At 48.3% G+C, this 68,684-nt stretch overlaps 1 protein-coding gene across 3 annotated transcripts; it reads left to right on the top strand.

Annotated features, from left to right (window-relative positions):
- The first annotated feature begins 32,103 nt into the window (after positions 1–32,103).
- LOC119446614 (uncharacterized) lies at positions 32,104–59,399 on the top strand. Of its 3 annotated transcripts, none has more exons than XM_037711087.2 (3): positions 32,104–32,784; positions 47,996–48,369; positions 55,964–59,399. In XM_037711087.2, the coding sequence occupies exons 2-3, from the start codon at positions 48,059–48,061 to the stop codon at positions 57,588–57,590; spliced, it is 1,938 nt and encodes a 645-aa protein (XP_037567015.1). In that variant the 5' UTR covers positions 32,104–32,784; positions 47,996–48,058; the 3' UTR covers positions 57,591–59,399. The 3 variants fall into 3 exon arrangements, with proteins under 3 accessions (XP_037567015.1, XP_037567017.1, XP_037567016.1); XM_037711089.2 differs by lacking the exon at positions 32,104–32,784 and adding an exon at positions 53,560–53,614 and having other exon boundaries at positions 48,145–48,369; XM_037711088.2 differs by lacking the exons at positions 32,104–32,784; positions 47,996–48,369 and adding exons at positions 51,573–53,382; positions 53,560–53,614.
- Positions 59,400–68,684: the final 9,285 nt, after the last annotated feature.

The following is a 68,684-nucleotide window of genomic DNA, read 5'->3' as shown; positions in this document are numbered from 1 at the left end:
ACTGCGTTGCTTTGAGACATCGAATACTGCAACCTTTATTAAGAAACATGAAATGCTCATTTATCCGCTGCTCATTCTCCTGTTCGCGACACTGAACAAGTCACTGTGGTAGCCCAGTGTGTATATGGCCTTATGCTGCTGAGCTCGAGGTCGCGGGTTCGACCCCAGCCATGTGGGGGCGCTCGTGTACAAAAACGCTCGTGTACCGTGCACGCATGCATTGTGTGCAGGTTAGCGAACACCAGGTGGTCAGAGTTAATCCGGAACACCCCCCCCCCCTCCCCTATATGGAGCGCCTCATAATAAAATCGTGGTTTTGGCTGGTTTTGGCAGGTAAAAGTTACAACCCCAGATGTTAACCTAATGTTAACACTCAAGGAATTGGCGGATAACAGACAGATTAGCTGAGCATGATCGGCAAACGTTATTCCTTTCCCAAAATTATTCAGGCGATTGTGGTTCCCATGTGGCCAACGGGTCCAGCGGCTTTATTCGCACAACGTAGAATTGGTGGGAAAGGGTATAGTGAAACCTTCTCGCGTACAGAATTTGCCCATAGATCACTAGGCCACTGAGGTGCACCTCTTGTAACGCTTTTGCCGCGGAAAACTAGTGATCGGTTTCCTTGCAGGTTCTGAACGGGTGCTCAGCGTGGCAGTACCTTCGGGGCTTCTACAGGCGCCTCTACAGTGAGTGATCCTGCACCGTCTCAGTTCGCATCCAAATGCGTTTTAATCAGCTTACAGGCATGTTACGCAATTGCAATCCTTTACGCAGTGACTTTATGGCTGTACATATACACAACACGAACAGACGAAGGCAGGGGCGAAAAGTGAAGCGCTACACAGCACTGGCTGACCTGTTGTGTGGGATACAGAGCGTGAAAAAAAAATACTACAGATGCTTATAATCATTGCAAGATAATGGGCTCGCAGAAATATATAGATTTGAAGTGGTTAACAGTCATAGGTGGCTTCCATGCACATTTATCGGCGCCCACTAACGCACATATTCGCGTCCACTTCCAATCATAAGCGCTCACACACATACACGCTCACATCCTTTCCCAGTCGTGGACACTGTGACACTGCCAGTAATCCGCAATTGTTGCTTCTCCCGTCACATTTCACCGTCTCCACGTTGGAAGTCTAGGAGATTGTACGGCGGCGGCAGTGAAAGCTGGTGGCGTTGTTCAGGCGGCGTCGGGTGTTAAATCGTCATATATAAGAACTGCTAACAAACAGACCATTAGTAGTTGTGAAGAGTGTGAGAAGTCGCTTGTACAGCTTCGCTTTGATGTATTAGTTATTTTCATTACCTGAGGCATTTCTTCGTTCGAGGGTTCCGCGCTATCCCAATTCATCAACTGCCGTAGCACAAAACGGGTGAATGCTAGTACATGCGTAACGCGTGGCTTTTCGCATATTAACAAGGAGGTTAAAGAATTACATGCCACACACGCAAAGGGATACTTCTTGTTTCTGGGGTGTCATGTGCCAAAACCAGTTCTGTTTATGAGGCATGCCGTAGTGGAGGGCTCGGGTTATTAATTTTGACCACCTGGCGTTCTTTAACGTGCACTATACAACGCAAGCACGCAGGCGTTTTTGCATTTCGCCTCCATCGAAATGCGGCTGCCGCGGAAAAGGATGCTTATTAGATGCGGAGCATCTTATAGCGGCAGCCTGTCCCGCGGCGTCGTCGGCGTCGGCGTCCGTCCGCACCTCTCCTCATTCTCTCCACGCCAGCTGTGTGATAACGCCTCTCTCCTCCTCTCCCCCTCTCCGCGCCATCTGTTCGATAACGCGCATCTCCCTCCGTGTCTTCATCCGCCACTTGTGCGATAGCGCGCGCATGCGCGCCTCTCTCTCTCCTCCTCCTCCCCGCGCCAGCTGCTTATATAAACCCGGTGCATGCGCCGCTGCCTCAATTGCTGCTTCGGTTTAGTCACGCTGCGCCGTCCGATGCGCTGAATGGACGCCAATGAATCTGTCAACGAACTGTCTGGCACATCTTCAAACAGCAGCAGCCAGTTCATTAACAGAACCGCGAGCACCTCTGAAGACAAGGCTGCGCAGAGAAGAGCTCGCGACGCAGAACGTAAACGTCGGCGACGCGCAGCGGATCCAGATTCAGTTCGCCAACGCGAAGCCGCTTCGAAACGTCAGCGTCGAGCAGCGGATTCCACACTTCGAGAACGCGAAGCCGCTTCGAAACGTCAACGTCGAGCAGCGGATCCTGAGCTTCGAGAACGGGAAGCCGCGTTGGTTCGTGAACGTCGAGCAGCAGAACCTTAGGTTCGGGACCGTGAAGTTCAACGTAAACGTACGAAGCGAGCGGCGGAACCCGACCTTCGAGAACGTGTAGCCGCGTTGGTTCGTGAACGTCGAGCAGCGGATCCTGAGCTTCGGCAACGTGAAGCAGCGTCGGTTCGAGAACGTCGAGCAGCAGCACGGCGTTCACGCGATGTGATGGTGACCAACGCAAGTTAACACGTAATAAAAAAGTTGTCGCAGTTTCACCTGAAAGGCGAAGCATCAATTGCGATAGCAAACTTGTAGAGAGCTATACGGAGTAATGATATTAGCTTTATCAGCTGTATAAACTTGGACATGCAGCAGCATCGGCAACACGCAGAACTGTTGTCGACGCCATCGGCGTTTTGCCCGCGTTCGCTCAAAATGCGTGCGGCGTTGGTGACTGTTGCCGGAGCCTCTGATATAAATAGGCACTGCGTGCCGCAGCTAAACGTCGCCTCCCTTCCCTCCCCCTCCCCCACGGCCTCTCGCTCGTCGGAAGAAGGCGCGTTTGCTCTACATACATGGTGATTGTGAAGGAGAACAGAGACGCCTACTTCTGCAGCCCTTAAGCGAGCACGGCGCAGAACGCGCGTTTGTTCTCCGCCGTGCGTTCACTCCCCGTGAAAGACGCGCCCCTCGCCCCCTTTCACTCGCACATACAGCGTTCGGCGACGATTTCTTCTCCAAATGACGTCATACGGAACCTCACGGCGACGGCGACGCCGACGGCAGAAATCTGCTTTTGAGTGTCCATATAATTGCTATCGCAACGGCGACGGCGACGGCGACGCCGACGGCGACGCCGACGGCATAAATCTGCTTTTGAGTGTCCATATAATTGCTATCGCAATAAACAGTTGTCGCAGTTTCACCTGAAAGGCGAAGCATCAATTGCGATAGCAAACTTGTAGAGAGCTATACGGAGTAATGATATTAGCTTTATCAGCTGTATGAACTTGGACATGCAGCAGCATCGGCAGCACGCAGAACTGTTGTCGACGCCATCGGCGTTTTGCCCGCGTTCGCTCAAAATGCGTGCGGAGTTGGTGACTGTTGCCGGAGCCTCTGATATAAATAGGCACTTGGTGCCGCAGCTAAACGTCGCCTCCCTTCCCTCCCCCTCCCCCATGGCCTCTCGCGCGTCGGAAGAAGGCGCGTTTGCTCTACATATATGGTGAAAGGAGAAAAGAGACGCCTACTTCTGCGAGCACGGCGCAGAACGCGCATTTGTTCTCCGCCCGGCGTTCACTCCCCGTGAAAGACGCGCCGCGCCCCTCGCGCCCTTCACTCGCACATACAGCGTTTGGCGGCGCGCGGCGACGATTTCTTCTCCAAATGACGTCATACGGAACCTCACGGCGACGGCGACGGCGACGCCGACGGCAGAAATCTGCTTTTGAGTGTCCATATAATTGCTATCGCAATAAAAGTTGTCGCAGTTTCACCTGAAAGGCGAAGCATCAATTGCGATAGCAAATTTGAAGAGAGCTATACGGAGTAATGATAGCAGCTTTATCAGCTGTATAAACTTGGACATGCAGCAGCACCGGCAACACGCAGAACTGTTGTCGACGCCGTCGGCGTTTTGCCCGCGTTCGCTCAAAATGCGTGCGGCGTTGGTGACTGTTGCCGGAGCCTCTAATATAAATAGGCACTTGGTGCCGCAGCTAAATGTCGCCTCCCTTCCCTCGCCCTCCCCCCCCTCCCCCACGGCATTTCGCGCGTAGGAAGAAGGTACGTTTACTCTACATATATGGTGATTGTAGAGGAGGAAAGAGACGCCTACTTCTGCAGCCCTTAAGGGAGCACAGCGCAGAACGCGCGTTTGTTCTCCGCCGTGCGTTCACTCACCGTGAAATTGCGCGTCCCTGGCGCCCTTCACTCGCACATACAGCGTTCGGCGCGCGGCGACGATTTCATCTTCATTGACGTCATACGGAACCTCACGGCGACGGCGACGCCGACGGCAGAAATCTGCTTTTGAGTGTCCATATAATTGCTATCGCAATAAAACGTAATAACACCAAGTTAACAACGTTAATAACACCGTAATTATTAACGACGTTATAACGACCGCGATGCTCCGCATCAGCCCATGGTTCCCCTCGGGAAGATGGTGTAATTTTTATTGCGATAGCAATTATATGGACACTCCAAAGCAGATTTCTGCCGTCGGCGTCGCCGTCGCCGTGAGGTTCCGTATGACGTCAATGGAGATCAAATCGTCGCCGCGCGCCGCCGAACGCTGTATGTGAGAGTGAAATGGCGCGAGGGACGCGCGCTTTCACGGGGAGTGAACGCACGGAGGAGCACAAACGCGCGTTCTGTGCCGTGCTCCCTTAAGGACTGCAGAAGTAGGCGTCTCTTTCCTCCTTTACCATCACCATATATGCAGAGCAAACGCGCCTTCTTCTGACGCACGAAAGGCCGTGGGGGGGAGGGGGAGGGAAGGGAGGCGACGTTTAGCTGCGGCACCAAGTGCCTATTTATATCAGAGGATCCGGCAACAGTCACCAACGCTGCACGCATTTTGTGCGAACGCGGGCAAAACGCCGAGGGCGTCGACAACAGTTCTGCGTGTTGCCGGTGCTGCTGCATGTCCAAGTTTATACAGCTGATAAAGCTACTATCATTACTCCATATAGCTCTCTACAAATTTGCTATCGCAATTGATGCTTCGCCTTTCAGGTGAAACTGCGACAACTTTTTTTCTAAACATACTGTATCCACAGAATTAGGTAGACACGATACCAAAAGTGCACGTACGAGAAACCACGGTTGCCATTGGAGCCGAGTATATGCTGACTGTTAACATACGATATGTTGAAAAGCCCCCGGACTTGCTCCGGCTATTCTGCAAATTTCGTCTTCATACGTAATTAGCATTATAAACAACAATAATGTAAAAATTTACAGAAATTGATTTTTAACATTCCTTCATATCCTTTAACATAACTCCACAAGCAAGGCAAATATGCTTGAACTATGTTTCGACTCAAATCGTATATCAGTATGGTCAGCATAGGGGGTCACTTGCTTTTCAAAATCATGAGGCCGCAACATTCATATGGGGACGGATTACCAGCGAAGATGTTTGGGTGGCATACATGGGCTGCATACATTACGAAATCATACATTTTTTTTTTCATACGGCCCCACACTACACCGACACGAGCGCCGCCGCAGTCACCCCACCTCCCATGCATCTGCCGCAACCACGGTGGAAGAATATTATTCTTACACCGTGGCCGCAACCGATGCTGCAGCTGCGCCGCCTCATTCGACACGCGTGACGTTATAACCACACAAGCGCAGGCCACGTGCACAATCGGCCTCATTCCTGTCCAATCGTATCGTCTCCATTCCTGTCCATGATACGGACGCAAGCCGCCCAGGGTACCCCCCCCTCCCCCTCCCGCCCTGGGAGCGCATGGGGGGAAGCAGACGGGGGCTAGAGTTCAACAGATGCTTCGCTGTAAAATCGAGATTATCGGTGTCTTCTATCGGATGCAATCTTTTGAGGGACTTGTCTTCGTCAGTGCGCAAGACAAGTACCCACGTGGAAGCATTGGCCCCCTTTTTAGGGTAGCCAATATTGTATGGAACTAACACATTTGTTGCGTGCGATAACATTTAATAGCTATTACAGGCGTTTATTACGTTTTGTCTCCTTTGCAGACGAAGGATGGGTGTTCGACCTCCTGTTCGGAACAGAGTGCTGCTTCAACCTGATTTGGGACGTCATCTTGTTCAAAGCCCTTCGTAGGAGGGTACGCGTATTAGTGCCGATGGCAGAACGTTTCGAAACTAGACTTTCTCCGGTTTGCTTATAATGCAACGTAGGCATTCATTATCGAAAGAAAACAATTAACCAAACATCAGAGTATATATACTCTATGGACCTTCAAAATGTATAACATTCTTATTTGACTTAAATTGAAGCGCACTGAGACACGAACATAGAAAGGAAGTAGACAGAACAGCGCTTGACTCTCAACTGATTTTTTATTGGACAGGAAAAAAAAAAAACATTTATAAAGGTGTTCTTTAATCCGGAGTTATTGCGACATATTTCACAGTCCCTTAATTTCCTTGACATTCAAATTTGTCTCATTACTCACGTTCGTTTGTTTTGGGGGATTTGTTTGATGCGATGCAACACGGTTGTAAACAACGCATCGTGTCTTGGACGTTAAAATCAACATCACTACTACTCTTTGCGTCTTTCTGTGGTTTTATTCAATTGATGTTGAGACGGTCATAAACAGAACATTGAATGTACAATAGAGAAACTCAAACCATTGCTCAGATGGTTCAAATTTATCTAGCGTCCTCCGATATGAGGTCTCTTATAGCCGCTTTATGTCATTGAATGCCATAAACTAAGGAGACCCTCGATAAATGATAATGCAAAATATCATTTTTCTTTAGATGCCTACGCGACGGGGGCAGCGATCATTGTCGAAGAGATCTCACGGCTTTCAGTCTCGTCTCCTGCTTCCGTAAACTAAACAGATTGGTTAATCAAATAATTAATTAGTTAATTGAAAGGCATACTGAAGATATCGGCAGCATTCTTCGACAGGTGCGCTGGCGTAACGTAAGGCGCCAACCTCGAAGACTCGCTAAACTTAAGAATTTGGAATAACTCGTGCATGACTCTCCTGCTTCCTTGCTTTCCTTCGCTGCTTCCAGATGAATCCAACTTGGGCCGATCACGACCCGGTAAGTGACAATGGGGACAGAGGCGGTAAGTGTGGGCTAAGACTAGTTTATAGAAGATAATCCGGCGTAGCATCGGCGCAGGGACATTACGTTACGTCGGAGGGTTTACTCTGGTCGAGGGTGCCTGCTTTCAGTGATGAATTCTTGCGCCAGAGTGATGAACACTAAAGTTTTGTTCCCTTGTCTAAGGCCGTTCGCTAACGAGCCAGTCAGTGGGATTGCTTGGCCTCTTCGCGATGAACACCTGTCTGTCGATGCGGCGTGCTCACTCAACGACGCAGTGCGTCGTTGAGTGAGCACACCGCATCGTTCATATATCAGCACACAACTGCCCTGGGCCAATCCCGAAAGCAGTGCTTACAGACAGGTGTTCATCGCGAAGAGGCCAAGCATGCGTCGTTGAGTGAGCACACCGAGCAGCACAAATGTGTCTTACATACAGGGTCGACCACATCTAAGGTGAACACCTTATTAGTATTCAAGCCAGTAAAACTACAGCGTTTACTCCACTTCACGAGTGAAATGTTCGTTATACGATGTGTAATCATGGTGTCGATAAACACAATAATGATTTTTCGAATTATGTACTGAACGTAAGCTTCTATGATGTCTTGAATACTAATGAGGTGTTCACCTTAGATGTGGTCGACCCTGTACGTGCTAAACAATGTCTTAAACGTGCGGCACGTACGCGAAGTGGCTTAATAAGCAGGGGCCGAATTCACAAAGATTTTCGATCGCAAGTGTTCCTCAATTGCCATATGGCCGGTTGCCTCCGCTAATAATATCTCCATCATCGTAGGGTTGGCTGGAATTTATTCTCACGAGCTTATCGTGAGACCGCTTGAGCTTACTGTGAGTCCTTAGCGTAAGACATTTTTGTGAATACCGGCCCAGATTTTGTGGACAGAGTTATATTCCCACCTTGAGTCTGACCCATCTTAGGCGTGCCCGTTGAAGTAAGCAATATTTACAACGCTTTTCAAACGGTTGCCACATTTTCCGCGCAGCGCCAACACACATTAGCCGTTCCGCGAGCTTTCTTGATCCACGTCAACAGTGTGACGAACCACGCTATTATTCTTTCTCCAAACACCACCATTCATACCCCTATGCAGTATTTAGCAAAATGGATTTTTAGATCTTGCGCACCCAAAATTTCGGAGCGCAAACGACCGCGTTTACGAAAGAACGCAAAAAAAAAAAAAAAAAAAAAAATCAGGAGGAGTACAAAGGAAAGTAAGAAGGGCGTGGCGTTTTGGGTGCGCAAAGGTCCTTTTGGGCACCCGAATTTATCTGAGTGCGCAAAATATAAAACGCCATAAAAGCTTTGCAGCCATTGCGCTAGTAACAACGAGGCCCAATTCACAAGACTTTTCGTTCGTGAGAGCTATTTGCTATTAAGTGGCCGGCTGGATCCTGCTCTTACGACTAGCTTTAGCGTAAGCACTCTTTTGTGAATACAGGCCAAGAACTGTAGCCATGCACTGTGTCTCTGTGGTTACTCTGAACTCGGGGGTCTCCGAAGCTCTCCGAAGTGAAAAAAAAAAAAATAACTATAGTTTCTTTCAACTCCAAAACGCCTAAAGTTTCTCAGAACTCTCGACACACGACCCCGCGTCAGCAATGGCCACGCGCACACCTCCGTTCGAAACTTCTGGACCCGTATTCACAAAGTGCTCCTTACGCTACAGTTGTCCGTTATTAAACATGCAGCCAATCCTTATGCTGGACGTACTATTAGCCAAGGCGGACAACCAATGGCGAAGAGCACTTATGAAAGAAAAGCTTTGTGAATTCGGTCCTTGTATACATGACCTTTCAGTGAGATAAAAACTGCGTATAAGCGCTACCTTCTGTTCTTTTCTCGCGTGTAGGACAAGATAGTTCGCACACTGCTATGGTTCCTGCGTGCGACCAGCGTGGCGACGTTCTTCTGCTACGGAGCAGCTGTGTGCCAAATGTTAGTCTCCGTTAAGTATGTGAGTACAGAATTCTGAGTATTTCCTTAAAGTTCTCTAAACGAGATGCTCAGCAAAGGACTAGCCGACGCGAACTATATATATACAGTCCTTCGGTATACTGATAGTTTGGTGGACAGAAAGAAAAAGAAAGTTTTGCCCTTGCCCCCTTCGGATGAGGGGCCGAAGATCAATCTACAATTGTTCGCCTGCGAATACAATGCGTTAGGTTTGTTGGTTTTAAACGATGCGATAACAGCGCTGTAAGGGGCAAGGAGACACGAAATGAAGGCGACACAACACAGTGCCTCGTTGTGCCGTCCTCGTCTAGTGTCCCTGTCTATACAAGCGCTGGCATTACATCACGTTAGCCTGCCGCCGCGATGCGACAGTTGAGGTACGGAAATCGGCTGCTAAGCATGGGGTTGCGGTACAGATGATGTAACGCGTTATGGACAGACACATCAGAAAGAAGCAAATAGTACACACGCACCGTCTTAGTCAGATAGGGTTTCGGGTTTGCATCCCTGCCACGGCGGTCGTATGTCCTCACGGGAAGTGAGTGTTATAAAGCCCGTGTAGCGAACACCGGGATGTCCGAACCGAAAGCTTCCACAACGGCGTTCCGATACCTCCGATGTATCTACAGAACATTAAAGAAGCAATCAGTCAATCGCCAAAAATGAACTTAGAAGACTTTGGCAGTTCGAAAAAAGCATGCATTACATTTTTCCATATCGCTCCTCCTGTTCTTGGGTCGCGCACCGCGGACAACCATTTTAGATCACTTCGCTGGCTGCAGAAATTTCGGGTATATATCAGCTGAACATAATCCCACTGTCGCCATTTATCATAAAACTAAATAGCTTGTTTAACTGCATGTTCCACTCAGTGTGCTGCTCTGCATGACGTTTGCAGGTTGACTTTCATCAACTTCGCATGGACACCGATGACAACTCTACCAGCATCAGTAGCTTGAAGGCAAGCCTTGCCATATTAACAGTTCATAAACAGCTCACCAACTTGAGATCAACGCATTGCCTTTCGATAGAGTAATGAACCAAACGCCAAACTAATCATTTGTCTCTCATCATGGGCGTGTTTGGTATCAGTATCATAATTTAGGTACTCGATCTGCGCCACCCAACTTATTTATTTCTCTCGCGTTGCGTGATATACAGGTGTCGTTCCTGGCTCAAAGCGGTGCCTTCTACACGATCACTGCGCTGGCAAAGGTAAGTGCACAGAAAACGTTATTTGTATCATGAAGGAGCGGTAGATGTAGCACATGTTCAGATTCCGTAGAAGGAGTTCGAAGGGGTGACCGCGCAATACGCCACTCTTACGTATACGCTCAAGGATAAAGGTCGTACTCTCAACTCCGTTTGCAATAGTAACAACTATTTCGCCGTTAAAGTTGTTTGCGCGGCGATGTAATTTATCGTGCCGCGTGGGAGGAACTAGCGAAATCAAACTATAACTCACTTTAGAAGATGTGGACAGGACGAAGAGTATTCTAACTAAAACATACTGTTGAGCGAATTGGCCAGACATAATGCGATTTCCAGTTTTCCTCTATTGTTTATTCTTTCGTCCCTTCTCTGCTCTGAAAATACCGCTTTGGGCGAAATGCAGAATCGCCCCTGTACTGTGCTTTGGGTGCACGTTAAAGAACCTCAAGCGGTGAAAATTAATATCGAGTTCCGCACTACGGCGTGCCTCATAATCAGATCGTGGTTCTGGCACGCAAAATCCCAGGATTTACATTTTAACAACTTTAACTCGTCTTCCTTTCTGCATTTTGTACCCAGGCAGGAAAAATTTCAAGGTGGTGTCCAGCAGAAAACACTGACATGCACAGTAGGGGACAAGACAGACCACAGACCGCCTGAGTGTCGCGTGTCTTCAAAGTAGGACATCAAGGCTTTGATGGAAATAAAACTAACGACAAGCTGACGCTGGAAATTTTACAAGCCGTGGCCGTAGACGAGAGCCGGAAATCGTGTGTCAATGCGCCATAATCTCTATTAACAAAGAAGGAGAGAGTGAAGAGTAATTTGCTCAAGAAACTACTCTTTCAGTTAAAGAAACGTTGATTATCGTTGTGACAAGTGAAAAGGAGTAGATCTTTTTGTTGTTGCTGTTCTGTTTCTTTCTCATATATTGTGAGTCGAATCGAACATGAAGTGTTCATTTCCTTTAGTCCAGCGGTCTTCTTCCCTGGCGTCCATGCTAGTATTTTCTGTTGGAAGCCTTTTTTGTAATGTGCATCCAAAGAGTTCACAGAACAAGAAATTTGAAGTTGAGCCTGAGCCATATGGCCCTCCACTCATGTATGCGCACACTCATGACCACGCAGTTCGCCGTCCTCTACGGTATCTACTGCTACTACCGGCGCTATAAGGACAACGGCGACAGCCTCGACGAATCCGAGGCCATCATCGCCGACGCCAAGTCGGAGCAGCAGCCGTCATCGGCCTCCGTTCAGTCCTCGGACGGTGGCTCGGGAGGGGAGATACCGACCAGCGCAGCACGGGCGACTATGACCAGCAACACTTCCGGAAGCACGCGCACCGAGGCACCCCGTTCTTCGCATTGAATGCACGCAATAAAGAAGGTAACTACGAAATATATATATATATATATATATATATATATATATTGTAGCCTGGCCAGGTTCATTTACTGTTCAGCATTGACAGGGGGCATAATTTTCACGAGGAGCCTGAGCGCAGACCGCAAGAAAGCGGGCGCAGCGGGATTTCTTCGTTGCCTTCCGCATTTCTACTAAGCGCGACTAGCGTTCGCAGATCACCTTATGCCAGCAGAGCTATTAGCTCCGAGCGCACTTTTTCTTCCTATCTCTGTCACATTTACCTCCCTTCTCCTGCTTCACCGCACAGCTGACCTATGTCAGCCGCGCTGTAGACATTTACGGTGCGCTTAGCAGGCTTTTCTTTTCTCTTTAAAACAAGCCATCTCTCTCTTTCTCTCTCTCTCAGGGCGCGACCAGTGCCAGCGTTCATAAAGTTCTTACGCTCTAATGGTTCCTTTAAGAGCAGGCGCCAGCTGGACAGGGAAGACGGTGACAAGAATGGTGAAAAGCGACACCTTTACAGTGCTCCCAATTTCATCTCAACTCGCACATACTAATCACTGAAAGTTTCTGGCACGAACATTGTGTGCCACTTTGTGTCGCATACACAGACTCAATGACCGCACTTACACAGTCTATGTTTTGTATGTGCAGAGCCTCGTAGTGCACATGCCTACCATGGTTGGTTAGTCAAGAATCGTTTAGTTCAAAATAAACCAAGAAAGATTACATGTAAAAGATTCCAAACAAAACCTGACAATACGTAGATTGGGATCAAAAGAGAGAGATTGGAAATAATGATTTTATGATTATGAAGGAACAAATGAAAACAAACAAAACAAATCGAACTCAATTTGGTGGAAAGAAATTCAAACCTTAACGCCCGATTCTAGAGTTTAAATAGCATTGAGTCCATAGGAAGTGCTGGATGGCAGCGTTTCCGTCACTGTTCATCCGTACCTTTTCTTCTTCATTTCCTGTCATCATTCATACGCCGCTTCCTTTTTACCTGTATCGGATAGCCAAGCAGCGACATCCTCTGCTTAATCTCCATGACTATCCTCAATTTGATCTCGCTTTCTCTTTCTGTATGGAAGTACAGGAATAAGCCGTATTCCGGGTCATTCGTGCCGGGAACGCGCTGCGACGGGACCATCCGCTGGACTCCTCATTCTCCATTACTGACTCCTCCCTTCTTGTGAAGCGTTGCACAAACAGCTGTGTAACATAATTTCTTTGGAATAATTCACGTATTACATTCTTTCTACCCACTGCTGTCTGTATTGCCGTGCGGCACTGATATTACATAAAGTCATGGTGAAGGACTTGAATTAGCGATGGCGACTAGTCAATATCAAGCAGCACTAAAGATCGACAAGTTTTGGGAATTCGGCCAGCAGGCGAATTCCAGAACTAGGTTCACTATAGCACTAATGCCGCAGAGGATGCCGACGGTGGTAACATATAGTTTCTTGCAATACTACTTAGGAGTAATCTGGCACTACTGCCTAACCAAGTTAGGTAGCGCCTTTTGTGATGTTACAAAAACGGCGTGACATGGAAGGTTCGGCTTGTGCTGAATGCGGCTTGGCTAAAACACGGTCATAGATGAGCAAGAAAGCATTTCTAGGAAATTAGCCTTGCACAACGAATCTTGGTTCTCGATCCAACGACACATCTCGCGTGTATATATGCTTGGTCACTTACAATTTAGGGAGTAATCGATGAAAACGGGAAAATTTGTTTGAAACTGAGGCATATTTTTATGTTGGAAAAGCTGAGAGGTTGGCCTGAATCAAAGTTCTGAACAGCTACTCCGCATTAGGCGAGGAAAATGATTGCAAACAGAGAGAGAAAAGGGAGAAAGAAGAGTATGATTGAACGAACATGAACAGCTAAAAACTTCAGTCTCAAATCCAGACCACTATCGTGCAGGAATTGGGCGACAGCACTTAGAACATCACGTCGACGACAAAGGTACAGCCAAGGTTCCAAGAAAACCTTTTCAGACATATGTTGAGTGTGGAACTTTGAACTCTGGCAGTCATTGTCTGTCCGCAGCATACCACAGGCAGGTGTAGAACGCGTAGAATTACAAATCAAATTTTCTTCTGATTTACGGTTTATCGACACCGAATCACCGCTTGCATGGCGATCTTTGGCCATATCTGGCGCTTTCGCCACTAAACATCGCACGTCATCATCATCATGTCTCATTACAAAGCCCGCCCGGACTTCCCACGTGGCCAACCAAGTGGGGCAAGGTCCACATGAATGCCACTCCTTTTCGTAACCGGTGCAGCAAGCTCGCTTGGCTTCTCTTGATGGAAGGTGATAACTTCAGTCGCATGTCTGAATGGAGTAGAAGAAGACGGCGATGACGGTGATTCGGCTGTGCCTAGCAAGTCTCGGTAATTTTCCACAATAGAGTATAAAACAGAGCCTTAGTGGCTGTTGGAGAGAATGGGGTGGGCACCATTAAAGAAGTGCCACACTTCCATGGAATTATTGTGGGCCATGTTTCTCTTGAGAAGGGTAGAAAGTCGGCCTTGCCGGTACGACATACTGAAAGGGAAGCGCAAACAACAAGGACGCATCTGTTGTACCCTCCTTGTATCCTTGTTCTTTCTTTCAGTTTTTTTCTTTATTTTTGGTGCTTCACTCGCAGTATATCATCTTTCCCATGCGTCGGCGAGCTTATTTCCGTCCGTCGCAAGAAGCCATAGAATCAACGGAAGCGTGGCACGCAGGCAAGTTGTCAGGGCGGAATATTGCAGCACTGCCACTTTTTGAACACAAAGAACGTAGAGTCCCATTTAGTGGTAAAGTCAAATACAACGTTTGAATGAGTGCAGACCTTCTCGTCATTTCTCCGAGCCCAGCCTCTCGCCACATTTGATATATAACTGTGCACCCTAACGCGAGTACTTATGTTTTAATAACAAATAGCTGTGCGAATAAGAATATGTAATGAACGTCACATTACACGCTATGTTGCTGGTAAACTACCTATGACAAAGGTAACGCTGGTCGCTACAGAAGCGTCATCAAAGTGGCTGAACTCTGCGAGATGGATGCTAACAGGAAAGACCCGCTTTTCTACACAGATTCTTGACCAATCCCTCTTAGTAGGCACGCCCCGTAGTTGTACTCGTGGTGGTCGTCATCGTCGTGATCATCATCGCGAATGCATGCAACAGCCGTGAGGTGCTGCTTCTCCTTTTCAGGTAACGTTAACAAATTCTGCGGCGATACACCTCAGCGGAGTAGACGGTAACTAACATTGGCAGTTCACAGGCTTATCTTCATTTCATAGAACATGTCAGTCGCGTTCACTCGAAACAGTAAACTATAACAATGACGTATATATTCTTTTTCCGGGCTTTGTGAGGCCTCTCGGAAACCATCGCCGGCGAGTAGCATGTTACTGGGAGGGCATATATGTCTTCGGCGGAAGCTTCTCGTCGCGTGTTCGTCAGCGCGAAGCCTTCGTGGCGGGAACACTTAAGATGGTGCACTTCTTTCTATACACAGTGACGCACAAGTCCGCGAGCGCATTGCGTAATCGTGTCCGCGACCGCGCTTCGCTCACGCCAGGCGTCCGCACTTGTGGTCTCACGCCATATAGTATGTCACGCACCCGACTCGACTTACTACTTCTGGGGGCACTATATATATACTCGTGGGTTAAGCTGGACTCCCCACGGCGGCCGTTAGACGGGAGGGCGGCGCGCATGGTTTTCTCGCGACCTCGCGGCCACGGGACCCAGACTACGAGGGCACCAGACGCTGGCGAGTAACGTATACGTATCGTCCCAGACTACACATAGAACAGCTCGCGAGCAGGCCAAGAAAAACAGAGAGCGGTCAGAAGAAAACATGGCAGCCGCCCCTCGAAAATTTCCGCAGCTTGCGTTTATGATACCCAGACCACTAGAGTCACCGCAGGAACAATCTTCGACCGCATGGTTCGCCGCGAAGCGCCGCGTAAATATGTGTAATAAAGCGAACGCATATAGGCTCTCTGATTCAGGGAAATAACAAAGCGAGACATCAGAAACTGAGCATGCAAATAGGTGGTGCAGTGTGCGAGGAGAAAATGACTGAAAATAGCGCCGACTCGCGGGCCTCGAACACGCGGGTATTTGCGGCAACGAACAATGGAGGGAGGGGGAGGGGGCTCTTCCTGGCTCGATCGAAACCCACGGTCGTGCCTGTACCACACTGCTCTTGAGGGCGTTTGGACACGTGCTTTACAGACTGAAAAAAAAAAAAGAACACACAGTGTATCGGTTTGACGCACCTGAAGTATAGCAAGGCAAGGCGACCTTCGCATTAGACCACAGAGAAGGTTTGTTAGTTAGATAGATAGATAGAAAAATCACCGCTCCTCCCACTCCATGAAGATGGTCGAACAGCGAAGCTGTGTTAGTTACACTGAGTGTTACTCCATGCAAGTCAAACTTCGCAAACAGTCTATATTGTAAATATTTTGCTTCACGATTTTTTTCACCTCATTTTCGCTTTTGCGTGCTTCGCCTGGTGACCATGCTTTAAAAAAGGTACGGCTTGCCGCGTCAGGCAGGCTGCAATGGGAGCGAGCGTCCGAGCCATAGTTGCATTCGCGGCCACATGGCTGGCCCAAACGGCGGTACCGTGCAGGGGATGGGACGCGTCGGCGTCCACGGGTGCCGGCGTTCCTAGCGCGTACCTCATGCTTTTTTTTTTTATAACGCTCCCAGACAAAAGTCCTTGACCAAAGCTACGTATATACAAACAACGCTAACGCGAACTCTTCTCACACCCTACTTCTCCGTTGACCTACTTTTTTCCTACACCGCCATTGCTTGGCGCACCTCACGATTTCCCCCTCCAACGCGAGTTGTGGACGGCGCGACTTACGTCAACCACCTTCCCCGTTCTCCTTTTCATCTGCACCCTCTCACAGCATTCTCACAAGGGGGGGGGGGGGGGGGGAGGAAGGGGTCGCTCCAACCCATTTCCCCCTATTTACCCCAGTTGAGCTCTTCTTTTCCTTTCCTCTCCCGCTAGGCCACGTGACCCCTTATTAGCGAAGTCGAACGACGGCACAGGGTCCGCATAAACAGCTTCGCTGTAACAGACAGACAGACAGACAGACAGACAGACAGACAGACAGACAGACAGACAGACAGACAGACAGACAGACAGACAGACAGATATATATATATATATATATATATATATATATATATAGAGATAGATAGATAGATAGATAGAAGATAGATAGATAGATGTTAACGTCCTGAAGCAACACACTTCCTATGAAATCATCATCATCATCATCATCAGCCTATATTTATGTCCACTGCAGGACGAAGGCCTCTTCCTGCCTATGAAATAGCCTATGAAACCTATGAAACCTATAAACTAACCTATGAAATAGGTTAGTTATAATGGCCACAAAGGGGTTCTTAACGTTCACCGGAGTCGAAGTACACAAGCATCTTCTCATACTGTCCTCATAGAAACGCGGCCACCTCGGCCCGGAATCGAACCCGCGAATTCGTTCTCAGCAGGTGGAGGAGGAGGAAAGAAAGAGAGAAGGCAGGAGTGTTATTCAGAAATGCGTCTGGTTGGCTACCCTACACTAGGAGACTGGAAAGGGGGAATAAAAAGATAGGGGGGGGGGGAGGAAATACAGGAGAATGTGACATATACAGCCGCAAGGCGCCACATCCTGGCCTTTTGCGCGTCCAAGCGGTATCAGTGAGCCAAACGTCAACATAGTATACCGAAACACGTGCGGTACAATAGCGCTTTGTTGGCTAAGGTTAAACTTGAATGAAACATCAAGCGACTCGTTTGTAATAAAGTTTTACACATACTTTTCGCCAGTTGCACGGCGTCGCAGAAGACAGTACTCACGCACATAATTAAAAAAAATTAATGTGTATCTGTTGCGCACACAGTATAGGAAATAAGACAAGGGTTTAGTTGTTACATTGGATTCTGGTCCCCAGCAGGCAACATTTGTTACCTGCCTCTGATATTTTATTCCGGTAATTTCTACCTGCAATTATTATTTCCTTTGTGGGCTTCTCTGTGATATCTTACTTTGTGTCTTTGCACTAAGCAGCGAGAACACTTCCCGATAGTGACACGTAAAGGTTTTCGTTACCCTTCGTATGTATTTCGATGACGTGCTATTGCTGAATTTAGTTCACTGGCTCACTTGCCTTCTTTTCAGCCGGGACGAATTTTTTAATGACGTGTAATTTAAACTGTCACGTCATGTTGCCAACCAGGAGCTCTTGCTTTCGTCACGTTACGAATAAACGCAGCCTTTTGCTACAGCCACCATTATTTTTGTAAATAAAAAAAAAACATTCATTAATGAGGTCATTCATTCAAATCATGATCGTTCTCAACTTGAAAGAACTCAGTCGGTGAACTCACCTTGAATTCAAACTTCGTCGTGACGTGTTCCCAAGCGCATTTATCCCGTCGTCTAACAACCCTATTCAATATAGCGGATGATCTCTCGGCTGGAACATTAAGACGAGGGTTAGAGTCACTGCTGTAAGTTGAGGAGTCTTCGGTAGTTGCACGATTCATGTTGTAATTAATATGATGGAATATCCAGAATCGTTGGCGAAATCCTTATGTACGTACGTGGTGGTCTGCGGACTGCATTGGCGACCTGGAATATTGAACGGCAAGCTGAAGCTTCGCTGGCCTCTGCGTGTATTCTAATTCATGCCATAACGATGCACTGCCATCTTGCGCGAAGCGTACACACCGGGCCGCGTGACAGGAGGTTGCACTGCGCGGTGCAAAGTACGGAAACCCCGGCGCTCGCCGAAGTATGGTGTCGTGACGCGCGAGGCCGGTGTCATTTTTCCTGGCAGCTGTCACCGTCCCTGTATACGCGGGTCCCATTGTTGTCTCGCTCGGAGCTCTTTTATGCGGCGGGAGAAATTAGACAAATAAAAGCAAGGAAGAACGCCTCTACGGTGACGACGCCTGCCTATCACAGACGCGGAGCATCCTCTTTCGCGTCTGCATTAGCGTGTCGCCTTCTAAACCCACTTCTAGGTTCTTGCGCGGAAACGGCAGGCGCCTGATTTTGTTCTTAATTTTTCTCGAGTCACCGAGCCGCAGATATAAGGCGTTGCTGCAGTGATTCCTTTTTTTTTTTATTTTGTAGCAAAAACGAGAAGACCATCTGCTTAGCCTGACGTGTCCTATGAGCGGCGAGAAGTTGCACTGGCGCCCTCTCCCGAGTGACGTCATGCACTGCCAGGACGCCGCTCACTCCGACTTGCTCGCCTGCTGCGCGCGCTCGTTCGCTTCATGCATGCTCGATGTATGGGGCGCGCCAGCCGTACTTCCTGACGGATGTTTTGGCTGCTTTCTGCTGTCACGCCTAAAGTGCAGTCTCTCTCTCTCTCTCTCTCTCTTTTTTTTTGAAACTGCGTGAATCGCGAAAATTTGCTACTTGGATATCGAAGCTATATAGAGTCGCAGGGGTTTCTGATTTTGCAAAACAGAGGTGCGCCGTGTATGTTCATAAATGTTGCGTAAAAACAATGTCTGCAAATTCAGTATGGAAAATTTTAATTGTATGACGCTGCGCTCCAAACTTAACATTCCTTTAAAGTACTTTGTTGTGGCAGACATTTCGTTTTACACGAAACAGCAATATTGGTATTTGGTGTCAACGTTATATATAAATCAGTGTGTTTGAATAGGATACTGCCTGTGAAGCTTTCGTCAAGCTTTTTATCGTTCTGTTGAATTGTTCTACTCAAACTGGGTACTGCAGTAATGCGTAAAAAGAAGACTTTTTATGCATTATGCATTTAACAAAATTTATGCACTTTATGCATTTAAACAAAAATAACTTTTACCTTTTTCCGAAACAGTTACCCAAGAAAGCATTCTACGTGGCTGTTAACACGACTGCGCTTTATGTATGTATAGAAATCACCTGAAAGAAAAGATTCGTGGTTAAGATCAAGAGCCAAGCCATTACACCTCATGCAATGTTTCATAGTGGCCTGAAGTGGTCTTTATGGACAATATGGTAGACACCTCCCGCAATGGAAGCAACCGACAATCATTATGACGAGGCGCGCATTGTTAGCGAAACCCTTCCGTTTACTGCAACTTCGAATTGAAACCATGAAGAAGTCCTTTACAGCGTAAAATTGGAATGGCTATAACATACTCGAGGCACTATATAGAGTGCAGCTTCGGCTGCCTGGAAGCTGCCTCTTCCAAGTAGCTTCGTCATGCAACATCGTCACGCAACTACCGTCTGCATGACAATGTCTCGAACCACAATGGTGTTTAATTATACGAAACTATTCGCTGCGTAAGCTCATAAAAGACCCCCTCGTATACCAGCCTCATAAACAAGACACTATATTCAAGCCTCATATGAGTTCACTTGATTTTTTATATCCTTCTGTGAATGCTGATATCTTCTATGTGTTCCATACCACTAAAGAATGAAGCTTCGGCGTCTTGCTGGCTGCAGCCATATGGTCTAAAAGGCACACTTCGGCCGAAAAGTTGCGCCGAGTAGCAGTGTCAGTATCGCCAAGCAGATCGGTCAGAGCGGTTCCCCAAGCAACAAGTAGCGCTGAATTGTTGAACTGAGTAGAGCGTGTAGCACTGAAAAGAGAATAAATATTGGTCCATCCCCTTTTGTGAGTGGCAAACAGCTTAAAACCTCAATTAGCTTTACTTAAAATTGCCGCCGCTTAAAATTACCTGGTCAAGAACGGCTTAATTTTGAGAAGCAGTTCAAACTGCAAACGTTGCTGGTAGCATCTATACTGATGTGTTCTTTAATCCTCGTGCCGTTCCTCTGCACGTTTCTGTGAATAAATGCGAAAATTCAATATTTTGCCAATGAACAGCTCGTCGTGAGCAAACAAGATTTAGCGGGTTAAAATCGAGATAAATGTTGTAGAAGTCATATATAGCCAGCGTTTCTTACATGATTGTTGCACCACGGCAAGTATGGTCGCTTAACTCGATTGTTCTATCTTATGTTTTCGCGTTTATGCTTTTATTATCCACGTGAGCTACCGCTGCAGGGTGTAGAACTGCGCATGAAAAACTCACACCGCTCTGGACTGACCTCCGTTGGCCGGCACTGTAACGCTGCCTTTGAGAAACATATTGTTGTCTTGAAAATGAGCTCTTTCAGTAAATTTTGACGAACCAAGACATCACCAAAATATACTTGAGAGGACTGTCATAAGTGCACCAACACGGGGAACGAGAGCGAACTAGAGTTGCAAGCGCCCGGACGCAGCCCGAACTGTAGCGCGCAGACGGCAAGCGCAAATCCTTGCCATGACGTCTTGCGAACGGCGCTGCTTTTGTTCGTTCTTGGAGCTGATTACGATCTCGCGAAGATAAAACCAGTGCAAGTGTACAACAAACCACGTCCACGCGAGTTTTGTGGAAACTCTCATAAATTCTGGCACTCGCTGTACGTTGACTCACTGCTATAGACTGAGTAGTTGGAGGCCTTTCCGGCTCGTGTAATCGCGCATACGGGGCCTTCGCGTGTCTTCGTTAGAGTTTCCGTTAAATATATCCGGCCGTGGTTGACTTATCTCGCGCCGCATGAAACATAGAAAAAAAAATGTGGTTGATCCCTCTTATATAGGAATCGGTATAGAACACGAAAGTGAAACGTGTCTTCACAGAAGTAGTGTAATGTTTATTGCACATTGATATATAATGTCTATTGGTGTTTTGTGGCTAAAGCGCCCTTAGGCGTTGATGCACCCACGCTGACGCCTGGTGGCACGTCTCCTCCATCACGACTACCAACGTCGATGACCATGAGCAACCGTCGTGCATATGGAAGCTGCACTACGCTGCACACGCTAGCACAACGCGAAAGACGAAGCACGTAACTGACACACTAATACAACGCGCAAGACAAAGCACGTAACTGAATCGTCACCGAGTCAAATCAGCGCGTACAGCGCGTCGTAATTGCAGCCTCCGCGATCAACTTCAGAAACATTTTCAGACCTAATTGCGGAGGCCGCGCTCCGCTGTGCTGAGTACGGTGAACGCCACTACCAACGCCACCTAGGTGGCGTTGGTAGTGCTTCTTGATGCCAGCGTCCCTTCGAATGCTGGCATCGAGGCGTCATAGAGCTGAGACCACCGAAGCGTTCACTGTCGGTGCGCGTTAGTGTCATAATGCAGTACTTCTCTTTTCTGCTCGTAGGCGGCGGCACCGCCCCGAGCAAGAGCGCGGGTACACGGAGGAGAGTTAGATATATAAGGCGCGTCTGTGTAGCTCTCTGCAAATGCGTTTGTGGCGCAATGGGTTAAACGCTCGGCGATCTATCGTCGCGGACCGAGAGGTCGTGGGTTCGATTCCCAAATTTTGCATGGTTGTGGAACTTTTTCTTCTGGTTTCTTTCTTTGTATTATGTTCCATGACGTATTTCCGTGACGGAAATGACGGAAATACGTCAGTGAAGTCTTGGTGGACCCCGGAATAAAACACTTTCGTGTTAAAAAAAAAATAAACGATATGTTCCCCGCAGTCTTATAACGCGCCCTGCTGGGGTTTCATTGCGTTGCGTGCAGCAGAAAACGGTTCGTGCGTTTGTTCTGCGTACTCGCGAGAATGTCAGAAGCTGTGAACGAAGAGCGCGATCGAGACGAAGGATGCATCAAGGACACAGCTATAAACGAGCTATACATATACCCGCCGTGGTTGCTTATGGTGTTCGGCTGCTAAGCACGAATCCCCGCCACGGCGGCCACATTTCGATGGGGGCGAATTGCGAAAACACCCGTGAACTTAGATTTAGGTGCACGTTAAAGAACCCCAGGTGGTCCAAATTTCCGGAGTCCCCCACTACGGCGTGCCTCATAATCAGATCGTGGTTTTGGCACGTAAAACCCCATAATTTAATTTTTAAAAAATTTTGAGCTATACATGAACGCTAGTGTGTGTCCTCCAACTGCGTTTCGTCCTGGACGCGCAGTTCGTTCACAATGTATGCATAAAAACAACTCGCCCAATGGTCCCCCTTCTTTGGCAGAAGTCACCTATAGGCCATCCAGGCGCTACTGAACATTTTAAAAAGTACGGGCCTGGACTGTAGGCTTTGAGCATGCCAAAGTGCTTGCCATATGTTTTACATCCTCCTTCTCTCATCATCGTCACCCATCATGCGCCTCTTCCCTCTTTCTTTCCCTCTTCCCCTTCCCCCAACGCCGAGTAGCTGGCTAGAGGAATTTACCTCAGGCCGACCTCTCTGGATTTCGCATCATTAAACTTCTCTCCCTCTCTATTTATTTATTTATTTATTTATTTATTTATTTATTTATTTATTTATTTATTTATTACGAACTAGAGACCTAATTGGGCCCTCACAGGGTAGACAAAGAAATAAAACATGCGTAAAGTTGCAGACAACGTTACGCATTTTTTAAGTCATTCCACTCTGTTAGCGCTGCCGAAAATAAAATAAAATAAAAAAAGAGTACGCAAACGTAACGTTTCTGGTGACATAAGGTGAATGCGGCTTGTTGTGCCGTGTGCGTCTAGTTACTAGAGGCGACAGATACTGATTGCGGTCAGCAGCAAGCTTATTGTTAGTCATGAGTAAATATAGAAATTGAATCCGCTGAGATTTTCGCCGTAACTATACACAGAGTGAATCGATAGTCTTATCATTCATAGTAGTTGTGTTGGGAAGTCGTGCCGGGAATACTTAGATGTAAATGAATCTGACGGCTTTTTCACTGTATTCGTCTAATTTTGTTAATGTTGTCGTCAGTATTTTCGAATGAAAACTCGATACCCGACCACGATCGATTTAGGAGACTGTTTTACTGAGACAGCATCAGAAGCCCGAAAAAGTGGGCTTGCCGCGCCCGTCGATCATTTTGTTCACGCCAGCGCCGTCGTGGTTAAGTCGTCTTCGTTAGACCCCCTCCTTACCATAGAGGAAGGAAATAAATGGGACGTTAACCTCACGCGGCCAGCATTCACAAGCCGTCCTCTATGAAGCCACCTCCTTCGCCTTAATTATCTCTTGAATACTCGGCCCAACAGGTGACCCTGCTCTCGGTGGACCCGCTGTCCAGTGTGCTTCGTCGCCACTAGGTTTTAGTCGACGTGCACTTTCTTGGGTGCTTTGCCAATTACTTTGTGCACGTTTCCTGACAGCATGCTTGTCCAACTTCAATCGTTCGTTGCAAGTGTACATCCACCCCCTTTGTATGCAGCATGAGAGAGCGACAGTCGGGCATTGATGGCACGCTCGTTATCTTTTCGGAAGAGCTAAAGCTTATCTCGACGTGATCACTAATTGGGCCAACGTTTCTCGGGTTCAGTTTTGTTACATAACATAATAAGGGGAAGAGAAGACACGTTCCTAACCCTCAGCTTCACGATCGCAATATACGGCGAAGAAAAAACAAAACTTAGCTCACCACTGGGGTTCGAACTCACGCAGCTGCCGCAAATTTGCAATTGGAATGCGGACGCGCTAACCACTCCACTGTCGCTTAACTTCGACGCTTGTCAATTTGTGCGTGGTTTTGTGCGCGTAGACTCTAAGAGTGGTGGCGTCAGTGTATGTAGGTTTCCTCCTATGGTCCTGGCACCTAAAAACGTCAACTTCTTTAAAATGAGACCATCAAATTAAAATAAAGAGGAAAGTTGTTCTTGATAAGACCCGCTGTGAGTTCCTGTCGGCCGGGGGCTGTTGCAGCAAAATGAATTCAAATCCAAAGACAGTCGCTGAACACTGCTGATTTCCTAATTCATCGCCCGACACAAACTGCGCAGCAGTGATTACAAGGGTAGCTTTTGTAGTTTTTTTTACGAGACACTGTAATGTACACGCTGCTTCGGACGACGATCACGATCCTCAAATACGACGCATACAGTCGCGTTCAATATGAGCTGCAACATGGTGCCCGTGGTCGAAGGGCGTCAAGGCGGTGCGGCGGCGCCAACGTAAAAAAAAAAAAAAAAAAAAAAAAAAAAAAAGAAAAGAGAGAGAGAGAGAGAGAGTTCAACACTATTCTAACTGTACTGGTTAGAACCAGATATTTTTAGCCAGATATTCGCATGGCGGCTCTGCCGTACAGTTTTGGAGCCCCACCAACCACGGGCACCGTGTTACGGCTCATACTGAGCGCGACTGTAACTACGAAAGTTCTTCACCGTAGCCTTAAGATGAGTGCTCTCTAACCATGTGGCACCTTCCTAAACCAACAAAGTTTTCATTCATTCATTCATTCATTCATTCATTCATTCATTCTGAAACAAGTGGCCTATGGGGAGTTTCACAACTGATGTGATCGAAGTGCTCACAGTATTAGCATCACAATGAATCAAGCAAATACTGCGAAATTGTGTTATGAGATTCGTTTTTCATAAACTCGACGCGAGCGCGAGTACAGTCAGAAGTCCGGCTAAGTGAGAGCGACTCAACCACGCTTGCATATGCATTCGGCCAAACGGTCTGCCGGGCAGTGATCCGATGGGCACGGGCCATCGCCGGAGACGCCATAGGAGCCCCGTACTAAAGACTGCATCCCCACCCCCTTTTTTCTTTAAGGCGTAGTGGTGGGCTAGTTGCTTAATCATGATCGAACATGGCAGCATACTTCAAAACAAGGACGTATAACATAGAGTGAACAAACGTGAGTGCTGTACTGCAACTGACGGTTTATTGCTGGATAAGCATATATACATAAATACGCGTTCCAACGCATACTTGGAGCACTTCAGCGAAGGGAACGATACAGATTTTTGACCACTCATACGAGCTAACAGCCATGATGCTGCACGAAACCTCATACTTCACAGCCATATGTGGAGAGTACGGGCTGACCATTGAATGACGTTTGACGATGAACTGCACAAAAAAAAGGGGGGGGGGGGGAATTCAGAGCCCTTCTACTATGTGAAGATGGAAGACCAGAGAAGCTGTACTTGTTGATGATTATATTGAGTTATATATAGTTAATTGCTATATTAATTGAATAAAGACACATACACATAACTTCGTTGTTGTTATCGTTTTTTATTTTCTCTTTACTTTGTCACCATGGTAACCAATGCTTTGTGGTCACTGTAATTGGTTGCCGATGCTTTCGCGCCCACTTCCGCTTCTGTTCGCGAAGGCGATCCTCACGGGCACGCTGTTGTTCTTCATCGGTCGCAGAGCGGCTATCCGACGTTATATGAATCCTTCGAACGACAGGCGTTCGGCTATAATATATCGGCTTCCCGTCGCCTTCGTGCATATTCACGCTGTTGCTCACGCCGGCGCTCTTTCCATGCACGTTCTTGTTGTTCAGTACGGACTAAGAGCGTCCTGGCCATAGCAAGGCCAAAAGTACAACTGCTGATAACGTCGCTAGAGGGATGACGACGTCACAAGAAAACGAGGTACAGACATTGGTGGGCGCACGATGACGCTTTATTATTCCGTCATCCACTCCGGAGCCATGGAGCACCGCCGCGGCGCGCAGCAGGCTCCTGCGGACTCAATTTTGTCGACGCGACTTTTTTCTGCATACCCGGTCGACGCACAGGGTATGTAGATTCGTTTGGTCATAACCTAGCCATATACAGCTCCGCTGTAAAAAGGAAATAAAACAAATGAGAAAGACGGCGAGTGAAACACACCACGGGACATTGCCGCGTTCAGATATATGAATACCTTTTTTCTTTGTCAGATAAGGCGACTGAAGGGAAACTGATGCACTTTTCCTTCCACTTTGAAATCTCAGCTGCCTCTATAATTTCCCGTGTGAGCTTGCTTCTTTCCCTGCATGCTACTTTCATATCTTTCAGTTCCGACACAGAGCCGCAACCCCTATACAATGGAAGGCAAGGTGATCATATCTTTCCTAGAGCAGTGCTAGTTATGCTCTGTCTGTGAGCCTTGTGTTCAAACATCTACCTGTCTGGCCAACGTACACCTTACCACACGTCAGCGGAATGGAATAAACAATTAACTCCGTGCAGGTGACGTACGGTTGCTTGTGCTTGATTGCACAAACATCCGTTGGCTTCTTCGGTGCGTTTGCTTTTTTTGTGCGGACACACAAAGTGAACTTTCTTGTGCGGACAGAGGGCGGTTACTCTGCGAAAACGTAAACGAGCTGAAGAAACCAACGGATGTTTGTGCAGTCAAGCACAGGCAACCGCACGTCACCTGGACGGCGCGGTTTGTTTATTCGATTCCGCTGACGTGTGATAAGGTGTACGTTGGCGAGACAGGTAGATGTCTGCACACAAGGCTCACAGAGCATTGTGGTCTTAAAGAAGTGTTGAAGTGCTTTCAATGTTTTACGATGAACTGCTTTTGATGGCCATGAATAATTTCAAAGACTATGACTCAGAGTGGCGAACACGAACACAAGTTGTTGCCTCTCACATGTGCTACCGACCCACAAGTGGGGATTGGACAAGTTTCGTAACAGAAACATAATGCGATATGCCTTTTTTTTTTCTCACTTACGTAATGTTATGTATTATTCAAGCAGCTGCCCTGCTCTCTTTTTTTTTCTTTTTTTCTTTTACTTTTGTAGAGCGAGGTTTTGATTCCTCTGAGCATCGGCGTTCCTCCTAGTATCGGAGACCCAAGTTGAGTCAAAATACTTCACTGACGAGCAGCTCATACCCAGAGACCCAGTATGGCGTCGACGCGGTTTATTGAAGAGCGCCACCTACCCACGTGCATACCCAGTTACTCAAGTTGGTCGGACGGTTGGTTTCGACCCCGGATTCCCTCGGAAAACCAATCCAATGCTCTACTTATTAGACCACGGTCTTCCCAGTGACCCAAGTGGGCGAGCAAACGGTTAGAGACCCAGCCAGACATAGATAAGCAGAAAGTCCCCTAATGGATGGTAATAACTTTATTGAATTGTCATAAAAAAAAACTCGGGTAACGAGTATTCTTTCCGTTTTGGAATGGCCGACACACCAACGTGCGAAATCTGTGGTTCTGAAGAAACTATCAAACATCTGTTGTGCGCTTGCCCTTAATAGGACGTCCAGCGTATCTCTTTACAGACCGCATTATATGGCGACTATAGTAGAACATTCCTGAAATGAAAATTCTTGTACCGAGGCCACATCTGTCCTTGGCGCAAAAAGCCTTTCGTGCGCTACTGCAGCTTTTGAGGAACACCGGCCTCAATGACAGATTCTATAGTCGTGCTGCGCGCCCTACTGTGTGCGCGCAGTGCTCACGCTCTTTCTCTCCCTCTTTTCCTCTTTCAATTTCTCTCGCCGCCAGTGGAGGGTAGCAAACCGGACGCTCGTCTCGTTGACCTCCCTGCTTTTCCTCTCTTAGCTCTCTCTTTCTAGCTTTTCTGCCTCCGACTGTACTGTAATGTTCAACCTAATTGAATAAAGGATAAATAAGGACCATCTTTTTTCCGGATGACCTAGTTTCCTTTCCAAAAACGTGCGAAAAGTATAATTCTGTTTACTTTTTACATACACTTAAGGGGAAGAGTTTGCGCATTAAATAATAAAAGATAACTACATCTGATTGCAGGAAAATTTAGTGACTAAATATTTGTAAGGTTCACAGAGCGTTTTGCCATTCCCGTAAAATATAAGCTCAATCCCCTGTAAAAACAACGGACTATTTCATATTTCTAAAACTTATATTTTTGCAGACTGCTGTAGATTTCCGTATTATAAATATGGTCCGCTCTTAATTTTACAAAAAACAGATTGGCAGCCGATTATGCCAGTCAGATACTTGTGAAAACAACAGTGATACTTTTTACATTGTCCAGCTATTCGTTACAAAAGGAATTTTTTTTTTACTTCACCTGAAAGTGTCTCGGAGCTGTAAAGGAAACCTCACGCATAAGCCAGAGACTGAATTTAGCAAGTATGGATAACCTTTACTGGGCCACATCTGTGAAAATACAACATACCTAGAAATTTAGGACTTCGCACTGAGGTACTGGCGCTGACATTTTGGAAAAGAAAAAGAACTTTGACCTTCATTTCCTCTTCCAATGATCAAACCTATTATCGAGAAACCAACGACAATAGAATTTTGAAACAATACATTATCACTTACCCAATTTACGTGAGTATCATTGCCATTTCAACGTTACGGCCTTTCCGAGGCCGTTGTTGGGATCGTGCGCTGGCCCTGCGGCAGCGGTTACTGACCTACGTCAAGGGGCTCAAATTTGCAGCCACTTGGTGAACACCTCCCTGCAATCAGAGTGAATGATGCCGCCCTAAATCACCAGAGGCTGTGACTTTGGGGGATATTGCCCTATACCGGCATGCCACCAGTGGGAATTTCACAAGGTAGTGGTGTAGATGGGCGCTGTCGGGTGCCTCGATGTCCTCCTCACCGACGACGTGCGCACTGAGGCACCCTAGGCCTCTGCACCCTGCCTATGCCCGTCACGTTGCTCCCGGTGCACCTCCAGCTATAGAGTGGTAGCATCATTTCCCCTCTGCGAATTGTCCTGCGTTTTCTGCCTCTTCGTGGACAATCCCTCATTGCACTCGGGTGCTTGACAAACGCCGCCTAGATAGCATAAGACCTGTGCACTACGATTCATGATGTCATGCTACTTGGCTCGACTGCCATGGAATCTAATGGGGATGCTCCAGAGTAAGCAACGGTGATTTTGACGTCACCGCTTTCGTCACGCCAGGCTTGACAATTGAAATTTCCGGCAATGGGATCCCGGTCGAAACACCGTGGCATGACGTCATCCGCATTTCGATGGGGGTGGAATGCGAAAACACCCGTGTACTTATTTTTAGGTGTGCGTTAAAGAACCTCAGGTGGTCTAAATTATCCCGGGGTCCCCCAGTATACGGCGTGCCTCATAATCAGATCGTGGTTTTGGCTCGTAAAACCACCATAATGTTTAATTTAGCATGACGTCATAAAGCAGAGTGCACAGACCATGTGCTATCTTGCTGGCGTTGGCTTGAACAGGCGAGCAGGAACGCTCATGCCGCTCGAAGGCGGAGCAAGTTACCCACCGTCGGTGATTGGACTAACGCACCACGTGACTGGTGGCTTCTCCTTCCAGCGATCGGCGATCACCCATGGCTAACGAGACAAAGTTACGAAGACCGCACGGTCGCTTTGTTAGAGAGAGTTGCAGCTTGAGCTTGTACTGATCATAACTCATCTTTCGCCCATGTTTTAATTGCAAATGCACTCCCATGTAAACATATGCATTAAAAAATGTTTAAGTGCCAGGCCAAGGCCTGCGGTCTCCCCTCCTTCATGGTGGCGTGAATTACCACGTCTTTGGATCCCGGTCGCAACACCGTGGCAGAACACAGAAAAGTGTCCCGCGATTTACTTATACTTATGTCAATACTTTACTTACACACACACACACACACACACACACACACACACACACACACACACACACACACACACACACACACACATATATATATATATATATATATATATATATATATATATATATATATATATATATATATATATATATATATCATTGTAGGATATGTTGACATGGCCTGTGGCCTGGTTGACTTCATTGCAGTGGAGTAGAAAAGTGAGTTTATTGTCGCATAATGACATGATTACTTGAGAAGTACGCCACGAGAAAGCGTTACCAGGCAGCACAAGCACGTGTTGACAAACATTTATCGTCTTTTCCAATCAGCTTCTTTCACCTGTGTTGTCTGGCAGTGTCGTGTTATTTTCTTTCTTGGTTTTAATGCGTTCGCATTCTTTGGATACTTCGCGAAGTTTCCGGGGTCTACCTATCTATGTTCCCACAGTATGTTTGTATCTAACCGTTTCCGTGCCTATATACCTGTGCTATTGGGTAGCCCGTGGTCGAATGGTTAGCGCATCGGGCTGCTGTGCTGAAGTGACAGGGTCAGAAACCAACCATCGGACCAGCTTGGGTCACTGAGTATGTGCCACTGAGTGTGCGGAAAGCCAGGGAAGAATTCTCAGCCTTCGCCGCCACCGACGCGCCACGCTTCTGGTCTCGGAGGCAACGGGCGGACTTCTCGGCAGTGCCACTAGATGGCGCCGCGTGTCCAGAAAGAAGCGCTGGAGAGAAGCTCGCGGTGGCCACATGACGCGTTCCGGCGCGCCATACATTTCGGAGGCCATGCACATGCTTTGTGGCTCTGAGTGTTCTTAGGGAAGCGGGAAAGAGGGTCCCCGCTGCAGTACACGCCTCGTACATAACTCGTTTCTACGGTGGCAATACGTTGTTTTGCTATATTGATTCAATGCCTAGCGCATTACCGTCGACAGTCATACCGACATTTCTTTTTCTTGCGCTGTTCCCGTAATCACATTCCAAGTTAAATACGGATGTTCCACTTCCTAAAAAGGTCACTACTTATCACTATATTTCCCCCTCGCTTTCGTCACCAGTACACATGAAAACGGCAGGCGTCCTCCTCGGGAACCGTCTGGTCACGGAGGACGCGGGAAGCTAAACCAACCTCGTCTTAGTCGAATTATTGAGCACCACGGTGTCTTGAGCCGCGGTTGCCCATAAACCCACTGTTCACGCTTTAGGGCACGGAGCGGTCTGCGGTGCTCATCGTGTCGCAAGCGCTAACAGGTCACCGCTCTCATCGACTCGGCGTAGCCTCCACGCGTTGGCACCCTTCGCGCTCTCTCATCTGTCCTCGCCTGCAGTGCAATCGAAGTCAGGCGACCGTATATAGCTTTAACGTATCGGCGTTGACACGCTCCAGCTGCAAGGGCGGTGGCCTTCACACTTTCGTCGCAGAGAAAGAGAGCGAGAGACGCTACATTCACGCAGCTATACTCTCTGTCCTCATCGACACTCCCTATATTAAGCTCTGAGTCCTCTTGCTCTCCATATTGCAGAGCAGTAGCAAACTGTGGGAGACCGAGGCAGACCTCGTCGCCTTTTCGTCTATAATCTATCCAGCTCTCTCTCAAACGCAAAAGAAGTGAGGTATCAGCGCAGGTGCGCAGCTATACAAACACGCGCATAACGGAACGAAACACTCGGCACTTGACAATTCCCGCACCCCGAGTCTCTCCTCCCTCCTCTCCTGTCCCTCTCTCTCAGCTCGACGCGTGTCTGCTCCGCCGGATCCGGGCATCCCCTCGATCCGTGGTTCTCGCTCTCCTCTGCGGAGGAGCCCGCAGCCCCGAAAAAAAAAAAAAGGGGGGGGGGGGGGAATACACGTGGGATACCCAACGCTGCGCAGGCGCAGTGGAGGACCACAACGACGACGGAGAGCTCCTTTCTCTCTCTCGCACGCACAAACACACGCACTGCACCGAGGCAAGCAAGAGCACGCACCATCATCGACGCAGGGCCCGCGCCTCCCGTTCCAAGCTGCGCGGTTCGCCTCCGTCGCGCGCGCGCGCGGGAAAACCCCGAGAGGCTGGCTTCTACTCTGACCTCGAACTCCCGCCTTGCAACTAACTTACATATGCTTTGTGCTCTTAGGAAAGCACGACGACATCAGAACAACGCTTCGGCCTGTGTACAGAGCCCCGTGCTAACGAGAGCGAAGGAAGGACATCCGCAGCCGCAGTGGACGATGACGACGACGAACGGAGCGTGAATACAACGGCGTCGTCGATACCGGCAGCGGCCTGAGCCGGCGCCAGGCCTAGCCGTTGTCGACTCGATCGCTTGGGGGTATACCGGCGTTTTCCGTCTTCGCCGGCATCGGCGCGGCGCTGCTGCAGGCCGCGCGCGCGCTGCTTTCTCATTCTCGCGTAGAAAAACGAGCTGCCGGCGCAGTTGTTCGTCAGTCACGCGCCTTTCCTCCGCAGCCAGCCGGTGGCGGTCCCCGCAGCTGCTGAGCGCTCCTCTTTCTTCGCTAACTAAAACCCAGCGGCGGCTGCGCAGTACCAGGGCGAACGAAGGCACGCCACGGCGGTGGCTGCGGCAATCGAAGTTCGGTCCCGCGCCGAGGCGCACAGGGACCTCCTCAACAGTCGCCGGTGCAAGCTTGGCTACATGTAGGATAACGACCCGGCTCCCGAGACCGATTCAGAGTGCTCTGTTGTGCTTGTGGTGGTATCTGGAAGAGGATAGGCTTCTTCTGAACCAGAGGGATGCAGTGGCGTCGGAAACGGTCGCCGAGTGCCATTGTGGGCTTTGCGATTCGATGATTTCTGGTGCCGCATTCGCTGGCTTCGCGGTAAGTATACGTTATGTACGTACTACACCCGCCACCGCTAGCCTGTCTGTGACGTAATTGGCGTGTGCCTATAGAGTCGTGGTTTCATGCCTCGTGGCAGGTAGCATGAGCTCTACATGGACATGCCAAGGACTCTGTGCCGTATCACAGTGGGAACACTTTGTTGTTGATTAACGCAGGTGTAAATCAGAACCCCGCTCAGTGTAGATTTGCTAGATAGTAATTGTGCTGAAGAATCCTCCTGATGGAACGTTATCTTAGTGCCGTGACCACCAAAAATTACCGGCTTTAAATGCAAATATAACGTTACCTTTTCATATTGGCGTGCCATCAGTGCGAACGCCCATCATCCACGCCTTTGAAGAAGAATCACACCAGGGGAGACTTGTTGCGCCCGGGCCTCACACTTATAGGTCGGCACAATAAGGGGGTAACTCATTCATATTCACCAATATTTTCCCGGTGTTATACACTCAATAACACTCCTGTCTGCTCACGCCACTGGAGCTCACTCACGCTCTTACTAGCGCCCACACATACTCGAGGGCACGGCGCGTTCATATGCCCAATTTCACTTTCACACTCACACAATTTCACTACTGGCGCCCACTCAGGCTCCCTCACATTCAAGAGCTCTTTTGTACTCCCGTACAATCACACTCGCCGACAGTCACTCACGTTCATAGCCATGTCCATTAAAAAATTCGCTGACTCGTTCACATGTTGCCCGGCACTCGTGCACTCCCCTCGATAATCGCGTCCACTCAAACTCATTGACGTCCAATCACATCTTTGTCATTCATTCATACTCTCAATCCGTGAAATCAGCGTAGAGTATGAGTCAGCGTACTCACGAGGGAGTATGCCACCGCTGAACATTTTGATCGTTTAGGGATGCGTTCAACGTGAAGTGTAATTTTGGCGCGTATACACGAGAAGACGATTTCATTATTAACAGAGATTGACATGCGTTAACAGCACCCATTCTGACCTTCACTGCCGCTGAAGAGTAGCTTGGAGCGCCCGCTAGCTATGTTATCCGTGGTTAACAGAAATGATTATGCTGCATTAATACGGTGAAAAGAGCAAGTTGTTTGTCGCGCAAGTTATTGCGTCTCGTAGCAATATATTGTCAGTTTTTTTACACATCTATGAGATCTGGCCGACATTGTAGTGTACGTCGCGAAATAAAAGAATAACGCTCTCCCGACCCTTGAACTTCAATCTGAAATGCTGTCGTATGTATAGCCGTTCAAGCAATGTCGATCGAGGGCCTCGACTTTCAAGGAACAGCGCCTACATGATCGAAAACATGTCATTTTCAAAACAACGAGAACCTCTCTTAGTCTGCATCTGCAGACAAGTTGCACAAACGTAGACGCTCGTCTACATCTGAAAACCAGCGCTTTCTGATGCTAGATTGTTCTAACTGCGGCGAACGGAGAATGGCTGGGCCAATCGGCATTCTATTCTGGAAACGCCCGGCGCAAAATGCCGTCGGCACGCCTGGTAACAAAACGATGAGTAATGCAGCGCCGGAGCTCAGTCCGTTGCAGTCGCCGAGCGAATTCCGAAACCGTGACAATGCATGCCGTTACCGAATGCCTCTTAATGTATACTGACATACACACACATTTTAGAAATTGCATAAACCGCACGCGTCTTGCACCTAAAAAAAACACACACACACACACACACACACACACACACACACACACACACACACACACACACACACACACACACACACACACACGCACACACGCACGCACGCACGCACGCACGCACGCACGCACGCACGCACGCACGCACACACACACACACACACACACACACACACACACACACACACACACACACACACACACACACACACACACACACACACACACACACACACACACACACACACACACACACACACACACACACACACACACTTAGCAAATATGGAAGTTGGGAAACTCAATATATTTTAGTTTGATACTATAGAGCTGATCTCGAAACGCCGAACCTTGCGTCGGCATTATCCTGACGTCATCGCGCGTGCACATCCTGGGATACTGTGGCGTGATCTTGTCAGAATTGTGCTTTCGTCATAAAAAGTGCGATTCTGACCATTCGCGCGAGAGCAAGCAAACGGTTCACTTTCCGGACCGTTATAATTAAGGTCATATAGAAACTTGATCGTTTAGAAACAAGTATTATAGACAATTATTTAAGAACGCTCTGGAGCATGCCAGAGTACTTTAGGACACTAAACTGCATTATTAGATTAACCTGTATCAGCAGATTACGCTAAATGCTATAGAGGATGTTTGACACATGGCGTATATGATGTGGTTACGACCCTGCAACTAGCAAAAGTACCACCTTCGAGATAAGTTTTCATACTCGGAGGGAGCCATCGTTGGGGCGTAGATTTGTACACCATTTGTAACAAAACGACCACTCTTACCTTGAAAGGACGCTTGATAAACCAAAAGAGACCAGAACGAAAATCCGGGGGGGGGGGGGGGGGCGACGCCGCCCTAGTTTCCGTACTACCTCGCGCTGACGTCATTAAATCGACATTGCTGACGTCATGAATTTTGTCAGCGCCGCAATTCGTCTAGTAAATCGGTTATAGGTGTAGAAGGTCTAAACTTCCTTCTGAAAGAGACCAAGGCTCAGATGAGCAAGTATCGAAAGCTTTCGCTGTATCAAAACGGCCTTCATACGAGATGATATTTTGACATATTCCTTACGTTAAACCAACATACAGGTGCCATTTTGGAGTTTAAAAAATTATCGGAGGAACTTTGGTCTTCATCCTGCCCAGCTATAATGAACATTTCCCCGCTACACAAATGAAAATCTAATCTTGTAGAAATACTTTAAAAGTCTAAACTGACTTAGTATTACTATTCATAGTTTATTACAACGACATACGATTGTTTAAGTCGGGTAGTGTGCTTTTGAGAAAACTGAGTCCTGAAGCGCATTTTAAGCACTTCTGTCTGCTGCTGTCATCGATATAAATCGAAAATTGCAACTTGACGGATTTATTGATGTTCCAGTGTTTGGTTAGGAAATAACATATCACGTGCTCTCTGATGTGATATATATAATAAACTTTACGCAAAAGAGCACGCCAGCGTAGGTAGCTCCTCCGCTCGGCGTAGGCTCCAGACAGGCACTTACACGAACCTACACATATTACATCGCATGCACCCCACAGCCTACAGGGACGAATGCCCGTGGTGTGGGGCCACACGAACCCTATACCACATTACGTGGGAGTGCACGCTACACAACATAGAACACCATGACACGAACACCACGAGGGAGCAATGGGAGGCACTGCTGTCCAGCTCGGCCCTCGACGACCAGCTCAAGCTGATCCAGATAGCAGAGAAGATGGCAAGAGCCAGTGGAGCCCTGGACTAGGGGCCCCGACCATTAGCGATGCCCCATTGGGGCAAGACAAAACTATCTTTGGATCTATCTATCTATCCGCTCTGCAGTGGGTGGTCCCCTCAGTCCAGGTGCAGCGAGCTTAGCTGCCCTTCTCGTTCGGTTGACCAGGTTGAGAGTCGAAGCTGGACAGCGCTGCCTCCCATTGCCGTGTGGTGGGCTGTGTTATGGGTGTGAGCTGTGGTGTGTTTGCGCAAGCGCATACCATGTGGTAAAGCGTTGCACATTGATCGCAATGTGGACATTTATAGGAATACAGCGCAGGGTGTATGGCGTGGTAAAGACTCAAATGTGGATATGTGTTTGTTTGGAGTTTTCGCCATAATACGGCTTCCTCTTGCGTCAGAGCATTATTCGGTGGGGCTAGTGTTCTTCGTGAAATGCGATAGTGTTGTAGGATGTGCGTGTAGGTTAAGGGTATGGGCTCTGGTTGGAACTGCTCAGCGCAGCCATCTCGTGGCTCCCGGTGTGCATGCGCTCGGGCGTATAGCCATGTGCCTGCTGATTGCCGCGTAAGGACTCATGCCGCGGAGTCCACACGATTTGTATGTATGGTGGGAGCTGGTGTGCTCCATTCAGAATGCGATGTGCGGCCCTGGAAATTTTGGCCCTGGAAAAATTTCTGCATGCCGTCTGAGAGTCCGCCAGAACCATGACGCAATCCCAGTGCGGTCTCGTCGTGATGGCTAACGCTATCGCTAGTTCATCTGCCTCCGCAGCGCTCGCTCTTGAAACCGACGACGCATTTATTTCGGTCCCGTGATTGTCGACTACGCTGGTTACGAATGCGGTGCTTCTTGCGGTGATGTCCGTGCCTTCGTATAAGACATTGGGGTGGTTTCCATACTTTCTCGCGAGTTCCTGCGCTCGGACTTGTCGCCGTCCAATGTGGAAGTTTGGCTGCATGTTCCTGGGAATCGGTGAGACGCATGCATAGTTTCTTGTATTCGTGTTGGGATTTTTGTCAGCGTGCTGGTCTTCCGTACGGAATATCCAAGACGTTCCAAGATGCAGCGTCCCACGATTGAGCGTAGTTGCCTTTCCTTCTGGCTTACCAGCTGGGCCTCTATGATTTCCTGCGCGCTGTTGTACACCCCTGTCCCCTCGAGGCGAAAAGTAGCCGTTCCGGGTGGGAGTCCGAGCGCTTGCTTATACGCCTTATTGGGACTCGGGTAGCGTTTAGGCCGGTGATCCTTCAGCCAAAGGGATGGGTACGTCCGGGAGTAAGAGCGATAGAAAAGGGGGGTTTATTCTACATATTTACAGTGGCTCCAAATATGGAAGCCCACTCCATGGAAAAGCACTTTGAAAGTCTCAGCTCACTACATGTCTGAGCGCATATCAGAACACGCCAGGACACCCCACTGCACGCAAGGTGTCTCCTTATAAAACATACGTCTTCCCTAGTTGACCCGTCTAGGGAATCAGATGACCTTGATGCGGCCAATCAGAGGGGTCGTATTGTTCACTGAACTCCGCCTCTAATGTTGCACCTTCGCAGCAAGGACGAGGCAATCCGGAAACAGGGGGTTCACACTCCTTCCACGAAAGTCGGTGGCTTAGTTTCTTGCCCTCCGAGGGTCATCTTGCCAGGGTCGGGAGAATGGCCGTCGCGCTAATCCCCGCTTCTAACGAAGGGTGGCGGTTGTGGTCGGTCGCTTCTAACTGAGCTTCTTTGTCATCGTGTCACTGCCGGTGTCGGGGATGGCATCGGGGGAAGCACCCAAATAATGCGCACTGCCGAGTTGGGGCGCTTGTTTGCCCGTCTCGTCGGTGTCGGGCACTGTCGCCATCTGGGAGACGCTGATGAAAGGGCCTGCCTCGATGAGAAACAGTCAAAGAATGCGCCCGGCCGATTCGAGACGCAACAGCCTTGCGTATCAGCCGGTCGAGTACCTCCACTTCCGCGTTACTGAAATTTAAATATGGTGCCGAGTACGCAATGCGGCTCACATTCAGCCTGCACTAGTCGGATCAGATCCTGTTCCTTGAGTCTCTTTTTCCTGATGGTAATTCGTTTCATCGTGCGCAGGATCTGCGTGGTCGTGTGTTGTAGCTTCTGTATGGCGTATCCTTCGCCCCCGTCTTTTTGTAAGTGTAAGCCGAGGATACGAAGTCTGTCCACCTTGGTAATTTCTTTAGGACCTATTCGCAGGTGGATGGTTGCTACCGGGGCTGTTGATCGTCCTCGTGAGCGCTTCTCGATTATGAGGAGCTCCGACTTCTCCGGCGCGCATTGCAGTCTGCATGTCTCCGCGTATATTGCTATGACGTTTACTAATGCCTCTTGTTGTTCTCTTATTGATCCTCTGACCGTCCATATCGTGATGTCGTCTGCATACAAGGCATGTCTGATCCCCGGTATTTTCTCGAGTTGGGCTGGGAGTTCCGTCATGGCCACGTTGAAAAGTGTCGGCGACAGCACTGCTCCTTGTGGTGTTTCTCTGTTAGGTGTGTCTACTCGATGTGACCTCACATTTCCCAGCCCTATTGTGGCTGTGCGATCTGTGAGAAAAGCCCTCACGTAGTTGTACGTTCGTCGGCCGCAATTCGTGTCACTGAGATTGGCTAGTATGGCTTCGTGACCCACGTTGTCAAAGGGCCCTTTTAGTTCTAGTGCGAGAATTGCTTTTGGGCAGCACGGCGTTGCTGCAGTCAGTACTTCCTCTTTTAGCCGCAGAGCACGTCTTGCGTTGACAAGTTGGGCCAAAAACCAAACATCGTGTTCGGCATCAGTTGAGGTTCTTCAAGATGCGTCTGTAGCCTGTCGAAGATCACACGTTCCATCAATTCACCGAGGCAAGACGTGAGCGAAATGGGTCTTAGGTTCTCCAGGCAGGGCGTTTTTCCTGGCTTTGGTATCAGCGTAATCTCCGCATGCTTGAATTCCGGGGGTAAGGTCCCTCTGATCCAGTGTGCATTGAAGACTTCCAGTATGGCTTGCACGGTTGCATCGTCCAGGTTACGTAGCAACTTGTTGGTGATTCCGTCCTTGCCCGGAGTGGTGTTTCGAGTGAGTCTTGCGATCGCTCGTGTCAGCTCGGAACGCGTTATGTCCCGGTCGAGCTCGCTGTTTTCCAGCCCGGCGTAGTGAGCCACTGGCTGTGCACCGAGTATCGGCTGGCCAATTTTCTACTTTGTAGGGCACACAATAGCTCATCGTCTGTGCCTCCGAAGTTGTGTAGTACTCTGTTTATCGTGTGCTTGCTTTCTTTCTTGCTCTGGGTTGGATCTAGTAGACGTTGCTGTAACGTTGTAAGGATATCGCAGCTGGACATATGTGACCTCTGAAAGATGCTCACTTTAGGCATGCAGAAGTCTATAGAACATCTAGTGGATATTTTGCAGTTCACGCTAGCGAGATATACTTGCAGGTGCCACAGCAAATGTACTATCAAGGACAAATTCAATATAATGTTCGTAGCAGACTCCGTGTAGCAGAACGCCCACATAGCAAGATCAGATGCATCGCATGCACACATTTGCGCACACGCCCGCGACGACGAAGTGCAGTGTACTCATTCTTCTGGACCTCCCCTCTGGCACACTGATCATATTAAATTAACGAAAGTTTTAAAAGTAAACTGTATCAGAAAATAGGCAGAGTAGACGTATGCATATGAGTACAGACATGATAGTTTCGAAGCATAATTTAAACAAATCAGGAAACAATCTTCTCCTAGACAAACTTGACAAAAGAAAAAAAGGCCTGCGGAAGGAGAGGGGGGGGGGGGGGGGGGGCGAGTGCAATTATTCGTGTGTGGTCCGTAAAAAGTCTGTTTGGGATGTTACAACATACATTAGACGTCATGTGATCGGCAACGCAACGTCATAGCCACGAGCTACCGCATTTAAGAACAAAAATTCTTTGAAAATTTTCGACAAGCCTTCACTGTCCTATCCTTCACTTCACCTGAGCCTATGGTTCCACCTTTTAGTTCCGCTAAATTTAAGTACCACATTCAATGTGAATGACATTTGATGCGCAGTAAAACTCGGGGAATATAGTGTTTTCAAAGACCTACTTCAATAAAAATTTAATTACGACATTTTAATTACACCCCCTCCCCAACCGATACAGCATCTTAAGTGAATCTGCAAGAAAACTTAATATGCAGCCAACCGATCTGATGAAGCGCGTTCATCTCTAGGACGTCAATATGTAAGATAAGGAGTCTAATTCTAAAGTAGAATGAACGTAAATAAGACTGCCTACTAGATATTTCCAAATACACGTTAGTAGGACGTCCTTTTATAGATGTTATGACGAGACTCGGACGAATAGGTCACATCTGGATGTTGATAGGCTTTCCTTGGTTCACTTTGGTGATATGGTATGCTTTGTAGTGTCTCGAACAGCCAGACATAATATCTAGCATTGCATCAGCTGTTTTGGAACAATAACTTATTTTCGTTTCTTTTTCTTCGTTCGTTATTTCTTTTCATTTTTTTTTCGTATGCGATTTGAGGGACAAAGCATCCTTTCTCGAGTGAGACTGTGCATTGCTGGCGTACAATAAGTGTCTAATGAATTAATCTGCGATTACTTATTCAGAAGAACGTCCTTTAAAAATCGACAAAAAATTCGATTACGCCGCTCTTGGTTGTTTTTACTGGCTCAACACTGCCTAAAGCGTCAAAGGGTTCAAATGCTCGACTGCTGACTCACACCCGAGTCTCGGGGGCGGATATTTCTGTATCTTCGAATGCGGTACGTGTGTGACTCAGTGGTGAATACTGTCGCGAATTGAGCGCGACTCTTGAGACTCACACGCGTTACTCGCTGTGTCGATTTCGAGTGTATTGGACGGGAAATGTAGTAGTACGGTAATGCATGCAGGCCTCACGCCTCTTTGCTCACTTGCATCACACCGCGAGTTTAGGGCAGCGCTATAACTTAAACTTCGGGCGGGATTCTTCTTCTTCACAACTTGCACTGTACTATGTCATAAAGAAAAAAAAAAACACTTCTTCTACGCGTACAGCACTGAATAACACCTGTTGAGTGACAGGCAAACATTTTTCAGAAGCACCGCTGCAGTTCCTGCATAATGCAGACATGCATGCTTTTATTTAATTTTCTTTCGCGATACCTTGCTGGAAATCCTTCTAATTAGGAAAAAAAAAATACATAAAAGGTTCGAAACGTCGCGTAAACCTCTGGAACTGACGGTATATATACGAACAAGCCTTAACACAGAAGAACACGCCAGAGTGCAGGAACCTCCGGTTCGAATATATTGATTGCGAAACAAGACGCGGATTGGGAGTATTTGATTAGGAAACAAAAGAGAGGAACTACCTATGGACTAGACATCTTATATACTACTAATAGACAATTTATGAATGACTTGTAAACGCCTGAACTACTAAATTTTGAGCATGCTGAAATCGGCTTTATAGTCAGGCCATCACCTGCGACCAGTTCCCCGAAGTATAACCTAATCTAACAGCAGCAATACTACAAGAACTTTAAAACACATAGGTGCATACGATAACAGCACACGTCAACCATTGCATCCAAGGGGGACGATTACACGATCAAGCGACCTTGGTGTGTGCACTCACCTGCGGAGTTTTCCGCCTAAATCGCGGATGACCGAATGGAGAACACACCGCTTACGCAGTCGAGCCTCCTGGTTACGGACATCGCACGTTATTGGTCGTGGAAAATCCACGTGAGTGCAGCTGCTGTAAGAGAATCGAGCCGGACAGTGTGACCGCGCGCAATCGCGCAGAGGAACCTCGCGCAGCGTGATTTTTTTTTTTTTTTTTTGCCGGTTCCTCCATCCGACATTCTTTCTTTCTGTCGTTCTGTCTTTTCTTTCCTTCGTTTATTTCTTTGCATTCCACTTTCCTTCACCCCTTCCTTTCATTTTTCACTGTCGTTCTTTTTGTTTCTCGTCCGCGTTCTCCGTGCCTACTGTCGTCGAGTTGTATTCACTCTAGTTAAACCTCAGTGTCATTTCCTTTTTTTCACTTGTTTTTCTTTTTCTTTCTCCCCCTCTTACGAGGAAATAGCTACAAAAAAAAGACCTCAAGGAATATAAGGGTCTCGTGTAGCTGCCACTGCGAAGCCGCGTGACTGCGCGGCAGACTGTTTCGTGACTACGCGAACAGCGGCCTCACAGCTTCCGCGTACGCGAGTGCGTATGCGAGGCAGGCTGCATGGTCAAATTCAGTTTCGCTCAACCTGACATCAGAACTCTTCCGCGCCTCTGCACATGGTCGAGGCAACTGCGGAGGCACGTTAACTCACGCCTCAGTGTTGCCTGTAGGCGGTAAATGAATGGAAATTGCGGAGTAATCTCGGCGGCCGTCGGAAGTAATTGCATTTTTCATGAACGCGCGTGTGTGCATTCGAGCACGTGTGCAAAGGAGCCTGCCCTGCGCCTAAAGAAATCAACTGCAGCAGTCTACCGACTAGACATCTCATAGACTACTTATAAACGTTTTATATACGAATTATGAGCACCACAGTGACTACACAGATTGCAAAAATCTGCGAGCTTGGCATCTGGTAGAATTTTGATAGACGCTTTATAGATTACTTATGAACATCTCAGATACCGCACTTTTACCTCCGTACTATATTTTCAAAAGATAATTTGTAGGTTCTCTATCGACACTGATTCTATAAATGCATGTACTGTCTCTTAAAATAGTAAATTACTGTTTCGTACAAGAAATAGTGATAAAGAACGCACATTCTCCAAGCTGCACGCGTACAGTTGGTGTTCCTGCGAGAACGGCCTTCGCATATCAATAAAACAGTTTTGGTATTCGAATCATAACGGAAACCCTCGCTGATAAAAATTCGTATCTGCAATGGCCTACGTTAAAAGATGCACGAGAATCCTAAATAAGCTAACTAATCAACGAGATTTCCATTGGCCAAGTCTTCCTTTAGTAACCGTAGCGCTTATGTTCAGGGTTTGAATCCTGAAACTCGCCCCAATTTCGATATAGTAACGCGATTAGCATTCTCTGGCAAGCTCACCCACTTCGCGGTATGTATGCCATCCGTATCTAACCTATTTCACCACACCCTCGACTCTCAAGCTGTCACCTAGCTCGGCCCACTAGGTATGTGAAAGAGGTTAGATACGGACGCATAGATGCATACATACCGCAAAGTGGCATGTGCCCTTATATATCTTCACAGTGACGCTACCTGGGACCGGCCAACAGAACTACATTAGTAAATTAAATTTACTGCATAACTAGTAGCTGAGCATCCAAGGTTCGCGAACATTCTCCCTTTAATTGTATCCTTCCACTTGTGCGATAGCTTACCGTCATTAGCGCGAAGCTTTTCTATTTTCTTTTAGTTTACCCCCGTGTTAGAATGTTTCATGCAAGTGGACTCTGGTCAACAATAACTACCATATATATTTTTTCGGATCCACTCTATTCGCAATAATTAGAGACTGACTTCGCTAAAGCGATAATCGCATGGAGCATATAGCTCAAATAAGTCTGTTCAGGTTGACTACCTGAAGAGGTGGAGATTAGTTGCCCGACAAATCGCAATGTCTATGTAGCTAATCGAAAAAAGATTCGCTAATTAACTTTCTAATTATTCACTTTAAGGTGTACCTTGTGATTGCTGAACTGAAGCCGAGTAATAAAAAGGTCACGTTTGCTTAGCACAAATCTGAAGCACCACTTTCGAGATATCTCTCTTCTCTACTGCACGACCTGAACTTCTCAATTGCAACATGTGCTCCTAAGGGAGTAATAAGAAATATATTCAGTGAATACCTTTTATTAGCGACCCGGATATTGCGGTTTGTCGATTTGCGATATGTGTTCAGGTAATCCACCTGAACAGGCCGACTGGCGCTAAATGCTGCATGCCGTAAATATTTATATGTATATATACAACAGGTAATCCAACTGAACAGGCCGACTGGCGCTAAATTCTGCATGGCGTAAATATTTATATGTATATATACAACAGGTAATCCACCTGAACAGGCCGACTGGCGCTAAATTCTGCATGACGTAAATATTTATATGTATATATACAACAGGTAATCCAACTGAACAGGCCGACTGGCGCTAAATTCTGCATGACGTAAATATTTATATGTATATATACAACAGGTAATCCAACTGAACAGGCCGACTGGCGCTAAATTCTGCATGACGTAAATATTTATATGTATATATACAACAGGTAAACCACCTGAACAGGCCGACTGGCGCTAAATTCTGCATGACGTAAATATTTATATGTATATATACAACAGGTAATCCAACTGAACAGGCCGACTGGCGCTAAATTCTGCATGACGTAAATATTTATATGTATATATACAACAGGTAATCCACCTGAACAGGCCGACTGCGCTAAATCGCATGACGTAAATATTTATATGTATATATACACAGGTAATCCACCTGAACAGGCCGACTGGCGCCTAAATTCTGCATTACGTAGATGTTTATATGTATATATAAACAGGTAATCCAACTGAACAGGCCGACTGGCGCTAAATTCTGCATGACGTAAATATTTATATGTATATATACAACAGGTAATCCACCTGAACAGGCCGACTGGCGCTAAATGCCGCATGCCGTAAATATACATATACATGTATATATACAATCGAACGAATCATATAATAAGTAGTATATTAAACCAGCCATTTTGTTTGTGATTCTTCCCTTGAACCCCATACATATTTCTTCACACACTTCGATGATTTGCGCTGCTAGTTCGTGAGTCATGAACCTTTATGGCCCTGTATAGACCACCAAAATAAAGTTTTGAATCATGAATCTTTACGGCCCTGTATAGACCACCAAAATAAAGTTTTGCGTCATGAACCTTTACGACCCTCTATAGACTACCAAAATAAAGTTTCGAATCATGAACCTTTACGGCCCTGTATAGACCATCAAAATAAAGTTTCGAGTCATGAACCTTTACGACCCCGTACAGACCACCAAAATAAAGTTTCGTAACGTGTGGGCTGGGGAAAGACGTGGTCAGGGGAAAGCAAACTATGACGAAGCACACGCCGCGCCTTTTCTATAGCCCTATATGTATACCTCCCGTGAGAGCGTGACTTATCGTCTCGAGATGTGCTCCGGCGCTGGCGGTAAGCCAACGCCGCGCGGCTGCGATCCCGGGAGTCACGTCGGAGACAGGCGGCCTGTCCGGGCGACTCGCATGATTGACACCCGGAGAGCGACCAGAGCGGATGAGTGGTCTCCGCGCTCGCACACACACACACACACACGCGCCAATCGTTCGTCGGCGGCTCTCGCTTCATTGCGGCGCCATTACTCAACTCGGATCGCAACCCTGACCGAGCCCAGTGCCCTCCCCTCAACCCCGCGCACACCCATTGCCTCGCTCCAGTGACACGTACGTTCTTCGTGGTCGAGAGAATCTGGAGGACGTTACTGCCCACCGCCAAGAGACGGTTCATTCTGGATTGATGAAGCCGAGCGCAGCTCCTAACCTGACAAGCGTGACTATATACTGCTTTGCGATATATGCATGCTCCAGTTTATGTTGCGATAGCAATTATATGGACACTTCAACCGGATTTCTGCCGTCGGCGTCGCCGTCGCCGCGAGGTTTCGCATAAAGTACAAGGGCGATAAAATCGTCGCTGCGCGCCGTATTTCCCCGCGCGCTATCACGGAGAGCGAACGCACGGCGGAAAGCAAACGCGACCGTCGCGCGAAAGGCCGTGGGGGTATGGGAGGGAGGGAGGCGGGCGACGCTGTGCTGCGGCACGAAATGCGTATCTTGCAACCGGGCGCAAGGGGAACTGGCCACTCGATCGCCCACGCGAAAGCAAAAAAGCGGGAAGGCAGCGCGGGAGGGAGGGGGCAGCTTCTACTGTGCCAACAACTGCGTTTGTACTTTGCCCGGCTGTGGCGGTCGCCCGCACCGTCTCTTATCTCCACATGGCTCTGACCTTTGTATGCGCTGTGCATTCGCCGCTCAGTTTCCGTTGAGGCGATAGACCGCACGAACCTTCGCCCGCTGCGGCGGCTGCGCTTGCTGGCAGCGTTTTAGCAGTCTTTGTCTGCGGTCATTCAGTGTGATCTATTCATGTTTGCTTGTGCGCGCTGACACCACGCTTGTTAATTCAGTTAGTAAGTGAATGTGTCCAAGTTTATGCAGCCGATAAAACTACTATCCCTACTGCGAATAGCTCTGTACTAATTTGCTATCGCAATTCATGCTTCGCCTTTCGGGCGAAACTGCGACATTTTAGTAAGGTCGGTGACAACCTAAGAATGCAGAAGCAAGTACACCACCGTCGAACTCAGAAACACCAGCCAATTACGCTCGCTCATTTGCGTGACGTCATTGGGGGTGGTGGATATACTTTCATAATCAACGTCCCAGAGTCCTCTTTATTTTTTTTCTGGACATTGTTAAATTCCGCCATATTCGCGACGAGAATTAGCCATCCTGCCAGCTCTGATTGGCCCACAGGGCTTCTGTGGCACCTCCGATTGGCTTGCCGCTATTGCAGCATTTGGCAATGCACGGCCGGAATTTGTGTGACCCAGAAGAATAGCAATACATGCACTTTCCTCGGGAACTGATTTCTAGTGCGCAGACACAGATAGTGGGGGCAGTGCGGTTTTGAGCGCGGAGGTTGTACTAAATTCTTAGGTTGTCGTCGAACATAATCACTGAACAGTGCTGGTTGTCACGTTCCGCTTTTGAGCACGAGGTCGCGGTTTCGATACTCGGTGATATCCGTCACACTGCACCCAAACAAATTCAGCGTGGATTTCGCAGTATGTGCGAGAGAAATGCGTTAGTATTATGTCGCACCTCTTTGAGGTCATGGACCCATGACCTTCGCTTTTTCTTCTTTTTTATAAGAGCTATATTTAAACGCATTTTATTTCTGAAGTGCAATGAATCGTCATCTTTGGTTCCCTCTGGCGATTTCCGAAACGTGCAATTTTCACGAAACACCAGCAGATGCGTTTCACAACAATTCAGTATGATGTTATCAAGCTTCCGCTGCACAGTTTCGCGTCTAAAGTTTTACCTTCATACGTGGTTTCTTTACAACTAAGCTCTGTTCTTTTTGCAACGAAGCAGAAACAATTGATTTATCTCTTTCCTGCTGCCGCTTCTCCCTCCGTAGAATGCCATATCGTGCTTCTGACTAAAGTAATGTACGCTTAACTCTACCAACAACGTGTCAGTTAGGTAATAGTCACAGCTTAAAGCTGCTCTGCACACGTTCATTCAAGCGTCCGGAAGGTTGCGTTGCTAGGAGTGCTGCTAGTGGTTTAGTTTATTTCTTCCTTTGTTTGTGAAGAAATAAATAAACCAGTTAACCACCACACCGTTCACTCGAAGATTGGAGGGGTGTGCCTCCGTGCCCGAGGCTGTCGCCCATGGCAATGAACGATCGTCTGATGGCGGCTGTCTATGTGCTGTCGCGCTGGTTCATGACGTCATAGGCGGAGCGTTATAGAGGGGGCCTTGAAAGTAGGTGGACAGCAAGCAATCTTTTATGTGAGATTGTGAGCTTCTCGCTGCATGCAGCGGAATAATGTTTGGCTCGCATGTTCAGAGCAGTATTGTCTACCGTTAACGTCTCCTCGCCGTGTTCGAAAGTCGTTGCAGTACCCTTTCGTGTAACTTCTGCCTCTCGTGGTCTCGGTTTGTGCGGCAGTGCAACGAAGCTATATAGAGCGCTTCGGTGTCCACCGATCACGCGAGTCTCTGACACTCGACGAATGGCATTCGCAGGATGAGGTCACCTGAGCGCTTCCCGCCAGAGGAGCAGCAGCCGCGGCAGCAGCAGAAGCCGTCATGAGCCCGCCCTGGCTGCCCCGTTTCCGGCCCCTGTTCCTGCTGGTGACGGCGCTCAACGTGCTGCTCCTCTACAGCGTGGGCCACTATCTGTGGGCGCCGCGGTCCGCGGCCTTGTCCTCCTCATCGGCGGAGGGCTCGGGCTCCGCTGGCGGTGCCTGGAAGCGGGCCACGCCGGTGGGACACCGTATTCGAACCGCGGGCTGCACGCTGCCTCAGTTCGATGCGTTCGACCCCTCTGTCAGGCCGTACTTCCGGCGCCGCTCGGAGACACGCCGGTGCCACGGGAGACCGAACTTCCTCACCATCAGGTGCGCCTTGCTCACCCTTCTTTGATCTCAGTCTTCTGTGCCATCCCTGCCGCCTCATCCTGAGAACGAAGCGAGTGCTGGTAAATCCTATTGCGGAAGTGGCTGCTTGTCCTATACACTATAGTATACAGATGCACTAAATAGAAATATTGAAGAGGACGAGTGCAGTGCTGTAAGCGGTGTGTGCGTTCTCTTCTGTCACAAGTAAAATTTTTGTTGCGATAGCAATTATATGGACACTCCAAAGCGGATTTCTGCCGTCGGTGTCGCCGTCGCCGTGAGGTTCCGTATGATGTCAACGGCGATGAAATCGTCGCCGCGCCCCGGACGCTGCATGTGCGGGTGAAAAGGCGCGAGGGACGCGCGCTTTCACGGGGAGCGAACACACGTCGGAGAGCAAACGCGCGTTTAGCGCCGTGCTTCCTGAAGGGCTGCAGAATTAACTGTCTCTGTCCTCCTTTACAATCACCATATATAGAGAGCAAACGCTACTTTTCCCGTCGCGCGAAAGCCGTGGGGGGACGGGAGGGAGGGAGGGGAGGCGACGTTTAGCTGCGGCACCAAATGCGTATTTATATAAAAACGTTGCGAGACCAGAAGGTGGGTAAGATTTCCGACGCTGCTCGACGAGTGCCCCATTCTGATCTCGTCGAAAACCTCCGAGGCGCCCCCAGAGGCACCGGCAACAGTCACCAACGCCGCGCGCGTTCGGTGCGAACGCGGGAAAAACCCGACGGCGTCGACAACAGTTCTGCGCGTTGCTGGTGCTGCTGCATGTCCAAGTTTATGCAGCTGATAAAACTACTATCCTTACTCCGTATAGCTCTCTACTAATTTGCTATCGCAATTGATGCTTCGCCTTTCGGGTGAAACTGCGACATTTTTTTTTTCGTTATTCTCCGGTGACAACCTAAAGATTCAATACGAGCTACACTCACAAAGCCGCACTGCAACTGCCCTCTGCGCCTTCGCGCTCCGAAACGTAGTTCCAGGGAGACGCCGATATTGAAAGAAATCCGCTGTGTCGTGACGTCACGGTTACTAGCGAACGTAATTGACCAGTGCACCGCATACAAATCATCTTTGAGTTGAACGGTGGGGTATATTCCACTGCATTCTTAGGTAATTGTCATCGAATACAGTAAATTGTTAAACTGCAGTGGTAAATTACGCTTCTACAATAGTGAAAGGGTCACTCTTACATTGAGATGAGTATTGGTACAACAGACACAGAAAAGACGCTAAAAAAATAATAAGGACGAGTGGCGACCCCACTCTGCAGTTCGCTGCAGTTCGCTGCAGTTCGCTTCGTGAAGTGATGAATTTTGGCGTCTGGTCAAGTCTAGTTAATTACTTATTGCCAGAGAGCTACCACCCACCCCCCTTCCCCCATTGAATTGCGACAGAAACGAATATTCAACCTAGCGAGTTTCGAGGAGTTGTGCTGGCTCTCCGTAACGTCACATTGACGTGCCTGCGTTGAGCCTTTGGCGCGAAGTTCAAGAGATAGAAGTTCAGCTTTCATTTTCTGCCGTAATAATTGACCTTCTTCACTAAGTGACTGCCACTGGTGCATTAAAGGACACTTTGCCAGTACAAACTGATTTAGTGTTGCTCTTTAGTGTCACTTTAGGGATACTGTACTAGGATTGAAAGCAGCATTGAGGATCATGGCGAGATCATTGCCATTGGGAATTTTTCCATGGAATTTTGGGAAGGCAGTTGGTCGGGTGCGTCTGCTCAACTGCACTCGTACTGTAGAATCTTTTTAGTCGCACTTCCCTGTGTTTTGTTCTCATGGTGCAAACCAGGGCTGGGCAAAGATACTTTGCCATTTGTATCATTATACGATACGAGATACTCGGGCAGCAAATGTTTTAGATACAGATGCAAGCTACTACAGCAATTATTGTATCCGATACGATAATTTCCATTTGTATCGTCAGATACTTCCATACATTCGCGAATTTCTTATTATAGATATATGCAGGGTGTCTTTTTTTTTTTAGCTGCACAAAATTTTTAAGATTAGGAAAATATATAACTTGGTCGCGTTATGTTGACCATTCGAGTGCACGGATTGGCGGCCTCTAGATACAGCGCAATTTCCGCACTTAAGTGCGTAATTAGCGAAGTTACGGTAATTAACTTTCTAATTATCCACAACAGGTGGCTACAGCAAATGAGTACTTTGGGGCCCGTCCTCAAAAATACCTATGTCAACGATCAAATTTTGAATAGCGGAGTTCATGTGGGAGCTGCGCGAACAGTTAGTTCCCCTTGGCAGGCTCCTTGAAACCGAAACTGGCCGCAAAAAGAGCGTCTGTGTCGTCGATGTCGCCGCCCCCGTGCCTTTCGTCACTTCTCCGAGGTAAGCGCCGGTCCGGCCCCGCGAGCAGCTTGCGTTATCTCCTTGCTACCTGCGGCGTTCGGAGTCGACGCTACAGACTGATATGACGCCGTGCCTGTAGTAGCCCAAGGAGCGGGGTTGGTGCTACAGCGCAACGTGGCGCCCGACGGAATGACGAAGTAAATTTGGCGGCCCGCCGGGATTGAAGCACTAGGCCCACGCCGCAGACAGCAAGGTGATAACGCAAGCTGCTCGCGGGGCCGGACTGGCGGTGACGTCGGAGACGTGACGAAGGGTGGGAGGGGGGCGACATCGACGACACAGACGCTCTTTTTGCGTCCAGTTTCGGTTTCAAGGAGCCTGCCAAGGGGAATTGTTCATGTAGCTCCCACATAGATTCCGCTATTGAAAATTTAATGGTTGGGATAGGTAGTATCGAGGACAGGCCCCAAAGTGCTCATTTGCTGTAGCCACCTATTGTTCCTAATTAGAAAGTAAATTACCGTAACTTCGCTAATTACGCACGTAAGTGCGGAAATTCCTCTGTATCTAGAGGCCGCCAATCCGTACACTCGAATGGTAAAGATAACGGGACCAAGATTTGTATTTTTCTAATTTAAAAAGTTGGCGCAGCTAAACACACACACACGCACGCACGCACGCACGCACGCACGCACGCACGCACGCACGCACGCACGCACGCACGCACGCACACACACACACACACACACACACACACGCACGCACGCACGCACGCACGCACGCACGCACGCACGCACGCACACACACACACACACACACACACACACACACACACACACACACACACACACACACACACACACACACACACACACACACACACACACACACACACACACACACTGTATAATGTAGCAGCAAACGTGTACGCTCAACAATGTTTGCTTGGAAATTTCTGAACTCCGACCAGCCTTGCTTCATTTAAATGAAATGGCTGTTCGTATCTAAAAACCTTTGTCTTTCTTGCTCAAAGTAGAATATTTCGATTCCGAAACAATTTATTGGGGTTGCTTTAGCTGCTTAACATGAAAGCACTTTATACGCTGCGCTGTCAACGGTTTTTGCTTGTCGCTTTTGTAATTGGTGGGAGTCGCTGCTCTGCTTGCCGACCAGCTAGCGTCAATAAGAAGCCCCGGCACGATCGCGTAAATGCCGATGTGAATTTTTGCCTTGTCCGTAAACGTATTACCGTTTACGCAATACCGTATCACCGGACACGTGTGCAGCAGCAACAACGCTAGACGCAAGGCCACCCCATTCTTGCATTCTTCAGACTTTGTAACGAAGCACCACACAAGAGAAACTTCGATAACGACACTATAGCGGCATCAGAATTTGCGCTAAAGTCGCCGCACGCATTGGCGTACGCAGCATAGTACGGTTTCTGGAGCAAGTGTCATGGCGTCGACGTAACTCAAGAAAAAAAAAAATCGAGAAAACGAAAGGTCGGTATCGCGCAGACGCTCACGCGCCTGTTTTGTCGAGATGGTGGAAGAGCCACCACGTGACTCTTCTTCACCAGTAGGATCGCGCAGACCTCATCGCCTGCCCTCGCTGGAGAGCTCTGGCGGAAAGATGACATAATGTTGCTGCCTTCAGTTTTATTCAGGTGGCTTGGTGGCTGCAGTATCAGGTTGAGAATCTGAGTTCAGCCGACGTTTATAGTTTCACACAGTGATGTTGCGATGACAGTATCTTGTATCTTAAGATACACGATATTCTTTCATGTACCGGAAATAGAGATACTGATACACGTCTTGCCAGACGTCATCATCATCGTCATCAGCCTATATTTATGTCCACTGCAGGACTAAGGCATCTCAATGCGATCTCCAATTACCCCTGCCTTGCGCTAGTTGATTCCAACTTGGGCCCGCAAATTTCCTTACTTCATCACCCTACCCAGTTTTCTGCCGTCCTCGACTGCGCTTCCCTTCTCTTGGTACCCATTCTGTAACTCTAATGGTCCACCGGTTATCCATCCTACGCATTAAATGGCCTGCCCAGCTCCATTTTTTTCTTAATGTCCATTAGAATATCAGCTATCCTCGTTTGCTCTCTGATCCACACTGCTCTCTTTCTGTCTCATAACGTTAGGCCTAGCATTTTTCGTTCCATCGCTCTTTGTGCGGTCCTTAATTTGTTCTCGAGCTTCTCTGTTAACCTCCAAGTTTCTGCCCCATTTGTTAACACCGGTAGAATGCAATGATCGCACACTTTTCTTTTCAACGACAGTGGTAAGCTCGCAGTCAGGATTTCTTGCCAGACGTATCATGATACAAATACAAGGTACCCAAATAGTATCTAAGATACATGCATCCTCGATACTGCCCAGCACTGGTGCAAACACAGCCCGCTTCTTACCACAGTGGCCCTTCAAACCGCTAACTGCTGTTACCGGCATGCTTTGCGACAGGGGTGGCGTAGTGAACCTAGTCGTGAAATCGGTCTATCGAATTTTCGAGAAATGTATATAGGACACGCAGTTATACTCCCGCTATTAAAGACACGGCCAGCGCTCCTTTCGTTCTCAGAGTGTTTTCTTCTCACGGGACAATTCGCCAGAGGGCGTCATTTGGCTCTCAGCTGGAGCGCACCATCAACTGCCGACATAGAAAAAGGTATACCTGCTTCCTTCTGTCCTTCTTTGTTATCCTTTTCTTGTTTGTCCTTTCGCTTCCTTTTTGCTGTTTATGTTTGTCACTTGACTCGTATCCTTTCCTTTCTGCCCCTTTGGTCTCTCTTACTGCCTTGCCATTTTCCTCTATCACTTTTCCTTTGTTTCTATTTCTTAATAGTCTCTGGTTCGTTCCCTTCCACGGCTGCAGCGGACCTTGTCGAGGACAAGCTCAAGTAAGGCATAGCAGTCGACGTCTTGTACGTATGGGGTTTCATTTTCATTAGAATGGTGTCTTCAGCAATTGCCGGTGGCAAATAGCCCAGTTGTACTCATTGGAAGAGGGAAAGATGCTTGCATGAGGAATCGAAATGCGTGATAGACTAATTAACACAATTTCACTGTCTAACTATTTGCTTTAAGTCAAATTTAGCAATTTATAATTGCCAAGGAATTTTGGACATTTTGCCCCTTCGGCTACCTGTCTAACTTCACCGCAGTGTACCATCAGTGTGTTGGTCAGCACCAAAACACAGCTATAACGCAGCAGTGAAGTTGCGACCAAGGAGGTTATATACTTAAGACTTCTGGAGTAGAGGTGGCTCTATAAAAGTGAAGCCGGTCGCGGCCATCTTGCTAGAGGCAAAAATCCCGAGCCGGCGTAGCGGCCGTAGCACAGCGCGGAGGGAATTCGCCGTGCTTATCGGCTGCACGCAGTAGGAACAGTCTTTAACTCATTGTGGCATATTCTCCGATGGCATTACAACGTCATGTAAAGTAGGCGCCTCTGTTACTGCATATCGTTCTGGCTGTAACGTAAGCTCTCGTATGCTCACGACCGGATGTTGTGCGTATACGTTTGCTTCAGTTGAAATTACGCGTCAAGTAGCCGGTGGCACGTCACTGCGTGTGGTGCTATGTAGCTCGCCGGCTGGCTCGGGTTGTGACGCGCGATGCGCATTTTACCACGACCTTCTCTATTTGGCTTGTACGTATCGCGCAATGTCTCTGCTTGTAATAGGGAAACGATCGAGTGAGACGCGTGCACAAGAAGGACTTGCGCTCGATTTATGACAAGAAAAGGGAAGGGTTGTAAGTGAAGCACTCATCCAGCCATAACTATTTGATAAATAAAGTCAACTGAAATTGAAATCCAGTCCAGTTCTTCCCTTATGTACACGTCTGCATGTTTCACTGGCTTCTTGTTTATCCTTGTATTATTTAGAAATCAATTGACACAGAACGTAAGTTCCAAACTGAGCTTGCTGTGAACCAATATAGATTTTGAAAAGCTCAAGTGTCCCTGAAATGTGTTTTATGCTGCTCCTATGCGTTTGTGACTAATATTTTGATGTTGTCTGAATACTTCCAACTGGGCCAGTACAATGCGTATGGTACGTCAACAAATATTCTAGACGCAGTGGATGAGTGGCATCAGTTTCTTTAGGTGCATATAAATTATAGGAGCACGTCCACAGTTCAGTGCGATGTCGCAACCTCTGAATTCAGTGTATAAATATCAGGTGGTTCAGGATGGTAAATGCATAATTTGCAGTGCGTTTCTTGAGAAAACCAGCTTGGCAGTGTTGTACCAAGATTACAGAGCTTTTAATAGAGTATTGCGAATAAAGTAAGGCCTCCAGTGGGGTGAAGAGCTTTTTGGAACTACCGGGAACAGATAAAAAAATACGAAGTGCAATGTCTCCACGTGTCCACAGCCATGTAATAGCACTCACGAGGGATACAGCAAGCCAATAAATGAGGACGGTGGTCGCGCCGTATAGTCAGAAGTTGCTGGTCGATAGTTTATTCCGGATATTTAAAAAGGTGGCTGAAAATGTTTCTCACCAACGGCAGGTGAATATTACGCAGTCACATCGCACGAGAGACCGTTCGTAATTTAATACAGTGAAGAAGTGCGATTGGTCACGCGATTGTACGCTATCAACACGGCTGTGTTTATTGCGTACAAGCAGCGTGGCCGGTGACCTGGAACCGTGAATCAAGAAAACTAAGTGCAACTACTTTGCTTTCGAACAAATTAAACATTGACTGCTGCTTTCACTAAAACGTTTTATTTTTACGTTTTTGAAAGATTCAAAGATTTAGACCAGGATTCTTCGTTTTATCCAGACACAGGTTTCGCTTGACAGAAGTAGGCACAAAATTATTTCACGACGCTATTAATCTTCTCATTATGGACATTTTTCTGTGTGAGAGGGCGATTTAACCTAGCAAGTAATATTGATTCGCTTGGGCAAAGCGGCCGCGCCGTAGTGGCAAGAGAGCTCAGTTTGAAATTTGTTATCGTTGGTTCCATCCAAAGTATACTTGCTCGGCTGCATTGTCTTGCGTTACGTCGTGACGCGCACGAGCCCGGGCGTGAAGGAAGAACGCTTCCGGCATATTTTCTATAGCAATATCCAATGATCACTGTAAGAGAACCAGGTTTTAGCGAGCGTGTTTGTCGGTAGTCAGCTTTGTGCCGTTCACGTTTGCTTTACTTCTTTGTGAACCTGTTTTCACTGCTAATGCGGAAAGATGTATCGTTAGGCGCTACCAACATATTTCACGTTCCTTTGCAGGGATGGATTTCCGGCCATCATTGATGAAAATCTCAAAGAACATGGCGTGCTTCCAAAGGACCTCGTGTGCTTCTACAAAGAAATCTACCGAAATGAATCTTTGAAGAAACCCGACGCGAAGTACTTGTATAGTTCCAGAGAGCGACTCCTGTTTGACGAACCGTTGAGGAAGGAGTTCCTCTTCGTCGAATGCGCCACGAGACAGTCTCCTGACCGACCATTTCATGACCAGTTTCTCCTCAATCCGGTGATCAAAGGCGATGTCGAGGAACGCTGTCGCTCGGCGCCCGCTGGAACGCCTCACAATCTGAGCGTTCTAGTCCTCGGTCTCGACTCGGTCTCGTACTTAAACTTGGACAGACACCTGCCGGAAACGGCAAAGTTTGTTCGCGAAAAGCTGGGTGCTTTCGAACTGCACGGATACAACAAGCTCGGGGACAACTCCTACCCGAACCAGGTTCCCCTGATCACGGGCCTCAAGGACTACGAGGCTACCAAGGCCGCTCCAGATGGTTTCTACGATGACTTGAGTGGCCGGTTCATTTGGCAGCTGTACGGTGAACGCGGTTACCGGACGATGTTTCTCGAGGAGTCGCCGTTCTACGGCCTCTTCAACTACTTCAGCCAGGGCTTTCGGCGTGCACCGGCCGACTACTACCTGCGGCACGTCATCATGGCCATGGACGACTCGCCCAAGAAAACCCAAGACTGGCAGCGAGTCCGCTGCTTGGGACCCACGATGCCGTTCGAGGAACTGTTGGACTACCTCGCCGGCTTCACGGACGTGATGGGCGAGCGTCCTTTCTTCTCCTACACCTGGATCAGCGAAATCACGCACGACTCGCTAAACAGCGCGGGCTACGCAGACGAGCCATTCCGGCGACACCTGGAAACTCTGTACTCTTCCGGCACGCTCAACCACACCGTGCTCGTCTTCCTCAGCGACCACGGCTTGCGGTTCGGGGATGTCCGGGCAACCTACATCGGCAAGTTCGAGGACCGCCAGCCCTTCGCCTTCGTGGTCTTCCCGCCGTGGTTCCTCGAGCAGAACCCAGAAGCGGCGCGCAGCCTCCGCGTCAACCAGCGCCGCCTGACGACTCACTTCGACGTGCACGCCATGCTCGTTGAGCTGCTCGACTACCCGAACGCCGAGCGACCCAACTCCACGTACGGTATCAGCCTGCTGCACGACGTGCCCGACACAAGGACGTGCGCCGACGCGTCCATCACGCATCACTGGTGTGCGTGCAACGCCCGCGCCGACGCCGCCGTTTCCGGTGATGTGGCCTCTACCCTGGCGAACCACTTCATATCCGAAATCAACGGGTGGGTGGCCCAGGCAGAGCGCAAGTGCGCCGAGTACAAGCTACTGCAAGTCATGGACGTGACGGCGCTCCAGGCGACCCCTGCTGAGCGTGCGACGAACACAAACCATTACTGGGTGACCATCAAGCTTTCGCCGGGCGCGGCCGTGTTCGAGGGCACGGTGCGTGTGCAGGGAGACAATGTGACGGTGCTGAAGGAGGTCAGCCGTTGCAACTGGTTCGCAGGCCAGTCCTACTGTGTCCGCAACCACTGGCTCGAGAAGTATTGCTATTGCCGTCGGACGTTCGGAGAACTGATTTGATGTTGGCGGTCCTTGTGTAGATCGCTCGCTCACCGTCGAGAATGTTAATTCGCGGCGTTAATTCGCATAAGCAGCAGCACTGCCGGAATGGAAAGTATATAGGCACCTACAATGCTATTTACTTCCTTCTAGTGAATATTTGCCTCGTAGATCGGCAGTGCTATGGGCTTGTGCTATGGGCTTGTGACGTGTTAGCCAGTGCTAATGCCTCCGTTGTAAATAGACCGGACTCTATTCAAATGTGATATACCTCCTAGGTGACGACGACAGATATCGGAGGACATCTTTCTTCGCCTTCGCCATCAAACCCTCTTTGACGGTTGTGCCATGCTGAAGCAGGTTAGTGGGTGCGCTTTCCGCCTAAAATACTGCCTGCTCCAGCATCGAGATATGCAAGGTTGCCCTTTTTGGAATAGGAATCGCGTACAGCGTTCGTTACCTTAGTGCAGGGAAGGTAATCCAGCCTCAGCTACGGTCAGAGTACTGAATCCTGACTTGATCAAACCGCCATTTCATGTGCCTGTGGCGCGAACTTCCTTTAATCGGTGTACCAAGCGTGTGCAAACTAGTCGTTTCCGCGATCGTTGGCCGTGTCCTGATGTGAAGAGACAGAATGGGGATTTTTAACCTGTCCGTGTACGTATTACGATTTGCGGAATACAGGAATACCGGAGACGCAAACGGGAGCAGAAGCGCTGGTGGCGCATGTTGTGACGCTTAGCTTAAGTAAAACACACATAACATGGCTCCAAGATCCGGTGGCGCGCGTTGATTTGCACCGCGCCTGCTGCCGGATCTCGGATTCTGCCCACAAAGCTCATGTTATATAATCAGAATATGTAGATGAGCAGGTAGTTGCAGTGACGTCGTGTGGTAGGCCATTCCAGCCTATGGCTGAGCGAGGAAAGAATGATGCAGCAAATGTTGTGGTATAACCACGTGGACGGACAACTTGCAAGTAATGACCAATGCGGAGTGAAATGCGAGCTGGAGGGCTGATGTAGGGTGGAATACGAAGTGAGCTGAAAAGTATGTCTAATGCGCAGCGGTTGAATAAAATGTTGCAAGATGTCGCTACCAGAGCTGCTGCTGTCCGTCTATGCATCCGCTCTTCCGGTGTTCCACAAACGGTAATCCTATATGGGCAGGGTACGTTTCAGGTCCCGGTAGACCGCACGAGACATTCTCGGTACTTTCCTTCATTTGGACTTTCCTACGCATGCGTAGAAACATCCGGCTTCACCCATTCGCAACCGAGCCCATTTCGCGACCTGTACTACCGTTAGGGTACCGTAAGCGTTGTGCGTTGTTAAGTAATATTCGTTGCCATTTTCTGCAGCGTCCAGACCATGTGACGTGGAATCATTTCTTGTGTTTATTTGTTTACTTTGGCCGCAAGGGTTGGAATCGAATACTCTGTAGCCCAAAGATACTGCGGCATTTGTTTTCCTGCGACTGCGCCAAAGACGGTGCATAAACGTGCCAAAAGACAGGCAGACGTCATTATTGCATTTTACGAATGTTCTCAGACATTTCCTCTCATTACGCTGCGTCTTAAGAATAGCTATTTTCGTTGCGGTGGTAGTAAAGCCGATTTTGCATGTGAATACAGTGCATAATTACATTAGGAGTCGGCCGTGTGTGCATCTGCCGAGCCGCCATATCTCAAGCGTCGATCCGTCAAGCACGTAGGCATGATGGTAATGAAGACTTTCATTTTGCGGCGACTTTAGAGTTACCAATTCCTCTTTATTCAGCTGAATTCGCGTACTGAACGAGTAAAAGGGCAGTCACACGAAGGAAAAAAAATCTTCAAGGCCACAAGAACGGGCAGCCCCGCTCACATCCCATCGTCTTCCTGCTGTGGTCTCGAAAGAGTCTTCCAAGGCATGCGACCCCACGTGACGGACAGTCTCCACGCTAATTACTGCACCCAATAATTAGCAGCTGGTTGTGCGTTAAAAGACACCGGAAGTTTTGTTGATGCCAACGACGCTCACCAGACGCTGTCAGAGAGTTATTGGGTTTGTCACTATGACGTTAGCAGAGCTTTCCCCGTACGAACGCCATCATCTTTCGGCAACGCTCACTTTACTTCTAGGCCTATCTACCATTCGCAGTTTGCTAACAGGTTTTTCAACCTTATCTTCGCTGCTTGACGAGTTCGATTCAGCCATTAAAGAACAAAACTGAAAAAAAAAAAAAACTGACTTTGTCATGTCTTTTGCTTGCAACCTATATGCGTGTCATCCTTACAGGGACACGTCTCTGCAAAGAGAAACCCCGATTTAGTGTAGACTGATCAACCATTCCTTCAAAACTCCATTGTCGTCAATTTCGCGGCATTAGGTTGATTACTTGAAGAGCCAAACTTGAAAAAGAAAATTTCTGCGGCGGTGCACCAGGGGGACGTCACAGACTTCAAAGTATTTGATTATTCTCTTATGAAGGTTCCATTCACGGCAAGAATGTTCTCTTCTTTTTTACGCGCAAGCGTAGATGCCCCGTCTGTCTAATCGGCGAGATTATGTTTGTCGCCGCGAGGGAAGCGAGAGCCGGAAGAGGAAGGCGCCTGGCGGTGGAAAAGAGAGTTGCCGCATTCCCTCACTTTCCGTTTGTGCTTCGACACCGCGGTGATCGAAGTGAAACGTCCCTGTAACTTTTTTTAATGCGACAGCATTATTTGCCCCATCACGCGAAAATCCGTCGGCGTCGGTGTGACCGAAAGATGATGCCAATATAGGCCGACGCCGCAAAGAGTTGCTCGGATTGACGTCACATGACTCAGGGAGTTTCCCGTAAACAATGTAAATTAATGGCTTTTCGGTCTCCGTGGGAATCGAACCCCGGCCTCCGCGGTGCGAGACGAGCGCGCTTCAGCGACGCCGCGGTGGCTCCACGGTTCTGGTTTACCAAAGGTCTGCCTAGTGCGTGAATCATCATTGCCCACAGCACGTCGCAGCCACCTGGCCGACTAAAGGTGTGGCCTAGTGCGTGCGTCATTGGGCACGTGACGGCAATGACAATGTGAAGGAGGTGGCGCAACGTCACAAGTGTATAAAATGAGCACGTTCATGACGCTCCGAGGTCTACAAACGGCCCCGCTCATAAGCAGGCTTATGTGTCTGCCGAATTGTTTTAACAGCGAAGCTGTTTAAGCTGGAGGTAGTCCGGTGGTGTACGCAGAAAACTCCTCCGCCTGGCGATGACGTCACGGGCGTCGGCAAGCAACGGAGCGCCACCGCCTCACATACCACTACTTTGCCGAGCTGGGGGAGAGAGAGCTGAGGGACAGTGAAAGCAGGGTATAAAAATAGCATCGCACAGCATAGCGGATGCGAGGTGGAGAGGAGGAGTGAGGCAGGTGGTAGTGGGACGCGTAGAACTGCTGCCGACGCCGACCGCGTTTCCCCGCGTTACGGTCCCGCGTTCGCGCCGAGCGCGCCCGGTGTCCTTGACTGCAGCTGATGCCTCTGGCGGCGGCTCGGCAGGTTTCGACCAGAGAACTGGACACTCGTCGCTTCCGAAAGACTGAAGTGAGAGCTGCAGGAAAGCTGAAACCAAGCGTCTTGCCACCTCCGCATCAGCGACGCTCGCTCCTCCGCCGTAGCTCTGCCTAGTGTCTCCCCACAGCCGCGCGGGGGCGAAGCTAGGCAATGACGTCACTATATATAGCTCCGCGTCGCCGAGGCGCGGAGACACGCTTTGCCTCGTGAGTTCGCGCCGAGCTAATGGGTCGTCCGAAGAAGATCGTCACGCCCGAAGAAGAGGAAGAGCGGTGCGAAAAGCGCCGCGCTGCCACTCGAAAGCGACTTCGAAGCCTTCGCACCGATCCAGAGTTTCCCCAGCACCGCCACCTAAAGCCTAGAAAAGCCAAGCTAATAGAAAGACCAAGTTAAAGATAATTAAAAGGCCAGGTTAAAGCTAAGAGAGAACCAAATTAAAGCTAATGAAAAACCATGTTAAAGCTATATGTAGGGAAGGGCCACCAACTTCGCTGTTTGCGCGGACTTCGCACCACTAGTGTGAAGCTGCCCCCATTTTTAACACGAAAGTGTTTTATGCCGGGGTCCACCAAGACTTCACTGACGTATTTCCGTCACGGAAATACGTCATAGAACATAATACAAAGAAAGAAACCAGAAGAAAAAGTTCCACAAACATGCAAAATTTGCAAATCGAACCCACGACCTCTCGGTCCGCGACGATAGATCGCCGAGCGCTTAACCCATTGCGCCACAAACGCATTTGCAGAGAGCTACACAGACGCGCCTTATATATCTAACACTCCTCCGTGTACCCGCGCTCTTGCTCGGGGCGGTGCCGCCGCCTACGAGCAGAAAAGAGAAGTACAGCACTATGACACTAACGCGCACCGACAGTGAACGCTTCGGTGGTCTCAGCACTACGACGCCTCGATGCCAGCATTCGAAGGGACGCTGGCATCAAGAAGCACTACCAACGCCACCTAGGTGGCGTTCACCGTACTCAGCACAGCGGAGCGTGGCCTCCGCAATCAGCTCTGAAAATGTTTCTGAAGTTGATCGCGGAGGCTCACACCACGCTTGTTCATTCAGTTCGTAATAGTCGGGCCACATTTTCCAACGCACGCTACACACGCAATGCTGCCCGGATCGGCAGTGCAGCGCTACAGGTGTGTCCCTTCGCACGGCGCTGCCCACGGAAGTGCTTCTCATCAACACCACCGTTTCACATGCGCCTTCTCGTGGTCACGAGTCTCTCTTCATGTCGGTCTACTTACGCCGCAGCACACCTGCTTACTTAATCAGCTCTTGTTTACTACAATTCATATTGCTACCAAAGCCGCTCACCTTACTTCGTATGACATTGCTGTGTTGCCATCGCATTCATTGCTTCGCCCTTAGGGCGAAATTGTGACATTTTTTTTCTTTCTTTCTGCTATTGCCGAAGCAGAATTTACTAATTGAATTTACCGAGTGAACCTCACTGTTACCGCGATTGGAGGCTTCGTAAGCCAGATATTTTGTGTAAGTGACAAACGGATGGAGACGCCCGCGGTTCTCGCACCAACTTCCTGTGACGTCATATATTTGTGGCAGCGTCTTTTCATCTTGTCTAGCTAAATTCTTGTGCATAAAGAATGATTGCGTTGCATTTTAAATGAACCAAATGCTCAACATAGCAAGCCTTGAGAACATTTGCTATGGTAAAACGGCCCCAATGCAAAATAATACTTTCAAATCAGTGACGTCCCACTGACTAACCCGGCGCTGCTGTTCGGGCGGGAAATAAAAGGGAGGTAAGTTTGATCATTTTTACTGCAAGCTCTCAATCCTCTTCCGCTAGATAAATAAAAATTTAGTTTTGTAAGAATATTTTGTCAGTCTATATAGATCGGTGTTGTCGCTCTTCAGTGTCCATTTAGGATTGACTACGGCGCTTTCTATATTGACTCCAGTGCTCACTAACCGAGTTAGCAGTTTGATCGGGAATCGAGCACGCTACCTCGTGATCAGCAGCATAGTTCTATATAGCCATCGAGTGATCGCCGAGGATAAGATATAGCAAGCACTGAGTAACAAGAGTCACATTGCCCGTTAAAATGGGTGACATGGCTATGTGGGTAACAGCGGGACTGTAGTCATGGCGTCGTGCTTTTTTGTCCACCGTGCAGGGACCGCAGCCGTGGCCTTGTGGTACAGTATCTGCCTCGGTTACAGTAGGTCGTAGGATCAAAACCACGCTGCCACCGGTTACCCACCTGTTGTCCAAATGGGCACAGGCGTCCCGCGGTCCGACGCGCGAATTTCTTTAAGGGTAAATTGTCCTGGGAAAGTAGCATGCGCCATGCAAATCCCGTCTAACCCTGTGAGATCAACAAAACCCCCCGGTAAAAGGAGGGTTTTGATCGCCGTCATGGCGGCAATTTTTCATGTGGCGTCCCACAATGAACCTATTATGTGGGGACGCCCTCGGGTTGGCGAGAAACGCTCCTTTCCAAGCGCCTGGCCGTGAGCGCGCTTCTACCTGTGTCGTCTACTTTCTGTCAGTCCACGCCTTACCGCGATGCCACAAAGCTGGACGAAAACAAGATTAATCAGGAGTTCGACCGGGAATAGAATCCGCTAGTGGCAAATTCATGCGCTTAAAGCAATTCCCACGCCGGCTGGACCGTCGTAGCTGCAGTTCACGTAGAGACTGGTGCCAGAGTTCTCTCGCAATTTTTGCAGGAAGCCCCATGTGTCAAAAGGTGAGTCTTTTCCTTTCTGAAAACAGCGCTAAACACGCAGACGAGTGAGTCAGTCTCGCTGTCTCGTCCGTGTCTCATGCGTTGTTTTTAAAGCATGTAACCTAACCGGCTAGCCGAAGTCAACACCCGCTTGAACAAGCATCTTCACTTGCACTCAAGAAGTGTGGGGTGGAGTTTCTGCAACTTGGAAGATATGTCTCAGTTGTACTCCTCAAAAGCCTGTCCGTGTACGTGTTAATGTTTGCAAAAAAAGAAAAAAGAAAACGAACACTAGCAACAAAGGAGGTAGCATGCTAGCGCCAATTAGTGACTGACTGGGCAAAAAGGGAAATATTTAGCCTAGAACTATTAAGCCCCTGTTGTTGCGATGTGCACATTTTCGTACGCGATTTGTTCTCACTAGTTCTGTGCAATAGTAGTGAGGAAAAAAAAAACATGGACATTGATGTGAGACATTATTGCCGCTAAAAGGATACACATGAAAACACAGACGAAACAAAACAATAACGACGACATGGACAACGCCTCGTGCGAGTTCTTCAAGCATGGACGTTGAGTTGCGGGTCAATTGAACGCTTTGCGTGCCCAAAGTGGGTTTCAGGTCCCTTTCTTCAGACTGTAGACTACCGCTGCACATGACCACTTTGCTCAAGGCACGTTTGACGAGATGTTGGACGTGCCGCGTTTCGCCAGCAGTAGTGAACGGACACTTTTTCTCCCCACGTAATGCCTGCAGTCAATAATTAACATGTGCATGTGATGTGAGCCGATTATACAAATCATTTCTGAAAAAAAAAAAACGCGACATGACTGACTGTATACTAAATCAAAATTTAAGTACAAGGACTCGCTCGAAAATATATACGAAGTTCGTTATAGTCAGACTGTTGTGTTTATATTGACTTTTTGTTGCCTCCACTCAAATGTCTGTTGAAATAAAATTGAATGTAACGCATTATTTCTGTAAGGTATTGCACAAATACATCTTGACTTTCAGTGGAGTTTACAGCACCTGGGAAAAAATTAAGTAACTTTGCCACACTCAGGTGGCAACTATGACAGTAGGTAAGTCATAGTTGTGACTGAAATGTTAATATCGCCTTCTCTAACACGCTTATGACAGCTGGTAAAGAAAGAACACCTAAAGCTCTTCATCTAAGCTGACAATGTGACACTGTGAGCCACTTATCTGGACAATACTAAGCATAAGGACATACTCTAGCAAATATTAAACACTCTTAATAGGTACACTATGAGCCTAGGATTAACACCGAATAAGTCCCAGTACATGTGCGTTAACCTCAATAAAGCGGCCCATAAAAAGATACACACGGATAGTGAGGGTATACTGAGAGTATGGATAAAATCCTACCTAAAATCGACACCTTGAAAGTGCTTGGTCCACAATTCCATAGGGCTGGTGGTGCCGCGCCCTTCACGTTGTTCCTAATAATCCACATCTCATCATGATCATCATCATTAGCCTATTTAAATGTCAGCTGCAGGACGAACGCCTCTCCCTGCGCCCTCCATTTACCCTGTCTTGCGCTAAGCTTGCGCCTGTAAATTTGCTAATTTCATCACCCCACCTAGTTTTCCGCCCTCCTCGACTGCGCTCCCCTTCCCTTGCCACCCATTCTATAACTCTAATGGTCCACCGGTTATCTACCCTACGCATTGCATGGCCTGCCCTGCTCCATTTAACGCGATAGCCTTAAGAGCCCCGTGTCCGTCGGTCTCGGCGTCGGCGTCCGCGGCCAAAAAAATGATCCCGAACTACCCCGACCACGCAGGCCCCCCGCGAGGCGCAGAGGCGCTGTTGAACTAATTGAATTTCTCCAAGTAAAATGCGCCAAATAAATCGTATAGTACGACTTAACCACAACCTACAGGTATGATAGCGTAGGATTGTAATTTGCATATACGAGAAAACATAATTCTGTTATGCGGAAACTCAAACACTAACCCCTTCTCCAGCATTTCTACCATTCATACAGCGGGGCGCCCCGGTCGGTGTTGCTTGCAAAAACACCATCCAGATGGCGCGCGCCTCCTCGGCACCCTACGGCAGCGTAAAGCCCTTGCAAAAAAAAAAAAAAAAAAAAAAAAAAAAAAAAAAACTAAAGTAGCGCTCACTGCGCCCCTTCGCTTCTGACTCCTCTCCTAGCAGCTGTAGCAACGCCTCTAAGGCGTCCACAGGAAAACTACGGACGCGAGAGCCGCAAGCAAGGCCGGGCTCGACTGGCGCGCGCTCGATAGCGCCGGAGCTGCGTCTTCGACTCTGTCTGTCTGAAAAACTTCATTGCAAGTACACGGAGGAAGTTTGAGGTGGCCCGGAGGGGGCCACCTCTAACACTCACTAGGTGGGCTCCTCATTACAGGAGCCCATTGGCGACCGCCGCGGCTCGTGCTCGGTCGACCAGGGCCGTCGAGCTTACCGGGATGTCCATTTCCAGCGCAGTGGCGCTGCCTTCAGGAGCGTCAAGGCTGAGCGCGTCTGCATTCAAACGCACTCGGGCCCGGCCCTGCTTGCTGGCGTGGATGGTTTTAGCCAGTACAAGCGTTTTGCTGACTTAAATATTCTAGGAAGCACTTCCGTGACACGGGCTAAACCTAAAACACTGAACAAGTCGTAAGCGCACCATCGGCATAAACTTCTCAGTTTAAAGACCCTGAAAAAAAAATAGGTTTCTTTTTTCAGGGGCTTTATGTCATGCATATAAACACACTGCGAACACTTCTGTTGATTGACTGATTGAATACAGCATATTTTTCTTTCTCTCGAACCTCTCCCACTACACCGTACCGAACCGCACCACCCTGGTGTGGCCTAGCGGGATAATTGCACAAGCCCATCTTTCCGGCCAAGGCCCATGCTCCACGGGCTTCGAACCTCAACAAACTTCATTTACAAACTACAACACGCATGAGAGAGGAGACATACTGACATGAATGACACTACTTTAGTTTTTTTTTTTCTTTTTTTTTTTCAGGGGCTTTACGGCAGCGGCGCGACGAGATGAAGGTGCAGTAAAAAGAAAGCCTCGGTTGCCGGGAAGCCCGACCGTTCCTCAGGGATCTTTGAATGTTATCGCGTTCCACTCTTAAAGGCGAAGCTTAAGCGTCCTCCAAATAGACACACGGATATATTTGCTTGGAGATTGCCACGTGTCTTGTGAAAGTCATCCTACTACCCAGAATTAACTGTTAGACTAAGTTCTAAAACCTACAGTTAAGTCTGTGCCTTCCATGTACCATGCAGTCTAACCTCGCGTTTTCATCTCGAGTCATTAATTCAGATTACTGATTCCGCGCTGAACCGCAGTGACGGCAGCCTTCCTTCCGTTGATATTCCTCCTGCTTGCGCCATCTATTCACGCGTACATAATCAACTCCGATTTACTTTGCTTTCATTAGGAACAAGGCTGACGTATGTGAGCCGAAACTTGTTTTTATTACTTTTTTTACGTTTGTGGTCGGCGACACTTCTTGTTTTGACTATGATTAATCCACACCAGACGAGTTTTATTGCGATAGCAATTATATGGACACTCAAAAGCAGATTTCTGCCGTCGCCGTCGCCGTGAGGTTCCGTATGACGTCAATGGAGATGAAATCGTCGCCGCGCGCCGAGCGCTGTATGTGCGAGTGAAAGGGCGCGAGGGGCGCGCGCTTTCACGGGGAGTGAACGCACGGCGGAGAACAAACGCGCGTTCTGCGCCGTGCTCGCTTAAGGGCTGCAGAAGTAGGCGTCTCTTTCCTCCTTTACAATCACCATATATGTAGAGCAAACGCGCCTTCTTCCGACGCGCGAGAGGCCGTGGGGGAGGGGGGGAGGGGGAGGGAAGGGAGGCGACGTTTAGCTGCGGCACCAAGTGCCTATTTATATCAGAGGCTCCGGCAACAGTCACCAACGCCGCACGCATTTTGAGCGAACGCGGGCAAAACGCCGACGGCGTCGACAACAGTTCTGCGTGTTGCCGGTGCTGCTGCATGTCCAAGTTTATACAGCTGATAAAGCTAATATCATTACTCCGTATAGCTCTCTACAAATTTGCTATCGCAATTGATGCTTCACCTTTCCGGTGAAACTGCGACAACTTTTTTGTCAAACACTTGAATTCTGTTTCTTCAGCTCGAACTTATACGCGCGCACACGACTCATCGCACGGTCAAAATGTGCTATTACTTAACCGTCCAAAATTCATTGCTTATATTTTCCATGAAGTACTTTAAAGCAAATGTTGCAATGACGAAATATGAAATTTGGGCTTTGCTAGAAATAGTATGCGAAGCACCAGTTAACTATGCTTGTTAAGTTAGTAAGCGAATGTTCAAAAGCTTATACAGCCGATAAAACTGCTATCCTTACGCCTTATCCTTCTCTAATAATTTGCTATCGCAATCGTGGCTTCGCCTTTCGGGCAAAACTGCGACATTTGTTATACTTAATCCAGGGACGTTGCATCTCGGTTTGCCGCGGCTTGCTTATGGCGCATCATGCACCAATTAATTTTGCCGCACGCCCCTAGCCCAGCTCCATCCCTTCGGAAGTCCTAGGGATGTGTGTTGCCTCAGCCCAAAATCTTCCAAAGACTTTGCCAACGCTATATGAAGTGATCTCCTTGCGCTATACCCGGACATATTCACATGCTTCACTATTTACGAGCTTCGTACAGAGACCAACGTTATCTACATTGAGAAAAAGCGTTACGGCTCAAACGTATACCTAATGCTTTAGAAGGAAAATTTAGTCCCCCGTAGGTACACGTACAATGGTGTGTATCTATGGAGGTGCATACAATGATTTCAACGTATATTGAATATAATTTATGCAACAGACTCAATCTAAATATAGCAGA

The sequence above is a fragment of the Dermacentor silvarum genome, chromosome 3 (assembly GCF_013339745.2).
Source record: "Dermacentor silvarum isolate Dsil-2018 chromosome 3, BIME_Dsil_1.4, whole genome shotgun sequence".
In the NCBI taxonomy this organism is placed as follows: Eukaryota; Metazoa; Arthropoda; class Arachnida; order Ixodida; family Ixodidae; genus Dermacentor; species Dermacentor silvarum.
This window is presented reverse-complemented; position numbering and strand designations above follow the sequence as displayed.

Coding starts and splice junctions, on each gene's coding strand:
- LOC119446614 (XM_037711087.2), top strand. CDS start 48,059: ATGAGCCCGCCCTGGCTGCCCCGTTTCCGGCCCCTGTTCCTGCTGGTG. Junction 48,370..55,963: donor CCGAACTTCCTCACCATCAG/GTGCGCCTTGCT, acceptor GTTCCTTTGCAG/GGATGGATTTCCGGCCATCA.